At 42.5% G+C, this 72089-nt stretch overlaps 1 protein-coding gene across 2 annotated transcripts; it reads right to left on the bottom strand.

Annotated features, from left to right (window-relative positions):
• Positions 1-25988: 25988 nt before the first annotated feature.
• isl1a (ISL LIM homeobox 1a) lies at positions 25989-31386 on the bottom strand. Of its 2 annotated transcripts, none has more exons than XM_075468131.1 (6): positions 31178-31386; positions 30654-30843; positions 29673-29932; positions 28495-28778; positions 27996-28163; positions 25989-26785 (listed from the first exon to the last, which is right to left on the bottom strand). In XM_075468131.1, the coding sequence occupies exons 1-6, from the start codon at positions 31203-31205 to the stop codon at positions 26669-26671; spliced, it is 1047 nt and encodes a 348-aa protein (XP_075324246.1). In that variant the 5' UTR covers positions 31206-31386; the 3' UTR covers positions 25989-26668. The 2 variants fall into 2 exon arrangements, with proteins under 2 accessions (XP_075324246.1, XP_075324245.1); XM_075468130.1 differs by having other exon boundaries at positions 28495-28781; positions 31178-31385.
• Between the last annotated feature and the right edge of the window lie 40703 nt (positions 31387-72089).

The following is a 72089-nucleotide window of genomic DNA, read 5'->3' as shown; positions in this document are numbered from 1 at the left end:
TCCGATGCAGGACTCGAATCAGTGCAGGGAGGACTGTAGCCTATGTACATGGGGTGCCTGCTTAACCCACTATGCCACCGACCACCCCGGGCCAACTTTTCTATTGAACAAACCCAACAAGGGCACAAGCTCTTACAGGAATATGCTTCAGTTTTTAGTAAGGGGGAGGGGGACCTGGATGCACACTGGTGGAGCACGAGATTCCTTTAGTGGATGACGCTCCAGTGCGGCAGTGTTACCGTCGGCTCCTGCCATCGTAGTACAAACAAGTCAAAGCCCACATCCAGGAAAGAGACAAACGGGCGTTGAGACTGGATCATTTCTTGTCGATTGATGTTAAAATGTCCGACGAATCATTACCAGCTGGAGAGATCGCACCGGGTGACTCTTCGTTGCGACTTCTTTTGGAGCTTGAAGCCGTTTTGCTGGCAGACGGGGTTTGGTTGGTTTTCCCCATGACGATCCTGTCAAAACACTCGTTGATATTATCCGTTAGGCTTTCCAGACTTTCTTCACTGTACTCCAGGGTTTTGTTTTTGTTTTACCCGAAAATATATATATATATATATATATATTCAAACTAGCTAAAGTTATTGGCGGAGTTATAATATTACTGTATTGTTTGCTCGATTAGAGGCGCGCCATGTTTGAATCTGCCGACCGTCTCACAGAATCTCGCGACACTACAGCATCACACTCTAATCCCTTGACTGTTTAATTAAAACAAAGCATCGCGAAGGCCCACGGTGGGTGTTGATGCGGTGTGATGTCCAGAGTCGCTGTATGTCCCAAACTGAGACTACAGACCAGTAGCCACTTGAGACTAATATTAGTGTTTTGTTATTGGGTCCTGATTTTTTTGTCTTGTAATAATCTTTCCTTTAATAGTTAATCCTTAAGGTTCACATACTCCCAGTCACAGATATGTAATTATGCATACTTCAATGAAAAAAAGGTCAGGTTCTTTTTTTTTTTCATAATTAGCTTTCTGACATTATCAAGTGTGAAATACTAATAAAAAGAACAAAACAAAACAAAAAAATATTTATATTTTCACATTTAGATTCTAATAAAGTTTAGCTGGACACTTCTCTTCAATAACCTGGTGGGCTTTCAAGAGTCTGGCACCAGATTTCTGGGAGGCAATGCATGTGTGAAAAAGGCTTTAGTTACCTTTTTCATCTCCCATCCCAATTTAGTGTGGTCACATTGAGAGGCTGGCAGTTTTGTCCTACAGCCTACCCAAGGTACAGTGCTCCTTTTGTTCAATCTCTCTATCAGTTGTGAGTACTGTCCCAGAGTCTGACAGACTTGTGGGGTATGTTATCAGGACTCTTTGTCCTGGCTCTTGGCTTCCCTTTCCCAGATCCCTGAGCATACAATAGAGGAGAGGCACCACCATGGTCTGTCTCGCCATGTTCCTAAAACACTCTGCAGTGACTCAACAAACTCAGCTAATAGATGCCATATTAGCCATGTTGGTAATGTTCACAAGCTTGATTTCACAAGACTGTTTGGAATTTGTCTGGCCTCTTACACATATGTTTATTTATTTATTTTTTCATATATTTCCCAGTGATCAAGTTCTATGGCTTACTTTCTTTTTTCCTACTCAAAACATGGTGTTTCAGATTTATGAAGGTAACTTTCAGGCAGGCAATATTTTAATTTCATCACATCCACATCAATATTATACCACAATTATCATACCTATTGCGTTATGAGTCCTTAGGCAAGTATGAATATTAACTATTATATTAACACCATGAAAAAACAGACAGAGTGATAGTTTAAGTCACACAGCTGTAAGTGAGACTTAATAGCTGCACATAAGCATCTCTTGATTAAAATTGTATAAATACACTGGCAAGATTTAGGAAGCCTTTACACTTCTTTAAAAGTAACAGTAATTTCCAAACTTGACTTTTTCCTGTTCCATGTAATTGCTACCTATAATAACAACAATAATCAACATGATAGTCATGATAATAATCTTTATCTACAAACTGAGAGCTTATTTCCTTTCTGAGTTATCATTTAACTGTCTTTAGGATTACTGAATATTTTCTTCCTTCAAATATGTGCCACAGTCAGCATCTTTTAAAAAAAAAAATAATTTTGATTCTATTTCCATGAAAGCCTTTTCACTTTCTTCACTACCGAGGCAGTTGTTCTGAAATATCCACACAAAACATACATAACTACCCATTCCACATTCCGCTGCCTACACTAACATTCACTGAACTTTTTCAGAAAAAACAACATGTTCCATCTCTTCATTTCCTATAACAGTTTAATTTTGGCCAGGGTTGCTGGCTTTTCCTATAAGCTGTGGAGGTGAGACCATCACAGGGTAAACACCGAGACACAGAGGACTCACACCTAATTCAATATTAAAAACGCATGGCTTTGTAGTGTGGATGAAAAACTGGAGCACCTAGTGAAAACCCAAACAAGCAAAGGGAAAACATGGAAGCCTCACAAAGAAAGACCCCATCCAAGATTCAAATCAGGAAACTCATGTGTGGACAACAAGTATATTGGTTTATTTATGACTGCCACCATCTAACTGCCTATATTTTCCACTGCATAAACTTTCATGGACCTTTCCTTTCCTTTCCTCCCCCACTTCTCTTGTTCTCGTATCTTGTGTTTGTTTGGCCTGTGATGTGTATGTGGAACCCTGTCTGTGTTGCTAAAAAAACTTGCAGACACTCCTGTCAATCTGTTTGGTTGCAGATGTGTTAATCAGATAGAATATCAACTCAGTTAGAGACACCCTCTCTAACTTTAAGACCAGGCTTAAAACTTTCCTTTTTGTTTATAGTTAGGGATAGCTATGGTGATCCTGAAACCTCCCATAATTAAGCTGTTATAGGCCTAGACTGCTGGGGGGCCTCATCTGTCACACCTTTCCTCACTTTGCTCTATTTACCCCCCTTTTATGTCCTCATATGATATTATGTACATGTGACATTATTGTGGTCATTAACTCGTGTTTCCCTGTCCCAGCAGGTATCCTTAGAAATGGCGTTACAGTGTTTGTTGTTGTTACCCTGGTAACAAGGTAATTAGTTTAATTATCTAAAAAAAAATACAACAGATTAATTTTTTAGCGAAGAAGAGATAGAAATTAAGGTGGAATAAAAAGTCTGTTTATTGACACAGACTTATAACATGGGTAATTTAGTTAAGTTGTGATCTTGTGTAAGAAATATGTAAGAATATGTATGTATGTATGTGAGCTTTGTGTTTACCCATGGAGTGAACTGAACGTACAATCTAGTGGATCATTCCAAGAAGCTGTGTGTGAGAAATGCACAGTACGTCCTTAAACACTATTTTCTGTTAACTTGGTAATTGGTTCATCCAGTATCACCTGGACTTATTCGTTGGACAAAAGAGGAAGAGAATAGAGAAGGACCACGAGGAGAAGGAGAAGGAGTAAGGTTGTTTGAGTCAGCAACGAGAAGTTGAAGAAAACTGAAATAATCCTTTAAAGTAATCAGTGAAGTCAGTCATTCACACCATTCAGCGCATTAAGGTGAGCCGGAGTTGGTGGACTTTGGTGAAGGACATACTGTGCTTCAAGGAGACGGTTAGCAACTGTAGCTGCCTGGCCATCTTTTCCATGTGGGTGAGGACGAAGCCTAAAGACCTTCTGCACAGCTGTGTTCCGGTTAGCAATAGAAGAATAACCAGCCGGGAAAGTATTCAGTTGCAGCATATTGAATCGTTTCGGTTTGGAGCAACCGGGATCCGTTGCAACGCACCACGGATAACTATCAGGCCTGCAACGTTTTCAGCCACGTGGTAACCATGAATAACGTACGGTGTGTGTGTTGATATACTGTACATTGTTAAAGTTAATATAGTAAGTGTGTATAAGCTTTATTTTCTTTATTAGTTTTGGCAGAAAGAAATGTTTTATTGGTATTGACACTTAAATTTGTTAAGGTCAAAGGGGATTTTGTTATTACTGGGAAGGGTTAACTTTTCGTTTATTAAAACTGAGTATTCTTATTATTTTCAAAGCAGTTGTCTGGAGTCATTTATTTTGAATATAGTTTGGTTGTAAAGGTAAATATCATTATATCTACCTGTAATCAGAAGAACCCAAACCACCCCATCGGTCTTTACAAGTTGGGCAGACTAGTTATAGAGTGGTGGGGTGCTACATTGTCCCCTCTTTTCTGTCTTCTCAAACCCCAGCTGGTGGAGGCGGATGGCCACCCTTCCTGAGTCTGGTTCTGCCAGAGGTTTCTTACTGTTAAAAGGGAGTCGTTCCTCTCCACAGTTGCCTCAGGCATGCTTTTTTGAATTGATTCTGTATGTATGAATTGGACTCGTGAATTAACTGGATATGATTACAATGAATTGGACTCTAATTGGCTTGAATTGGACTGTATCATTGAAGTGCCTCGAGATGACATTTGTTGTCATTTGGCGCTATATAAATAAAACTGAATTGAATTGCAAGCGGATTAGCTGTTTGGTCCAAGTAGCTTTCAGGAACAGAAATCTAGATAGTCTTTAAAGAGATGACAGAAAATTTTTGTTCAATTTGTCGGGTTGTTGTTATAAATAGCTGGTTGAGCGCTTACTGCTGCTGTCAAGAACATTTAACTGAAATGTTGGCTCCTGATTCTGGAAATTGAGTGCTGTTGGTCATTAAAATGGCTCATGAGCAACTCAGAAGTTATTGAAAAGAGCAAGTTGATTGGTTTGGCTTGAGAAGAAGAGTTTTCTTTGGAAGAAGGCATGGTTAAGCCAGCTATAGCGCTCTGTTTGAATAAATTGCTTCAGTCTGAGTAGTGTGGAAAGAACAGAAAGAATGTAGGGAGTTAGCAGAGCAGAGGCAAGTTAAGAAGTTAGCTGAGAAAAGGGAAAAAGAATTGCACAATTACATAAAATGGGAGTGGGTTTATTTAGAAAGGTTTGCTCCATTAGAAGTGGAGAAGGTCGGAGATGCTGTAGTGTCGCAAGATTCTGTTAGATTAATCAGCAGATTCAAACATGGCGCGCCTCTAATTTAGCAAATAATTCAATAAGATAATAACTTTGCCAAAAGGTAGAGTTTAAATTAATTTATTTTTTGGGGGAAAAGAAACAAAAAACACTGGCGTACAGCGAAGAAAGTCTGGACAGCCTAAAGGAGTACATTGAGGAGTGTCATCATTGGGAAAACCAACCAAACCCCGTCTGCCAGAAAAACGGCTCCAATAGAAGTCACAACGAAGAGTCAGCCGGTGCGACATCTCCAACAGGGAATGATTCAATGAACATTTTGATGTCAATCGATAAGAAATTATCCAGTTTCAATGCCCGTTTGTCTCTGTTAGAGATTCTTCACAGAGAGTTTCAGGCATTACGGGAGTCGTTGGAGTTCAGCCAGTAACAGGTGCAGACGCTGGCTGCAGAAAACACAACGCTCAGAGAAATCCCTCACCGAGGGAACGAGCCGGGTTTCCGAAGAGAACAAAAGAATTAAAGAAACAATTATTGATCTCCAGTCCCGCAGTATGAGGGACAACCTGGTGTTTTCTGGAATCCCGGACCAAGCAGACGAGGATCTGAACAAACAATTAAAAGCTTCATCCAAACACATCTTAAACTACCAGGAGATACAGTGAAGAACATCGCCTTTCACCGAGTCCACCGCCTGGGAGGGAAGAGATCTGATGCCCGCAGACCAAGACCTATTGGGGCCAAATTCGAACACTATAAACAGAAAGTTCAGGTGAGGGGCCGCGGCAGAGAGCTGAGAGGAACGGACTTCAGTGTCAACGACCAGTTTGCCAAAGAAATGCTGGAAAGACACAGGGTCCTGTTCCCCATCAGAAGGAAGTTCATAGAGGGAGGCTCCCGGGCTGTCATCGCAGTGGATAAACTATTCATTAATGGGCAGCTGTACCGCGACCAGGACACCATCCTTGGCTCTACTAATTCCAGGGTTAGGGTTCGCTCACTTCTATAAATCATATCACTAAAAGTTGTACATACATGACTGAAATATTCTACGTAATTCACAGTCATCTGTCAAGGCAAAAAATCACTGCCAGTTTCCATGCACAGAATGTTATTGTATGCATGTGATATTGGTTTATTTGGGTTTGTTTGGGGCTTTTTTCTATCTCGCTCTTTTTCACTGTTTTTCTCTTAAACAGTGAAAAAGAGTGAGTGCAAGCATCCAGCACTCACTGCGTTAGTCTGAGCATGTCCACGCTAAGGTTTATTTCATGGAATGTGCATGGAGCTGGGTCCAGGGAGAAGAGATTAAAAATCTCCAATAGATTGAAGGATCTACAGGCAGACATTGTTTTATTACAGGAGATTCATTTATAATAAGAATAAATTATATATTATATAATTATAATATATTATTATAAATATATTAATAAGAATAATTATGATTACAATTAATTGAATTCCAATTGGCTTGAATTGGACTTTATCATCTAAGTGCCTTGAGATGACATTTGTTGTATTTGGCGCTATATAAATAAAAATTAATTGAATTGAAGTTATCAAAGACTGCAGCTGATGTTCTCTCCACAGCACAGTTTCCTCGTGTACTCAGCCTGTTATAACTCCAGACAAAGAGGTGTAGCCATTCTGATAAGTAGAAGAGTAAATTTAACAATAAACAACATAGTTGTAATCCAAAATATGAGTTTATGCATTGCTAATATATATGGCCCAAATGTTGATGACCCCTCGTTTTTTTACTTCACTCTCTGATCACTCAGATAACACACTCATCATAGGAGGGGACTTTAACATGGTATCTGACTCAGGAGTGGACAGGTGCAGTACTGCAGGAAGTCAGCGGAACTGGCAGTCCACAAATGTTGTTAAACAATATATGAATGATTTTGGTCTTTGTGATGCTTGGCGCTCCCACCACCCCACTCTCAGAGAATACACCTTCTCAGCAGTACACCACTCATATTCAAGAATAGATTATTTCTTACTTAGCAGTTCTCTGATGAGTGATATTTCAGACACCAAAATCCACCCCATCACTATCAGTGATCACGCTCCAGTTTCTATCACACTGAAGAATAACAGAGCTACACCACCAGTTAGAAACTGGAGATTTAATACATCATTACTAAAAGGCCCTGATTTTATTCATTATTTCAAAAGGGAATATATATATATATATATCTAGAAAATAATGACCTGCCAGGAATGTCAGCTTGTGTTCTCTGGGAAGCGGGAAAAGCAGTTATGAGAGGCAAAATAATCTCTTTTTCATCAAATAAGAAAAACAATATTTCAAAACAATATAGTTCAAGAATATCGGAATTAGAACTCAGGATTAAATCATTAGAAGTTGTCTACAGTGCCTGAAATTATTGATAAACAAACACAGTTCCTGATACAAAGACTTCGCTTGGAGAATTTTGAGCATGGCAATAAATCTGGAAGATTTCTAACGAATTAATTAAAGATAGACAAAGAGAAAACAACAATTACTTCTGTTAGGAAATATCACCCATAACCCTGACGTTAATCAACAATGCTTTTAGGGACTTCTATAATCCTTATATTCATCACAAAATGATCCACCAGACAGAAACATAGATCAGTTTCTTAGTAACATCAACCTTCCAAAATTATAACTTTAACAGGCCATGGCTCTGGATTCACCTCTCTCAACAGGAAAACTCCATGAAGCCCTTCAACATATGCCTAGTAATAAATCCCCAGGACCAGATGGTTCTACTGAGTTCTACAAAGAATTTTGGACTGTTTTGGCACCTAAATTTCACAAAATGGTATTATACGAATATGAATACCTTTATTCGTCCCACAGCAGCAAAAAATAAAGAAAAATAAAAAATAACGAAATAGTAAAGGAATTAAAATAACAGTATAAACACAAAACAATAAACAATATGGGACTTATATACATAAGTATATACAGTATATATACAGTGTTTTAAATTGCACAGTTGGATTTATATTTGGTTGATGCATTATACATTAAACTGTTAAACTGTTCAGTCTTGGTGAGTGTGTGGTATACTGGGAGCACTGCTGGTTGTGAAGTCTGACAGCTGCAGGAAGGAAGGACCTGCGATAGCGCTCCTTCACACACTTCGGGTGAAGCAGTCTGTCGCTGAAGGAGCTCTCCAGAGCTGTTACAGTCTCCTGCATGGGGGGGGAGTCATTCCCCATCATGGATGACAGCTTAGCCATCATCCTCCTCTCTCCTACTACCTCCACTGAGTCGAGGGGGCATCCCAGGACAAAGCTGGCCTTCTTGATTATCATCAAGTATCTTCCTGTCAGCCATCGAGATGCTGCTCCCCCAGTAGACCACTCCATAAAAGATGGCTGATGCCACCACAGTGTCATAGAAGGTCTTTAGGAGAGCCCCCTGCACTCCAAAAGACCTCATTCTCCTGAGCAGATGGAGTCTGCTATGGCCTTTCTTGTGGAGAGCAGTTGTGTTGTGAGTCCAGTCCAGTTTATTGTTCAGATGAACACCCAGGTACTTATAAGATGTCACCATCTCGATGTCCGTTCTCTGGATCTTCACTGGTGTCGGGGGGCAGAGTGATCGCCTGCAGAAATCCACCACCAGCTCTTTGATCTGGAGGCGGTTCCGCTGGCACCAGTCCACAAAGTCCTGCATAAGTTCTCTGTACTCCTTGTCGTCCTCATTAGTGATGAGGCCGACGATTGCAGAGTCATTGGAGAACTTCTGCAGGTGACAAGTGGTTGTGTTGTAGTCTGTATTATAAAGGGTGAATAGGAACGGAGCCAGGAGGGGCCCCTGTACACACAGTGACCGGGTCCTCACATACTGTGGACGTTCGGTGAGCTAATCCGAAATCCAGTATGTGATTAAGATTAAGATCCGATTTATTGGTCATGCATACACACAAAATGTATCCTCTGCTTTTAACCCATCCAGGTTGGCACCTGTTGACACACACATGCACAGGGTCACACACTCAGAGACAGATGCCAACCTGGAGCGGTGGGCAGTCATTCACAGTGCCCGGGGAGCATGGGGGTACGGTGCCTTGCTCAAGGGCACCTCGGCCCTGACAAGGAGGTGGACGGACACCCCTCCAGCTGTCAGTTCCACCAATCTTTTTGAGTGGTGAGAGCGGGAATCAAACCGCCAACCTTCAAGTTATTGGACGACCGACTGGTGGTGGTCCACCCCGGTGTTCTCCAGCTTTTCCCTCAGAAGTGCAGGTTGTATGGTGTTGAAAGCACTGGAGAAATCAAAGAACATGATCCCCACAGTACTTCCAGGTTTCTCCAGGTGAGAGAGAGCTCGATGTTGGAGGAAGATGACAGCGTCATCTACTCCAATTCCAGGCTGGTAGGCAAACTGCAGTGGATCTGACGATGGGCTTCCCAGGGGACGAAGATGGACAAGGACCAGCCGCTCCAGGGTCTTCATCAGGTGGGATGTTAGTGCCACCGGGCAGTGTTGTGCGTGAACGAGTTCAAAAGAACGCGTTCATTGAACACGCTCATTTTTTATGTGTCATGAACGGCAGACATCACTCTAAATGAATGTTGGAATTTGTTTTCCATTGAAAACTGAGTGACATCTGTTTTCTCTTTTGAAACGTAACGAGAGAAAGTTCCTCCCTCCTGTATTCTCGCTGGTGCCGCTTAAATCATGTATCACCAGACAGAAATGGTGTTGACATTGTGTGCGCAATGCATTGCGGGTAACGTAGTGCTGAGAATAATTGAATAACATACTGGTTTCCGCACGACTTTACCCGTGATGAATTGCAGCAGAGCGGGGTAGGCATAACAACGCCGCGTAGCAGGCAACGACGAGAGCGCGGAGGGCTGGAGGGGAGAGAGAGAGAGAGAGAGAGAGAGAGAGAGAGAGAGAGAGAGAGAGAGAGAGAGAGAGAGAGAGAGAGAGAGAGAGAGAGAGAGAGAGAGAGAGAGCTGCAATTAAAAAAAAAGTGATTCTGCTCATTTAAAACAATTTTACACTCTTGCAAACCAAGACCCCGACGGCATTTCTTTTTTTAATTAAATGCTGGTAGATTTCATTGCACTAAGTATAGAACTGGTCTACCTTGTCTGTACTGCTGCAAGTTTCATCACCTGGTAAGAAACCCACAATTGCAGTGTCATGAGCAAATGTCTACAATGAGCAGTTTCAAAGAACGTATAGTGATTTCTAGCTCGTAGTGTGAAAAAAAGTATTTATTTGAATATCTCACGAAAAAAGTAAAATGAACTGAACTTTGAACTAGTTCAGAATTAAAATTGTGAACTTTGAACGTGAACTGTTCACTTTGAGCATGTATGAACTGAACTTGAACTAGTTAAGAAAAGCTGTGAACTGGCACAACACTGCCAACGGGCTGTAGATGCTGAAGTCCTTGGGGTGTGGGGTCTTGGGCACAGGTATCACGCAGGATGTTTTCCACAGCTGTGGTACCCTCCCCAGCTTCAGGCTCAGGTTGAACATGTGTTCAACAATCCCACACAGCTGATCTGTGCAGGACTTGAGGAGCCTGGAACTGATGCCGTCTGGACCTGTGGCTTTCCTTGCATTGATCTTCTGGAGCTGGTCACCTGGGTTGTTGTGAAGGACAGGTTGGTGTGTTGCAGGGTGTGGGTGAGGGGGTTGTGTTAAGCCTCTAGCATGGTTGCCGCGTCTGCTAGCGCGAGCGGTGTTGATGACGTCATGATTTCGTGCCGGCTATATATAGTGGCGCAAGTCGATGCGCCAGTAGTTGCAATTTTCTCCGTCACAGAGGTGTCGCTACTACGTGAAGGTTACAGCTAACTACTGTACAACGAAGAAAGTCGAGAAGAAAACAATGTCACTGTCAAAAGCAGGAATCCTGTCATTAATGATACTGCTGCAGTAGTCGGATCATTTTAATTTTTTAATTCAGTTAAAAGAGGTGATGGTCTGAAGCCCCCGGCATCACCACTTGTAGTCTCTGCCCTCTTCTTTGCCTTCACGTATCTGTCCCGTAGCTTCTTTCACACATTCTTACAGAACTCTCCCTCTTTCCCCAAAGTTCTGCCAATCTGTGCACCAGTTTTGGGAGTTTACGTGCTCCCTGTGCTGTTTCACTGCAGTTTCTTACAGGTGTCTGTACAAACGCACCTCCTGACTGAGCCTGGTCTCACATTGGTCCATCCGGTTCTTCATTCTCGGCGCAGCCAAGTTACAAAAATCGATTGGTGCAAAACAACGCGCTGCGCCGTCTTTTCAAGGCAAGCGCCATGCCTGAAACGTCATTTTGACTTCACGGTCCGCCACAGCCGTGAGCGACGCGTCAACTGTAACTCCGGCTTTAGTGAGCTGAGCAGTGGGGGGTGGCTGTGGGCTGAGTGTTGTGGAGTGGAAGAAGGAGGTGAGGGAGGAGCAAGGGCCACAAGAAGCATGGAGGACTGGGCTGGGAGAGGGGGGGCAGATGGCTGATCAAATCTATTGAAGAACATGTTCAGGTAATTTGCCCACTTTTGGTCCCCTCCCACTTGGGAGTCAGGTTTCTTGAAGCCAGAGATGGTTTTCAGGCCTCTCCAGACTCCACTTGTGTTTTTTTCTGCTGCAGCTGTTCCTCTATCTTCCTCTTTTTTAGGAGTTTTTCCCTTCTCTGATCTTCCTTCTCAGCAGTCTCTGCACAGCCTTCAGCTCATCCTTATTTCCTGACCTAAAGGCCCTCTTCTTCTCCTTCAGTAGAGCCTTTTATGTCAGGGTTAATCCACAGTTTGTTGTTGGAAAAACACCGTACTGTCCTGGTGGGTACCGTGTTTTCTACACAGAAGTTAATGTTGTCAGTTATACAGTTTGTTAGGCTATCAATGTCCTCCCCATGAGAATCACAAGATTCCTCCCACACAGTTGTGTCAAAACAGTCCTTCAGAGCCTCTTCAGCCTTGTCGCACAATCTCTTCACTGTGCAGGAGAGGAATGATTAAAGTCAAGGAGAATGGCAGATTACCCCCAAACATGAACTCTGCTAACATTATCCTTCTACAGAAACCAGGAAAAGACCCTGTACTTCTATCCAGCTACTGTCCAATATCACTAATAAATATAGACCTCAAAATAATTTGTAAAGCCCTTGCCAAAAGAATAGAAAAAATGTATGTATTACTTTTCCTCCAGAACTCACAGAGCTAACAAAGCTAAATTATGTTCAACTCTTAAAGACAGTAGAGGACGATCTCACTTGTTGGAAGTCATTACCCATATCATTTATGGGGAGAGTTGCAACCATTAAAATGATGGTACTACCAAAAGTTAACTGCTTGTTTTCAATGATCCCCATAAAACCATTCATGTATTTCCAAATTTCTGTGGAAAAACAAGCCACCACGTATTAGTTTAAAAACTCTCCATAAGACCAAGGGACAGTGGTGGATTAGATTTTCAGCACTATTTCTTGGCCAATAGGTTACAATATATATCAAAATGGTTTAAACCTAGCCCACTAGATGAACCATGGATAAATATAGAACAAGCTTTATGTGATAATCTGGAAATCTCTGACCTGCCACTTATTAGTCCAAACATAGAGCATCACAAATGTTTCAAAAGCATTAACATCAGCACCTCTCTGAAAGCCTGGTGGGAATTTCTTAAAATTACAAAGTCTTCACTTCTCCCGTGTAAACTTATACCCATCTGGAACAATCCTGACATCCTGCAAAACAAAAAAATGCTAAACTTTACTTTATGGAAGAACAAAGGAATAAAACAACAATGAAAAAATAATCCAAAATGGAAATTTTATTTAATTTGATGCGCTCATATCACAACATGTGATATCACAACAGGAATACATTTCTAGAATACCAACAACTTGAGTCTATAATAACTAAGAAATATATCCTCCACTAACCCGACTTACAACTCCCCATTAGGGTAGCAGAATTTTTAAGCATCTGCAATCCAAAACTGATGTCAAAAATATATAAATTATTGTCTAAGATAAATGACACAATTTCTCTACCATCCTCAAAATACACAGACACAGATCTATCCATCAGTTCTAATCGTAAGAAATGCTTGAAAAATCCTAATTTGCAGCTTATCCAATACAAAATTCTTCACAGAACACGTTATACAGGACAAAGGATGTTCTAGATGGGTCTAACACACTCAAACATCTGCTCACATTGCACAGATAACACACCTGATGATTATGCACACGCTTTATGGTTCTGTGCGTTTGTCCAGAAGTTCTGGCTTGAGGTCTGTGAGGACCTATCAACGTGGCTTAAGTTTAGTATTCCTGCATGCCCCAAACTGTGTGTACTGGGTGACTTAAATGACATCAACATAGAAATTAACTCAGCACACATGGTCCTCATAGAGCTATGTATCGCAAAGAAAACTATCTTCATGAACTGGAAAGCGAAGAACAATCTGTGTATTAACCAGTTTTCTTTTTCTCGTAGATCATATTAGCATGGAAACAATGTCTGCCTCCTCATAACATCGGCTGAATTTCATTCTCTCTGGTCCCCGCTGATTTGCTCTATCACTTAGTGAGGGTGTGCTTGTGGCTTCGAGCCTTTGGTGGTCTCTCAGGTTGTGGGGGCCAGGTTAATCATTGTGTGGGGGGGCTATGTGTCTGGTCTGGTTGGCAGTTTTGTGGGCTTGTGGATGAAGCTGTCTTGCGGCATGGGGTGGGGTCACTGCGGGGTCCTGGGGTGATGGCCGCTTTCTCTTGGTCGGTTGGCCAGGCCACTTAGGCATAGATTGTGGTGCTGGACCTGGGCCCTGGTGTCTGGGCGCTTCCTTGCGAGTCAGGTTGCTTTTTGTGGGGTTGTGTGTTGCGGTGCCAGTTTGGGTGGGTTCTCAGACTCAGGCTGCTGCAAATGTTGTGACTGCATGTGTGTTTTTTTGTTTGTTATTTTTTTCTTTTTTTTTTCAGGGTTTTTTTTTTCGTTTTTTTTTTTCCTCTGGGCGTAAAGTGGCTCCCCGGATATCCTTGGCTCTGTGGACATCAAACCCTCCTGCCCTGTGGCTGACCCCAGAGAACAGGGGTGCCTCCTGCGGCCAGTCCCTGGCTGCCCTCTCCGGGCGGAGCTTCTCTCCTCCTGGTCTTCTATATCCCCATACAACTTTCCCCCTTGGTTCCTGAGAACAGCACGCACTCACACATGTAGGTTTTTGGGGGGCTTGTGTGTTCTGTGGGGTCCCTTTTGCTGCACACCTTAGACATTACTACCTATGACACACACACACACACACACACACACACACACACACACACACACACACACAAACACTAGGCCCTGGGAGGTGGGTGTGCTGAGTGGTATCTGGTGGGCGGGGCTCTTTGGGTAGGTGGGACTGCGCGGAGGGCTGCCCTCCCAGTTCAACAAGGTTGCTTGCCCCGCAGTTTTAATTGCCCACTATTTGACATTGAGGGCCTTTGACCATCAACAGGGGGAGGATTCTCCCATACTTGCACTCAACCTACTTAAATATTGAAGTCAGGGGGGGACGAGGGGAGGGACCGTCCTACAGCCCTCTTGCCTGGGGGAGATGGGGCCCTGCTTTTTCGGGGTCTGTGGTGGCTGGGATGCTGCTGAACCCACATGTGCCCACCGTGCTACACCTCGGGGGAGATCCGGGGAGGGGGCTGAGAGGGGGACCATGAGCGGATGGGTGTGGTGTGCGAGTGTGTGCATGTGTGTCTGTGTGTTTTGGTGCGTGTTTATTTTATTTTATTTTTTTATTTGATTTGATTTGTGTGGGAATGTGGGTGTACTTGGTTGGCTGTGGTTGGGTCTGGATCTAGGACTTACTGTTCTCTGGCCTGCTTGTGCTGTTCCTGTTCGCAGCTGCACTCCCGGGGCATTTCGGCACGCGCTCACTCACTATGTTTGGCTGTCTGGGGTGCCTGCCGGGGGGTTTAATGGCACTAGGGCTCTCGGGGCCTGGGTCCGGCACTAGACTCACTAGACCTGGCATGACCGGTGGGCTGTTGCCCTTGATTCCCCGGAGGCGTCTGTCCTATGGTTGTGGGGGCTCTGTTTCCGGGGGCCTCCTCTGTGTTCTTCTGGGTGGATGCGTGGTTGTCCCTGCGGTGGTCTTCACTGGTTCTGTGCTCCGTGGGAGCTGCTGGTGGCCTGGGTGTTGGGGTCCTCACTGCCTGCTTCTGATCTGCTTCTGATCTGCTTCTGGGTGGGCCATGGCCTTATACACTCATAACTGAGCATGTGCCATGTGTATTGCATGTGCATGCACATACACACATTAACTTGCCCAGTCGCATGCTTGCTATGCAGTTGCTGTGTTATCCTGTGGTTTCAGGCCATCTGTATCCGCGGCTGTGTTGTATGTGCTTGCTGCTGGTGTTGTAGCTTCTTGTGCTTTTTTGGGTTGTTGTTTTGTTTAGTTTTTTTCTCAATTTCTCTGCTTACAGGTGCTCCTGGTGGTTCTCCGCCTGGATTCCCACACAGAAGCCGTGGGATGTCTTCGGTTTGGTTTCTGCAGGTGTAGCAGCTGGTTGTCTTGTTTTTCATTGTTTTCTCCAAACGTTTCTTTCGACACATTCATAGTCTACCCCTATTTGGCCTTTACAACAGGGGTCCGTTTCACAAAGCAGGTTTAACAAACTCTGAGTCTATTCCTGAACTCTGAATTGATCTACTCTGAGATAGAAAACTCTGAGTTTTCGTTTCCAAAAACTCTGAGTAGGTTCACCTTGAGTTTTGCGTGTGCACCACGACTTTAAAAAGCCAGCATCAATGGAGCCCCGATTCAACAAGTCACCATGGCAACGGGGGAGGGCAATATTTTGACCTCGAATTGGAAATCTTAATGCGCTCATACGGCGAGTTTCAACACGTTTTTAGAAATAAGTGCGACACCGCTGCAGCTGCAAAAGCGTAAGTTTAACTGTAGTCCTTTGCGATCACACTAATATTACAAGGGAAAACTGCTTGAATGGTAGCTCATTCATTTATTTAATTTAGGTGCAATCCCACGGGGGAGAAGCACACTTGGCAGCAGTTAAAGATGAAATGTAAAAACATTGTAGCCTAGCAAGCCAGACCTGTACAGCAAAAAGCTGTACAGGGGTCTAGTACAGCTGGATAGCAGTGTGGGTGGGATAAACGGTTGTCTGTCAAGTTGCCTCTGCACTCAACGCCACGGAATAGGATGGCGCAACAACCAATCAGAGCGATGAAGAAGGATTACGTAGTTTTTTTTTAGTTTTTTTTTTACCCGGTGGGCAAAAATCCGAAAACGACCTTTTTTTAAAAAAAAAAAACTTAAGTGCAGTTATTAATATTAAGAAGCTATTTCACTGTGCAATTGTTTTATCCCCAACATAATGTTGTTTTCACAGACATAAATGTCTTCTCATCTATATCATCTTCTGTTAAATAATTAAGCCTATTTAAACAAACACAGACTTCTACTCAGACAATAAAAAGAAGAAAGATGCCCGTAAAACGGGTGGTGCCCAGCACCGCCACCTCTAACGGAGGCAGAGGAGCTGGCCCTAAACCAGCATATTGAACACAAGTGCCTTTATAAAATATAACAGGCCTATATATCTTTTTAAGCCTATTCATACAAATTGGTCTTTTATGTCTTTTTTTTCTTTTGTCCCAACAAAATTCTGATCATCAAAAAGATGATTGTCTGGAAATGCTAAAACATCTATGCGATAACCATCTCCTGTCGAATATTTAATTCTCTGCGCAATAATGCTGCACCTTCATCCACGGGATCGTTGTCAAAAGGACATGTCATGTTCGTGGAAAAAAATCGTCTCCAACTGTGCCTAATGGACTTCTAGAAGTAGAAGAACTCGCTCTGCTGACTGAATGAATGAGGAAATCAAATGGCGTGTGTGGCTGAAAGAGGGCGGAGACAGAGAGAAACTCGAGGTTCATTGAGTAAACCCTGGTCCCGACCAGGTTAGGTTCAGAGAGTCTGTTACTACGGTAACTGACCGAGAGCTTAAGTTACCTCTCTTTGTGAAACAGGCTAGAGTTACCCCTCTTTCTCTGGTTTAAGTTACCTCTCTATGTGAAACGGAAAACTCAGAGTTTACCTCATTTCAGGGTTAATAAACTCAGAGTTTTCACTTAACCTGCTTTGTGAAACGGACCTCTGGTGGAGATGTGAGAATGCCTGCATGGATGTGTGACTGAGAATAACTGTAACTGACCTAATTCTCAAAAATCATAATAACAGAAATTCAGATTGTTTGGTAAACTAATTTTCCTCCTTTGTTATATCTGTCCAACTTGGGTTCTCTTTGGGTACTCCAGCTTCCACCCACCACCCAAAAACATGCATGCTAGGTTAATTGTTGACTTTAAATTGTCCCTAGGAGTGAGTGTGAGTGTGCATGGTTGTGTCTCTTGTTTGTCTCTGTGGGGCCCTGTGATGGATTGCCTCTCGTCCAATGACAGCTGGGATAGGCTCCAGCCTCCCCGCAACCCTAAAATGGATTAAGCGGGTGTAGCCCTTCCTATTACCGTTCAGATAAATAAGTGGACAAAAGTGAGTTCGTGCTGAGCTATAGTAAGTATGTGTACCTGGTAATGCAGTTACCCTAAAGTGAGTGGAGTCTGACAAGTTATGCAAGGAATTTCCAAAAGAAAATATTTATTTAAGCACCATTTACATGTTCAATAGAAAAAAAATAAAACTATGTAATAGTTCAAACAAAAAGTGCACAAATGGGTAATCTCCCACTCTCAACTACTATGTTGCCTCCGTCTAAGCTCACAAAATGAGAAAACAATAAAGCAAAGGTACTCAATAGTACACTTCAAACTATATGTCACTATAGTCACTGCTTTTACCGACCACACCTCTAAACCGCAGCCACACTCTGCAGAATTATAAGCCCTTAGGTACCTAAATTTTAGTACCAGCCCCTTTAACTTCAAAAGAGCATGGAAGAGTAGGCTCCTCCTCCTCTAACCCAGCACAAAGTTGTCCCTGTAACTCAACATAAACATTGACAAAAAAAACCTCTCCCCCATAATCAAAGACAAAACAAAACAGTTGGCCAAACTTTCCCTTAGAATAGGCTACTATTGCAGACAGTAGCCCCACAGTATATAACCAAATGTTACCCACACTCCCGAAAGTAGAGCGTGAGGCTTACGTCACCCTTTTAGTCACAACACTCATACAAAAATGCACCAGTGCACCAAATAAAAGAAACAAAAAGCCGGCTATGAAAACAACAAACGTTGCAGGCCTTAATTCTCTCAAGTTTGTTCCGGTCAAAGTCTGTCTTTACTCACGACCCCAGCGAGCTGCAGTGGGTTGTCTGCGGTGTCACACGTCTCCCATGGAAACATGGAGACACGAAGCTCGAGCCTCCCTCGGTGCCCGGAGGGACCACTGACTTTATCCTGGTCGCCAGTGGTGCTATCCGGGGCGCGTTGATCCCTCGGTGCCCGGAGGAACCACTGACTTTATCCTGGTCGCCATTGGCGCTATCCGGGGCGCATATATTTCACAGTCATATTCAAATTCAATATTTCACGTTATATCCCATATAGTGTGTTTTTACCATGTTTTTACAAGTACAAATAAACAAAAAAAAGTAAAAATAAACTATTTATCATAAGTGTGACTATTTAGTTATTACTGAGAATAAATTGACATACTGACCTGAAATCACGTGGGATACCTCCAGGTTACACGGGTATAGAAAAGGGATTTATCAGTTCTTAACTTGTTAAGAACACTTCCTCAGAAACAGGCTAATTAGCTACCACGACTAAGCTCTGTTTTCTTCAGAAGAATACAGCCAAGTTAAAGTTTGTTTAATTGCACTTAACGGGTATTAGCCACTGCAGCCTACCAATAAGCATGCCAAAGCAGGCAACAAAATCTTCTGTTCACCCCACTCTTCTGTATTTTTGTGATTTTGATCATTATTTTTTCCGCAAATCTGAGATTCTTTTGAGAAACTTTTCTGCACTGGTTTGTGCTGCTTGAGTGAATTCTCCTTGCAATTTTTACTATTTTCAACATCAATTGAGATGAGTTACCATGCCAGTGTAAGAGTCATTACAAACAGGACGGGAAGAAGAGAAGAGGTCATCATCTTGGCGAGACAACTCACCTTCCGAGGAGGAGGAGGTTGAGATAGAGTTCTCAGAGGAGTTTTATCCCTCCCCAAGGCCCCTTCCACCCACCCGGCTTGGCTTGGACATTGGTATGGCTTTGGGCCGTCCCTTGGAGGGAATACTACCTTAGCAATTTTCCACTCTCCCTGCCTCTGCTCCACTTTACCTGCCAGCCATTCCTCCCTTATTGCCCAACTACACTCACCTGCAAGCTCAGCTGCAGCTCATTCCCAATCAGCTCTGCATATAAGCCTCTCCAGCACCCTCACCAGATTGTTCTACTGCATCCATGCGAGACTTTCCAGCGTTCGTTACCTAGCTGATCTTTTGTTGCTGACTCTGCCTGCCTCCAACCTGCCCTCCTCACCTGCATCCAGGTGATCTAACCTGCCCTCTGTCTCCGACCACGTGCTGTCTGTTCTCCTGGCTTCAACGATGATGATTCAGTGATGATCTAGGGTTTGTTATTCGTGAAGCCCTTCAATATCCTTGTGGAAATAATCCTCTCCACACAGAAGTTAATTGTCACACTTCTCAGCTTTCACAAATAGAGAGTTCTGCAGCAGGTGGAGCACAGTCTGAATATGATGAACATGTTCCTCCTTGGACTGGGAGAAGATCAAGATGTTGTCCAAGTAGACGAACACGTGCTTCTTCAGCATGTCTCTCAGAACGTCATTGATGAGAGCCTCGAAAATGGCCGAGGCATTGATGAGACCGAAGGGCATGACCATAGTGTCCAGTGGGCGTGTTGAAGGCTGTCTTCCACTTGTCCACCTCCCCGATCCGGATCAGATGATAGACGTTGCGGAGATCCAGCTTGGTGAAAATTGTAGCTCCCTGAAGTAGGCTGAAGCAATGAATGGGAGGGGTAATGATTCTTGACAGCGATGCCTTAGGGACCCGTCCCGTTTTCCGACGAAGAAAAACCCTGCCACAGCCGGTGACGAGGGGGGAAGGTTGATCCAGGCAACCAAGGCATCATTAATGTAGGCCTCCATGGCTTCTCTTTCAGGTGCAGACAGGGAGGAGAGGCAACCCTTGGGAGGTGTGGTGCCGGGCAGGAGGTCTGTGGCAAAGCCTTAGGGCCATTGAGACGGCAGGGAGGTAGGCTTCGCCAAAAGTCGTGATACTCGGCGGGTTCCTCGGACAGGTCGGGGGCCGAATTGGAGCTGGCAGGCGGCAGAGGTGCATAAGCTTGTCAAAGGCAGACCTGATGACAGGAGGTACTCAGGATGGATCCCGTCGCCATAACCCCCACATTGACTGTGCGACGGGGTCCATCCTGAGTCAGGGGTAGCCAAGGATCAGCGGGAGGTGAGGTGATTTCAGGACGTGGAACTGCATGGTCTCGTGATGGTTGCCGGAGAGGAGCATGTGGATGGTTGTGGTCGGATGAGTGATGGTCCCCAGGAGATAACCATCCAGGGCACTGGCTGGTAGATACCCACCTGGCGTGAGCTCTCGGACCCGTACAGTTCACTTCTTCAGCAGCCCAGAGTAAAGGGAAGGGCCTTACAGGAGACGAGGAAGCCGAAGCAAGGTGTCCAGAGCCAGAAGAGCCAGCCATTGGTTTAGAGGTGTCGACGAGGAGCGAGCAGCAGAGGAGCCAGGGCCAGGCAGAGGAGTCAAAGCCAGGAGAACAGACAGAGCAGAGACACTGAGGCAGAGCACATGGTCGGGGACAGAAGGTAGGTAAAATCACTGGGAAGCAGGCGAGGAGGAGAGGTGTCAACCTCACTGTACCTTTTCAGATAAATACACATCATTGTTTTTCTTCTATTCACAGAAATTATGAAACAATAAAATATAAGATAAGTATATATATTATATTGTATCATTCTGACTATCTTTACAGAACTGCTCTATTTTTAAAGCTTTCAGAGATTGCTGAACAAAGTGTAATGTAGTCAGCCATCCTGGCACAGATCTAGATCTCCATTTCATGTATATTCATGCACTAATCCTAGTTAAAGCAATGGCTGAACAGTTAGATATAGAAAATGGCATGATAAAATATATTACTTTAGGGCCAAAAGTTATCTGAGTGTATTTGATGAGTTATGGTTGGCAGTGACAGCAGCATCACATCTGGCCCAAAACAGGGACTTTGTGACTGTAAGGACAGAATTGTAAGGGTGAGCAGAACAATATCTGAGCCTGAAAACAAGATATTCCACTCTTGAATCGAAGACATATGCCCTTAATTAGAAATAGATATGTACCTCCATAGATAAGGCTATAGTTACATGGCAGGATTCTCCAAGTCAAGAGACCCGGCTGCTTTCAAGGTGTTTTCAGTCTCACTCTCTGCTTGCAGCTGGGCAGACCACATGTAGTATGTTGATGGGTTAGCTGAAACCAAACAGGAACATTCTGTACATTAGCTTAGATGTACAGGGTTTGTTGAAGGAAGCTGTATGAGAAAATGAAGTCCCAGTATTGGCCAGAATTTGACTCAGGACTTAGTCTCCAACACTTAACAAAATCAAAGAGCACTGGGATCAAAAAGGCACAGGATATGATCAGTTTGATGCAGTACAATTCATTTGAGTCAGCCCTTGAGTAGACAAGTTTTGTATCAAGCTGTGCAGGGTTATATACTCTAAATCGCTGCTAGAACCCTGCCTCTCCTTTTTGAAAACAATCTATTTTGCACAGAGATAATGGTGTCACACTCATTCTCTCTTCCTTGTTGGTTTACCTTTTCTGCCAAAACACCCGGCTAACTGAATTGCTTCTGACTGACCTAATGCTATCAGGTTGCTCCTGGCCAGTCTAAGCTGGTGCAACGGTGTATTAAGCTATTCCTGGCCATGAACTGGAATCTGGCTGCTCTGGTATACTTGGTGTGTCAGAGGCAAACCCAGACCTAGTTCTAGTTCACTATTATCTCTGAGCCAAATCCTACTGCACTTTTTAAAAATCCGTTTGGCAAAGCTGCAGTGGATCTCTTCGCCACTAGAGCCAACACCCACTGCCCACTTCTTTTCAATAACAGAGCAGAGGGCACTAGAGGGAATGGAAGCCCTGGCTCATCCATTGCCCAAGATGCTCCTGTAGGCTCATCCCACAGTGGAACCGATCCTTCCAGTTTCGAGAGAGGTAGAGCTGATAAGGTCTTTTGCTGATTTTGGTGATTCTCTAGTGGCTAATAAAGTTGGTTTGATGAAATAATCAGTGTCCTGGCAGCAAGGCATTGGCATCTCCCTGTTTGTCCCCTGTTTGTTTGAGAGATCTTCTCTCTCAAGCAGAGGAAGAGATACTTCATCTACACCCGTAACTGTGACAGCTGGATGCCTATTTGTTGAAAGGTCCAACTTAATTGCTAAGGGTCGGCCCCCCACTGTGGTGGCTACAATCTTAAGTGCAGTGGCATCTTCCACAAGAGGTCTGTATGTCTGTAAATGGAGGGGATTTGAGCAGTGGTGTCAGGACAGAAATGTTGTCCTATTTCAATTCTCTATTGTGAACATTTTGACATTTCTGCAGGGGTTCTTTGATAATGGTCTTTCCTTTTCCTCTATCGTTTAGAAATGACAGCCCATTGCTGGCTCATACTGCTCTTTCTGCCTGATCTGTGTTGCACTTAGATGTAGGATTTGACTCAGGTTCAGAGGCTGTCCTGCAGGACGTGTATACATGTCCTATACTATATGTCTTGTACCGAGTAAATTGATAGAAAGGGAACAAAAGTTATGTTTACAACTTCTGTTCCCTGAAGGTAACGAATGAAGTACAACACTTGGCTGCCCTGCTGTGTAGCTGTACTTGGTTAAGAGTGGTTATCGAAGTAAGAAATTTCTGAAATGACAAGTGTATTTATGTGCAGGTGGGAACTAACACTGGTCCTCACACGTCATTTGTCTTATGGTGTGAGGTAGAGGTAGATGTGTCTTCAGCCAGGGCACACAAGTGCATATTTTCTTCAGCTATATGGGTTGTACCATGTTTCTTTCCTTCAGGGAACGGAACTGATTCAGGTGATACCTCAGATGCCTGTCACCCATATCAACCGTCCACCCTAATAGTGGGCCACAGTGGTATTTTAATCTTGTGTTTCTAATTTTGTAAGCCTTTTAAAAATATTTTCATAATCAATATTGTTGATTGAAGAAACAAGTCTCCTGTATTCTTAAGTAACACAAAACTGAGAGCCTCTGGGGCAGTATATATTTCTTTAAAAGACAAATTACTTCTTAAACTTGATAAAACAATAACTGAAAGTCAAGTTACACTGATTTGTGTAAATGTGTAATGTTTTTGAATATCTTATCAGCATTTTTGTGCTTTGTGTTAAGTAGTGTCTTTTTATAAGCAGTTCCCTACCACAATAGTTTAGATAGCCATAAGGTTAAGCTTCCATCTTTCTTGAGAGAGCGAAAGGGCTGGAGCCTATCCCAGCTGCCATTGGGCGAGAGGGAGGGTACACCCTGGACAGGTTGTCAGTCCATCACAGGGCCACACAGAGACAAACAACCATCTACGCTTACATTCACTCCTAATCTAGTGCCACCAATTAGTCTAACATATATGTTTCTGGGCGGTAGGAGGAAGACTCAGTACCTGGAGAGAACCCCCGCATACACAGGGAGAACATCAAAACTGCACACATAAATGCCCCAGCTGGGATTCAAAGCAGGAACCCTCTTGCTGTGAGGCGACAGTACTAACCACCACACCACCGTGCAGCCCTGAATTAAGATTCGATGGTTGCAAAAAGTTTCAAACGTTACATGAACAGTTACAATTTCACAGGAAGGTTGGGATGAATTGATAATATTAACAAATACATTTTTTTACACATAAGCCTGTTTTCCTACCATGTTAGATAATTACCACAGCCATTACCACAACCAGTAAATCAAATCACCACAGTTACTGCTGTTTAACCATATTTTCAAAGTGTCAGAGTTATCAAAAGGATCCTTATTTCAAACAAGAGAATTACCTTTTAAACCTTGACCAAGCGTAACTTTAAACATATGGGAATCTATTGTGGTTAACAGCTGCTGCCAAAATAATCTTTACAAGGCCACTGTAAAATTGTAGTGTAAGCTGGAAGATGCATATAAATGTGTTATCCATGAGCAACAAATTTTCTTAATGTGAAACATGCAAGACAAATAGATCAGTGGTTCTATGTTGGTACATAGGTACTCAGCTGGCTTGTGTAAAATGCAATACATTTTACACCAAATTTACAGAACCAGATTTTGAATCACAAGCAACGCTCAATTCACTGAAGAAGAAGTTTTCCTCCTTCAAGTGTCATTAAGAATTCCTCAATAAATCCCGAAGACAATATAAGCTTTAAAGAGGATAGAACACTATTAACACAAGTCCTGAAGCATAGAGAGAATGCATGGGTCATTTTTTTGCAGTTAGACTAAAGTTGGATTCAACCATATAAATAGTTTGTCATAGTTTCCAATACTGTGCAATATTTGATTTAAAAACAGCTCATTTCACAGTATATCTTCCTTAAAAACTTTCACAGACTATGTTACCTCCTTCAAAGTTTGTTCATATACAACTATTTTTTTGGATGGTGACCAGCTACAATATACCTGTTAATTTGATGAAGTTTTGTTGCCCTCTGTTGTCATTATGCAAAATGATGGCTTTACATGTTGTTTTGTATGTGCTTGATTTTAGAAACACCACATTAGACAACTGATTAAACTAATTAGCTACTTAATGAATTCTGAAACTATTAATTGACTTTCATATAAATAATCATTCAGGGAAGATTATATGATTTGCTGCTAAACATGAAGCTCTGAGGAGTGGAGATGGCATGTTCTGTGGAATTAATTAGGAACCATTAAGCTGAGTAATAAGTAATAGTGAAGTACAAACAACTCCTGACACTCTGTTAAACGTCACCTTTTCCATAACAATCCATTTTTACTCTATTCTATATCTAAATTAAGAACACCTGTTGCACTGATCATTTCTCTGTACTATTACTTTTTTTGCGCTGCCTTGATGAAAGAACTTAAGTGTGGCATCCCTTGGGATCTATCTATCTATCTGTCTCAAACTTTTGAAAAGAAGTGTTCACTGCATGTTTTAACCAACCAATTCTCTAATTTGCAGGGCTCACAATAAGAGGCGTACAACTGCCAGAGTAGCCACAAACAGTAAAAAACTAACACCTGTTTTTGAAGCATTATTGAACACTTGCAGCCCTATATTAGTGTGTTTTTGTTAGAGATAAATGACTGATTGTGACTGTCTGATTATACAGATGATCAAACAGATAAATATATTTTCTAAAAATCCTAAAGCTGAAAAATGCAGAAAATATTTAGACTTTTTTCAGATGAAGAATGACAACAGCTTAAAAAGCTTTGATATGACAGATCAAAATTAGAGCAAATTCATTTGTATGATTTTCTTTTTTCTTTTTTTAGGCACAGACGTTGGTTAAGTCATAAATTCAGAATATAGTCGGGTAATGCTCGTGTAATTTCAAATACAGAGACGTGTGTTAACGTCTAATGAAATAGTTAATGGGTAGTGTCATCAGTACAAATTTCACAGTAAAAATAGAGTTTTGGTTCTAAATGTTTCTGGAAACTGATCTATAAGTCAAAAACAATGATGACAAACAAATTATTCAATTAAAACGTGATCTGTTACGAAGCGGAGGGGGCGAGTTCGGAGTCAGTAATGTGAGGATCAAGATTTTAGGCGCAGAATTTGTGCAAAGCAGAACGCATTCTTACCCATAATAATTACAGCTGGTGTTCGGTCTCATGAGTGAATATTCATTTAAAGAGAAAAAAAGCTCTTATTTTACATTACTTACTCGGGATTTTTTTTTTTAAATAAATAGAAACATAATATTGAATATTGAAATGTGAACGAAAATCCACGGACAAAACAAATAGTTTTTGTTTCTTTTTACTTCAGTTACGAAAGTTACACAAAAGGTGGCAAATTTATTAGCAATAAATAATAAATAAATCTGTTGCACAGGAACAAACAAAACATTCCCTCCACAACTAACTTATCATTCATTTACAGGTCTTTGGGGAAGAAAAAAATAGCCTATTCTTGGACGTACACTAATACACAAATGTTCCACGAAGCCTGTGGCAAAATAGAGGTATACCTTGTTGCAAATGCCTTATTACTTAAGTCTCGAAGGAAAGTCAATTAACTGCAGAGATTCTGCGCGGTTTTCCTCCAAATGGTCTATCAGGCTATATGATGAGTTGGGTGTATTAAATAAAAATAAAAAATAGGAAAAAAATCAGACTGTTTTCTATTCAATGTAGCTGGATTTAGATCGTGATTTAGATTTGTCTCTTATTCAGAGGTCCCATTTTTCGATAAAGCAGGTTCATGTCTTCTCTTTTTGGCAACTGTAACCAGGCATGTAAATGGGCTGCACTGGTCAAGATGACGCATCCGCCTGTCTGCGTTCTGGATAGACATTAGAATGGGTGGCTGTGGTAAATCCCATGATTGTCTTCACAGTGTCAAAATACAACCAGTGGGGTTGTGTGGTGTCATCGGGAGGAACTGGATGATCAAGGCTTCAGTCAGTCCGTGCGGCGGCTGCTCAAGCCTCGATGGGGCTGGATACCATGCTGTTCGGCGTGTCAGGAAGCTGGGACGACATGGACGCTACCTCGCTGCCGGTCGAGTTCGAACCCGGTCCTCCCTCAGAGAAACTGACCTGAAAGAAGAATCAGGCAGCAGTTAGTAACATCCGGATACCCCACAGTGGTGTTTGTGTCCGATTGAGGGCAAAAAAAAAAATCAGAGTCTGCAGGGGCCACATTTCGGACGCACGCAAACATCTAAAGAGGCGTGCGTCTTCGAGTTGTGGGGAATAAAATATCAAATCATATACACACACCATAACTACACACCGAGTCATAGCTATTTTTCATTTATCCGTAATCAATTAATTTATCTCAAACTTTCTGCGATGCGCTCTCTAAATGCTTACTGGGCTCGTGTGCGCAATTATCCCGCAAGCAAAAAACACGGATGAGTTCAATTTCACGTCCCCGTTTTTGTAATAAGCGCCACTAAACATCGAATGTGGGGAGATAAATTCCAAAATTAAGAAAATAGAGAAGAAGCAAGCGCACCAACGTCCTGTAGTTTTGCCGAACCTCAAAGCTCGAACTGGGCTTAAGAGAGTCTAAAGGATTGTCCCGAACTTTCTGACCGGGCAACCATAAGTAAATCAATAGGAATTAAATTAAGTCATCTGTCACTGGTTCCGTGTCTTCATTTCCCCATCAGGTGTCCCTCTAAATTAAAAAAAAAACGAGTAATCTATCAATAAACAGGCAATCCTCTGCTTAAAAGTAGAAATTCATCAGAAAACAGTAACAAGCAGTTGGGATGACTAACACCAGTCATCTTTGCAGGTGGATGTTGGCTATGAAGCCACTCAGATCACCTACTACACCAGTTGTAACAGCGCCATTGAAATAAACTGTCCGTAAGGGAAAAAAAAGTCAAGAAAAATATATGGACGTGTCATTTTAGATGGATGCTGAGTATTTAATGTGGACGGAAACATCATTCCTTTTCACAGCGACCGGCATGAAAAAAAGTTTTCAAGAGGACCAACTACATGAAATGCGTAAACATCGGCCTGAATGGGCTACGGGTTTTGTGTCACCTGTTCCTCTTTAGGAGCAATAGGAAAATAGCAGGAAGAAAAGTGTAAAAAAATTGCTTTTTAACATTGCCACAAACCTGAAACACACTGCTTAAAATGGGCCTGCTGCGTCAAAGAGATGAACCGCTTTGGGTCAAATGTTGTGATCACGGATTGAATATCCTGATAAATTGAATGAATTGAATACACAATGTCAATGTCTCAGTTGTGAGTGCTTCAATTAGTTAGTGATCAGAAAATGACGAACCAGTTGTTGGAATGCCGGTTGGTCGATGTCGCTTTGCAGGGCGAAGTCGCTGAGGACCTTCCAGGGCGGCTGGTAGCTCTGCACCTCCACCGGGTTGGCCTGGATGCCGCCATCGTGCCGCTCCGGACTGGCCGCCACCATCGGTGTGCCTGTCATCCCCTGGATGTTCTGCAGTGGAGGACGGTCGTGGTCAGCAGTCGTAAATATCTCTCATGTCATCGCGTGCACTTGTGTGTGTGTGCGCGTGTGCGTGCTCTATCAGCGGTCAGAAACAGACTCAACATAAACACGGTCACTTTCATATCACCGCTATACTTTGCACTGAGACAAATGTAGGATGTTGGACTCCTTAAATAAAACCACTCCACTTGCTTTGAGGGGTTGTCATGTAGGGAAATAACACGCAGGTTTTTTTTTTAGTTTTAGTCTTGTGCGTGTTTGTGCAGGATGCCTGAAAGGCAGAAAGAAGGCTTCCGGCCGGCGCCGGCGGTGCTCTTACCGTCTTGTCGTTGGGCTGCTGCTGCTGCAGCTGCTTTATTAGTATGCTTCTCTTCTTGTCCTTGCACCGCTTGTTCTGGAACCAGACCCGGATCACCCGTGGGCTGAGGCCGGTCATCTCCACCAGTTGCTCCTTCATTAGTGCGTCAGGCCTCGGGTTGGCATTGTAACACGTCCGCAGTGTGTGCAGCTGCTTCTCGTTTAGCACTGTTCGGACCCGGGTGGTTTTCTCCGGCTGTTTGTGCACGTGAGGCCGTAGCGCAGGTTGCCGGGCGGATATTGGTTCTGCTGTTTATCAAGCCAGCAAAAGCAAAGTTAATTCACATTAGTTTGGTGTAAACCCAGATCAATCTGCGTAAGTATGTGGATGAGCCATTTATTTTTCTCTCTTTCATCCCACTGGAGCCCTGGTGCGTAGAGCTGCGTGGTCCTGCGCCATCAACAGTTTATTCAATCAGACAGTGTGCAAACCCAGACAGATTATATGGAAGATTACAACACACTGCTGAGGCCTTCCATGGGCCATCTGAATGAATGAATGAATGAGGGGGGGCCTTATTAAGTTAAAATGTCGAAAAGCAGCTGGCAAATCGGGTCCCATGTTAATACATTAAAAAGCAGCAGGGCCATCTTTGTAATCTTCAAGCCATCACGAGCACCGCACAACAATTGGCCAAACATCCCGCACCCGCAGCCATGTAGGTCACAGAAGATAACTGAGTGTATTTCTGACAGCAGCGCCCACTTTATCTAATCTGTGGCCTGACAGAGTTCTGCAGAGCAGACATATAAAGACAGGCAGAAATTCAAAAGTCCACCAGAAAAGCTCAACAACTCAAATATGGAGAAGTTTCACGGTTCGTGACATTCAAGTCCATTCAAAACAGAAAATGTATATTCATATGTTTAGGTATAAATATACGTAAAGATCAAACTTGGACAAAACACAAAGGCTGTTTGGAGCTTCACGAAGTGCATTTAATCTGAACATGAAATATCATTACTGTATATCCTCTGAAGAGTCGCGTGTAGACCACAGTTCATTTCTGTCTGAGGAGCGCGTGGCCAAAAGCAAAAGGCTTCGGACGGAAACAAAAGCAGCCCGACAACAGGCTCGGTGCCATTTAAAGTGGGATTTAACAGAACGGGCTTGCCTCTATCTCATCGGGACGTTTTTACCTGCCATCTGCAGCGGTCTGGCGGGATGGAGCGGGCTGAGCGGGTCTCCGTTGCCAAGGCTGGCCCGCTCCACCACATCGTGGTCGGCTCTGCAGAAGAGCCCGTCTTCTCTGAGAGCGAACTCGTCACCGGGGATGAGCTGCCGGCTGCACGCTACACAGCGGAAACACTCGATGTGGTAGACCTTGGAGCGAGCCCTCATCACGAAGTCGTTCTTGCTGAAGCCGATATTGCATTTAGCGCATTTAATACCGTATAACCTGCGGGGCAGACACACAACACACACCAACCAACCGAGTTATGAACCGCACGGAAACCCAGAATAGTAATAACCTACCCTACCAAATGTTAGTATTATCATCATCATCATTATTATTATAATTATTTATTTATTATTACTATTGTTATTATTATTATTATTATTATTATTATTATTATTATTACTATTATTATTATTATTATTATTATTATACTGTTGTTGTTTTTGTCGTGTTCTCAAATGGTAACGTGACCAAATATAATTCTCATGAAGGTTGGAAGATACTTTAAGAGGACTTTTGTCATTGACTGAACTCAACTTATCTCATGTTGTAATAAAAAACAGAATGTTTCTGATAAATACACTTCATGGATATAGATGTGGGCTCTTCTACAGGTCCGCCTGCAACGAAGCACGCTGCCTCGCATTGAAACCACCTGTGTGTGCGTTATGTAGGCCTTTTGTGCGGTTTTACAGTTCTTTAAAAATGTTTCTTATGGAGCGTGAGATGAGGAAACACTTGCGCTGCACTGCTCAATAATCAGGTGATAATATGTAAAATAAGACCATAGCAACCCACTGAAAACGGGACTCCGCGGGATGGAAAATCAGCCCAAATAATCTCAATCGAGTCTTGTGAAATATTAATAAACATAATAATTCCAACTGCCGTGCAGCTCCAGCTCCTGCCGTGTGAAAGTCGTCCTGTCCCGCCGTCCTACCTGATGTAGTCCCGTTTACAATAAGTCTTTCCGTCTCTGACGAAGCAAGTGCATGACTCGTCCAGGTACTGGCTGCACTCGGCACATTTCAGACAAGCAGCGTGCCACTCCAGGTCCGGGGAGACCCGCAAGATGTACTGGTCGTGTATCTGGTTCCCGCAGCCCACGCAGAGAGACACCAGTCGCTTCTCTGAAAGAGCAGCATGAAGAGGCCACATCAGTAAAGTAGCAAATGGAATAATATTACGTATTTCACATTGCAGATTATTATCTAAACGAATGCTATTATTGCTGCTGGTGTTTTAACCGACCAATAAAACAGTTGGAAGACATAAACAGTTACTGTCACTTCTATGATTGTCCTTTTCTTTTCTTTTCTTTTTTTTTTCTTTGGCGAGAGCGATGGCTTTCACAGACAATGACAACATTTCTGTCTGTAGATATTACAATGCAACAAAGTCAACTCTCAAGTTGTGAGGAATTCAATAGCAGACCGGCATCCCAACATCGAACAAGCATCTTACTTTTCGGCGGGTCCCCCATGTCTCCCATATCGACAAAGTAAGGCGATGTAAGGTCCACTGTCACTGCGGGCTGCGGCGCCGGGAAGCCGGGGTCTGTGCTCCGCTGCCGGGCTGCGGGGCCAGGAGCTGTGCTGTCCGGCTTGGGGAGGGAGAGTGTGTAGAAGGCTTTTTTTACCCTACAGGACTGTGTGCAGCTCTGATCCTGACAAGCGACAGGGCTGACGTAGGACATCAGCACGTCATCTACATAAGTAGCGGATTGGCTCTGCAGACCCTGACCAGTAAACGCGCGCGCGCGCTCGCGCTGGTGCACTTAGGCCTCCTGCTGCACACACATTTTCCCAGGTATGCTTTGGCGTTTTATATGGGATTTGATTTTGCTGTTGTGATGTGTAGCATTGTTTGATCATTTTTATAAAATCGGCAGTTCATCTCGGTTTTTGCATTCCCATTTGCAGGCCTTGGTCAATGAGAAAAAATCCAGAACTATTTGAACAAGTTCGTACAGGCAATGGATTTATTTTGAATTAATTATAAGTTCACATTTACAGATATTTGACCTGATAGTAATGTACACATTTACAGCAGATAGCAGCATAACGATGTATCAGATTCAATCTTGTTATCATCAACGAGAACTGTTCAGTTTCCCAGGAGACAGTCTATGGAGAGCTTAGTTCTTCTGCATTTTAAGGGAATGAAATAACCCAAACTTAATCCATTGGAAGACTCAGCTGACAATTAGCCTACTCATTTAGCCAAATGAAAAATATCTGGTCGCACGGCCATCCGTGGCTTTCAGCAGAGCTTCAGAGCCTGGGCATCCGGGCCTGGGCATCCGGGCCTAGGCACCCGGGCCCGGACTGGCGCTGCAGCTCAGACACACTCACGCGCCCTCTTGTGTTTGTGATCTCCTCATAAAGTAAACACACAGCAGAGTCTCTTTCATGGAAACGGAACAGCTGTATGTTTGAAACGTGCCGAAATGTTGGCCTCCGCGACTGCAAAGTTATGATGAGAATACTGCTGTTGAGATTTATAAACTAATCTGAAATGATTGATTTTTCTTTAAATCATTTCCTATTATTATTATTATTATTATTATTATTATTATTATTATTATAACTAATGTATATACCATAAGTAGCTAATAATAATCAGTTTCTCTAATAATAATTAGTTATAATAATAGTAGTGGTATTTTGAGAGAATTAGGGCAAACATTTTTTTTAATATTTCGCTTACACTGGGATGAAAAAGGATCAAAGATAAGAAGTAATGTGCTGTTTTTGCTTATTGATTGAACATATTGATATGCACATTATTCGAACTAGAAATACACATTTTAAATGAGTATTTTGTCACAGAAGAAATATACATTGAAACCACCTGTGCGTTATGGATGTTCAGAATGAACTTGAGCACAATGGTGACCAAACCGGAGAGCAGCTTATTAAGTTTATTCTTGCGTTAATCATGTGACTGTGACGCTGTGGTCAGGGCTGATGGGAATGCAGCATCTGATGGTTTAGAGAAACTATCTGTCTGCTGTCTCGATTTAAGTAGTGTGGAAGTGGACCTAAATACAGACGGAGCTTTGCAGTGTTTAAAAATCAGACTCGAGATTTGATTGTAGCTAACATAAAAGCATGTCCAACAATTTTTATTTTTTTTTTTTACTGTATTTATGGTGCAGTTATCATTTAACACACACAGGCTCCTTTACATTGTGCTGTTTTCAGAGAAGCGTTGGCTGAATTACGTCCTCCTGTCCAGGTACAACATATGTAAATTAGCTGCGACAGATTTTATTTTGGAGTTATTCCTGTAAAAACTCATTTTTTCTAAAATTAAACTCATTCTGTATAATGAGTCATGTTGTTTTCAGGACTACCTGACGCCGTTCCTTTAATAACCATTAAAGAGAAGAAATCTTGTGATTGGGTGAAATATACAGAGGACTAAAACAGCTGAAAGCAGTGCCTCTGCCCCTCAGTGCACACCACTGACCACTCCACTGACCACACCACTGACCACACCACTGACCACACCACTGACCACTCCACTGACCAAGGACGGAAAAGCTCCATGCAGGTCCAGGACTGAAGGACAAATTTAAAGGAAGAAAATCCAAAATGATGAGCTCTGCAAAGCTCATTGTCGATGTAGCTAACTGGCACAACACATTTAGCTTTTTGCTTATGCTTTGATTTTTGAGTTTAACCAACATTAATACCAGGTGCACACTGGCAGTGTGGGGCTGCCCTCAAATGAGGAAGTACAGTTGCTGATTTTCTTATTTTCCTTTCATTAGATGTCTAAACTGTCCTGCCAGATTTGACCAACAAGTGACTCTGCTTCTCTAGAACATGGCAGCTCGACATGACTAAAATGCCAAAGCACATGTTGAATGATTTGGTTACACATTGGTATGCCTGCAAACATTCGGCTTTAATGCGGAAGAATTATTTCTCAGACTTAATGTGTATTTTTCTCCTCAAATAATGAACCCATTTTTTAAGGGCTTGGTAAAATGAGAAATGAACACATATTTGGTCATTCTACCCATTCTTGTACGTAAACAATCTGAAGCTTGTCATTGCTCGTTCCTTTTAGGCTTTGGAATGTTGCTTTTGCTGTTTTTCTTTCCTAAAATGCAGTTGGCCACACCAGAGTGGTGTAAAAAGATCTGCAGATTTGGCTGTTTTTGGGTGGGGATGTTTTAAATCCATTTGTTTTATACAAATAGCTGTCCTTATTATGTGTTTTATTGCATTTTCATGCTGAAGTTTTTACAGGTGCTACAGACTCTTTGTAGCGGTTCTACATGTCAGTTCATCATCAGGTGGTTTCAGAGAGGTACATGGTTCTGTAAAAGCACTCAGAAAACAACAATACAGCAATGTACTGATGCTAGAAAATGTACTTTGTACTTTTGAATACTTAAGTATTTTTAAAAGTAAGTACTTCAGCACTAAAATTTTGACCGAGCAACTTTTACTTGTAGTTGAGTAAGACTTGACCATGAGTATCTATACTTTGACTCAACATGGAGATGAGTACTTTGTCCACCACTGGACACGGAATATGACGGCAACATGGTCTGCAGTCAAAAGAAGCAGATGGATGAGATCTTTTTAGGTACCAGAACAGGGCAGGATGTCTTCCATTGCACTGGAACTTTCTTATGGCTCAGGTGAAGTTTGAAGCGGTGCTGAAGAAACTGTAGATGATCCATGCAGACCTTCAGGACCCTGGCGCTGACACCATCTGGCCCCGCAGCCTTGTTACAGTTGGTCTATCCAGCTGCCTCTTCACCTGAAGGATGGAAACAGAGAGACATGGCGGGGGGCAAGCTGTGACGGGTAAACTGTGGGGCCAGTGTAAGATCATTTTAGCAAGAGGCAGGGGAAGAGAATTATGCAGGTTGTTCTGAACTGAAGCTATTGAAAAACATGTTCAGCTCATTGTCTCTCTCCAGATTTCCATCATTCTGCTCCCTGCTCCCCTTAAAACCTGTGATTTATTTTCAATCCTGACCCCACAGTTTGCTTTCCAGCCTTTTCTTGTACATCTCCTTGCTCTCTCTTCTTCCCTCATCCTCTTTTTCAGCTGTTTCTGTACACTCCTGCATAACTTTTCTGAAGCCCCCCTTCAGAGTTTACTGAGCCTCCTGAGGCCACCAACTCAGTCTTTTTGGTCACAGGTTACTGCTGAGCAATGGGCGTATGTGTGGAGGTGTACTGCAAAGTACCAGATTATGGTTTGATTATCCTAATGGAGGATGTTCAGAAGAACTATTTGCATCCCTTACATTTACATAGAATAAATCCAGCGTTTTGTTTTCTCTCGTGGAGCAGCTGACAAACCGTGGGAAAATTGAAAGTGTAGCAGAGAGGGAATGTGGTAGAAATCCTAACCTGGCAGCGACTGAGCTGATGATGACACAGTAACACATCTGAACTCTCTCGGTAGATTATATGGATGAAAACGTACAGCTAACAGTTCAATCAATCAAATACAGATCCTGTCCTTCACAGTGGCATCTCCAGGATTACATCTGTTGTTAAGAAGTATTACAATACCTCCACCTTCGTTTGTTGTGATTTGTAACTACATATATAAAATTGAGTTGAATTGAATTGGATCATTAGATTTTTAGGAAAAATAAGAATACACATAATATGATCATAGGTGCTATAACTGGCTGCTACTATGTTGTGGTGCATTCTGGAAATTGATGAGTCACTAAAACTGAATGACAAATTCAGCAGGTGTAACGTGCATTTGGTCTACTTTACGTAAAAGATTGGTGATTATGATGGCATATAACAAGCGAATGAACCCTTTATTATTATTCTGTGGTTCTAACAGTTATTAGTTGTCATTGTTTCTTCTGGAAGAAGAAAATGATGTGTTTCTGCCAGCATCAAATATGTATCAAATAAATTATTGGTAGCCTTAAAAGGAGTAGGAATTTTTTGAATTTCATGGAACTGTGTAAAAATGATAACATTAACATTATGAATACTGTATAATAGCCTTTTTTTTTTTTATACAGGTTATGGACATTTACATATGCTTTAACGTATTCAAGAAATTTGAATGAATGCTAATTCATCTGATCATTTCAGGAGATAAGATGACTATGATGAAAATAGAAAAATATCACCAGAGTTGTAACTTAAATCTGCTGTGTGAGACTTAATTTATATGAACATCTGTTACAGTCAATCTCCTGTCAGAACACAATTCACACAATTCTGAGAAAACGAACAGGTAAGATATCTTTACCCGCCAGTCATTTTAACCTGGTGTTGGTTTAAAGCATTCAGGCGCTAGCTCAGATTGCAATAGTGTTTCATTTCAATAGGTAATTCAAGTAAAACATTATGGAAAATTTGATCGTAAATCTATTCATTTTAGTAAAAGATTGTTCATAAGATCAACAAAAAAACAGTATGCATAGTCATCATTTGACATATTTTATGTGTCCAAAAAAAGGAAATCAAAGAACAATGATGAGGACTATGATGGCTACACATCATTTGGGAAGCTGTCTCCATTACTAGTGTTTTGTTTTTGGAAAAGTTCATCTTAGACCTTGCTTAACCTCTTCAACTGGGTTTAGATCTGGATTTTTTGCAGACCACGGGAAAGGCTTTATTATGTTTTAAGCTGGATATTCCTACCAGATCTAAGGTACTTGTATTGAGTCATAGCTGAGTTGAACCATGTCACCTGGTCTGATGTGATGAATTATGAGGAGGAAAAAAAATCTGGTGTCTGTATGTTGTCACCCTGTGCACGTAAGTTTTCTGTAATAACTTGAAGGTCAGTGCAAAGATCAGCAGTAATAATGGTGGGTAGAATAAGTCCTATATATAAGTGCTATATATAATGACATTTGGGGACTGGAGGTAATGCTGTCGAGAGCCACTGACTAATATAGTCATGGAGTTTATATATATATATATATATATTAGTGTTGCACCGATACCGATACCAGTATCGGGCGGGGCCCTGATCAGCACTAAAATGGTGGTATCGGTATCGGCGAGTACCAACAAATAGGGCACCGATACCATTTCCGATACTTGTATGACACTTGAACGTAGCCCTCTCTCTCCCGACACTCGCTACACTGTGTTGTGATCACTGTGCAGCTATCGCTATTGGCCTGCTCCAGACCAATGAGAGCGGGCCAATAGCCGCTCTTAACCAATGCCGGGGCAGCTTTTTCTATGTGTGAGGAGCAAGACGTCTGGCGACACGGCACTCTGTTAGCTGGGGAGGATGTCGTTCGCAGTCATCTAGAGCTGCCGGCGACGAAGACAGTCGGCCAGGGGGAGTTTGCAGCGCGAGTGTGAGGAGGGGAGGCTGGGTGCTTCCTAAAGTCAAAACAGGGTCCACGATAGAGAGTGCTGGGCCGCCATCGCTCCCTGTGCGGTCGTGACAGCGCACTACCAGCCGACAGCCAGTTACCGTCTTCGCCGTCCAACAAAGCCGTTACCCCGGGGAGTTGGACGGCGGCACAAGCTCAGACCCCGGGGGAGGGTCTCGCCAAGTGGGCGAGTTAAGTATTCCTCTCCTTTTAACTTCGTGTTTCAGTGTTTATGTATAGGTCGGCCTATTGTTATGTGGTATTGATTGGTGGGGTTGTGTGGGGAGGAGTGACGGGTCTGTGGTTAAACGAGCGCTATATGCTGCAGGTTAGCCGCGTGTTTTGTGGTGTGTTGACTCTGTGTGCTGTGTTTAAAGCGTGCCTTAAAGCTAGTGAAGCTAGCCTGACTTGTAGTGGGTTTTCATTCCGTGTGCTGTGTTAAGGGTTAACCTGTCGTGTGTGTCGCGACCAAGGAAGCCTGCGTTCCCAATCCTTCTCTCTCTCCATTAGATCGGAGCCCCCCACCCCATGTGTTTTATGAACTTGTAAACCAATAAAGATTTTACATTTTACAATATGTATTACATTTTACATTTTACATATTACATTTTATATACACATATACATATATATACCGATACTACTCTGTTTGGAAAAAAAAAAAAAAAATTAATATGTATATATCAATTATTATTTATTTTTTTTCAAACAGAGTGGTATCGGTATGGTATCGGCCGATACTGCACAGGCAGGTATCGTATCGGTGCCAAAAAATGGTATCGGTGCAACACTAATATATATATATATATATATATATATATATATATATATATATATATATATATATATATATATATATATATATATATATATATACACACACACACATATATAGTTTAACATTGCAACTAATGTCTTTCCAAATGTTGTTTCTGTTCTTTTCGTTTAAGTTGCTGCTTTACAAGCTGTTTGCTTCGGGTTAAGCCTTACGGATGCCTGGTTAGGCAACAACATTTCAGAGGTAGAATTAGGCACTAAAACTGCTTGGGAAAAGATTGGGGTTGCATTTGTAATGCACTTTGTAACATAATCCACCATGTCAGATAAAGATTTGGAAATACAACATTTAATAATGTTTACCTTGTCGTTTAAAAACTAACTCTGAAGGCTACACTCTGAGACATCGAGGGGTCCAGGCAAAACAGCAGCACATGACACCTTCAGAGTGAGAAATGGCTGGAAAGAACAGTCAATGTGTTTGTATGTATTTGAGTAATTTCCTTTCAAAGCTGTGAAATAGGGCATTAACTTTGCCAAGGAACTGCCTTTCTGACTACCCACCAAGATACACAATACACGTGTTGGAGCTCACCCATCGCCAACAAAACCTTGACTTTTATTTTTCATTTTTGTTATTCATTCTACGCTCTAATGAACACTATTGGCAGCAAGTTTTAGTAGTGTAAGCCATATTGTGTGTATTTTGTTTCGATTTTTTTCCCCAGAAAAAAATAATGTTGAGATTGTTTTAATCTAGTTCAGAAACTGTGCGTGTTTGAGGGATTTCTCATTGTATTTCACTCACTTCCTAACATCTTTGTTGATGAGTTACCATTCCAGCAAGAGTTGTTGACAAATGGGAGCAGCTGATTGAGCTTTCCAAAACGTAGCTAATGCCCACCTCTCAACGAGAGTTACGGAGGAAACACCTTGGATGTTGTGCAGGAGCAAAATGAAGAAATGAGTGGGGAGGAATTTAGGCATCTGTTCCCTTATGGGTAATATTATAATTGATGTATAATCACGGGTAATGTGAAATTTCTTGCAAGTAGAATAGATGAGCTTGGCGCACTCACATAGACATAACCGGAATATCATGAAAACAGTATAACTTTAATGTGTTACACCTACAAGTGGCAAGGAGCATATGCTGGAATCCAGAGCCTCTGTACCTTGCATAGATGATACAGGCAGGCAGAGTCATCAGGAGTAGTGGCAGAGGCAGAGATGATGCAGTACTTAATAACAGGGCCTTCTCTCTACATCATCTACTGAAAGAGTTCACATTGATGGCCAAGATTTCAACCAAGTCTCTTTCTCAGCTATACTTTGAACTTTCAACAGTTTGTCACTGCTCCACCAGAGAAAATAAAATGTTAGATTCATTAATGCAATGTGAAAGATGCATACAGTTCCTCCGAACATCTTCCATTAGGAGAATCAGACAACAACCCGGTACTCCTCACTTCCACCTTAACACCAATTGTGCAGCTTGTTATCAAAAAGACTTTGTAAAGATGGTCTCGAGAAACTGACAAAAAAAATTCTGAAGGGGTGCTTTTAGATCACAGAACATGATGCAGAATACCTTCAGGAGGTAGACAGGGACTTATAGAGGAGTATACAGAAACCGCTGAAAAATAGGATAAGGTAGTGCAAGGAGGTGTACAGAAAGAAAGCTCCAGCACAACAACATGAGATACGTGGTCGTGGATGAAAAAGATCACAGGCTTTAAGATGAAAGAGGATCTGAAAACTGGACAGAGCCAATGAGCTGAACCTGTTTTCCAATAGGTTCAGCTCAGATCAACACTCAGCATGCTCCTCCCCTGCCCCTAGCAACGCTGAGCTCACACCCTCCCCGGTCCACAGCTTGGCTGTCGCACCTCTGCCTTGTGACCCTCCACATCAGGCATGGATCTTAACGGAGCCAGACTCCAGCTTGACTGTCTCTGGCAGTCCGGGGAAGAAACATTTGGTGAGAATGAACCTGAACAAGGCTGCAGGTCCAGATGGTGTCAGCCCCAGGGTCCAGAAGACCTGTGCAGAACAGATATGTGGGATGCTACAGCCCCTCTTCAACTTTAGCCTGAGTCAGGAGTAAGATCCAGTGCTGTGGAAGACATACTGCCTTGCTCCAGTGCCCGGAAAATCTCATCCATCTGCCCTTAATGACTTGGCTCTAATATTCCATATGAAGTCCGATAGACTGTTAGTGGCTTACTACAGCGGAAAGATGAACACCTTTCAGGACCCACTATAGTGTGCTTATCATCCTGGGGTTGGTAACCAAGATGCCATCATCTACCTGGTACAGTGAGCCCACTCTTTAGAGAAAGCAGGCAGCATCAGGATCATGTTCTTTCATTTCTCCAGTATTTCTAATGCAATTCAGTCTGCAATGTTATGTAAGAATCTGCATAAAATATAGGTGGATCCCCAACAACCATTTGGATTATTGACTACCATACACATAAAGACCACAGTTTGTGTGTGAGAGAAGCTGATCAGCAGCACAGGAGCACCACAGGGGACTGTAAAACGCCCCGTTTCTCTTCACACCTCAGACTTCCTGCACAACTCAGAGCCTTGCCTATCCTGTGTGAATGTAAATTGTGTGGTTACAAATCTATCATGTTGACAACATTTCTTCACCTACAGAAACATTCCAATACCATGAAGAATAGGATAAACTGGACTTGTGCTAATTCCCCTTAAAGTAGGTGCCCATAAGACCACATTTTACTGTGACACACATTCACAGAAACCTGTGCAGGATCAACAATAACAGCTCATTTATAGCTAATAACAAATTATTGACAGAATGCATTAACCTTTTCTGTGTAACTTAGTGCTCATGTGAGTCTCATATTACATCCTGTTAATATGAGATAATAATAATTAATACGATGATCTAAATGATCATGGTAGATTTTCGTAATTGGCATGTTTTTATCTTCTGATGTAATAGGCTACCTTTGACCTGAGTGACATCTCTCTTTAAACTTCTTGTTCCCAGTCTTTCTTGACCTCTTTGAAACCTCTGAATGATATCTGTCAAATCCTTCACTTTCACATGAGCTTTGAACATTTCAGCAGTAAGTCACAGGCATCGGCTGTGGCTTCAGAGTATCCTGTCCTATCGCAGGGCAGGAGAGCTGCCTCCCCTGGGTGTCCCCTTGTGCCCCACAGACCATATGGCTGGGCCTGGCCCCTCTAGATGGCTGAACTGGTCCACGGACCACCTGAGGCAGCAGGAGCTCCCATAATCATTGGAGACAAGGGCCACTTGACACCAGGCTGACAGATGGTGCTCCAGCACTGCTGCCCTGGACTGCTGTTGCTTTGTGTGTGTGTATGTGTGTGTGTGTTCAGATTGAGAGGCACAATAAGGGCAATGATGTGTCAGGGATGGTTAAACATGATGGTGGCAGTCCATCTTCTTTTGTCTCCAGGGCAGCCGTAGCCTCAGGCAATGACTGCAGGCAAATTTCATCACATATAAGCAGCAGAGGATAACAACAGGCCAGCTCAACAACAATGTTCTTCCGAAGTAGATTTTCTTTCCTGCAGACCCATCATTTTTTGAAGCAGCTTTTGAAGCCAGTCTTTACATCAAAATTGTTAAGCAAACTCATTTGGGATTATTACCACTTTCTCTTTATGAATAATGCTATGTCATCAAACAAAATTGAAAATAATATTTTGGATTATAGATTGTCATGGGATCACAGTAACAAGATTGTCAACATATTTAGCGACTGTCCATCAGTTCTCATAGAGTACACCTACATGGTGCCAGCAGGACGAATAACTCTTCAACATTCCCATCGGGAAGAAATAAAGCTGAATATTTCTCCAAAATCAGAGAGGAAAAGCAATGTCAGCATGTCTAAAGTTCTTGCTTGAAAATTTGAGTGTTATAACTGTGATATTGGACATATAGTAAAATCTGCATTGCAAAATAATGGAAAGTAAACGTCTCTATTTATAATGTTGTATTGTTGTTGTATAATGTTGTCTATTTTTTAAACAAAAACAATAGACAAGGAAAACCATAACAACCAGATGGACAAAACTACAACTACTAGACAAGTCAAATTTATTTGTATAGCACCTTTCATGTAGACAACAATTCAAAGTGCTTTTCATGAAATAAAAGCATTGCAGCAGGGAGTGGAAGAAGCATTAAAGATACATAAAAGAATATAAAAAGAAAGTGTGGTGTATGAGGGATGGTTGCCTTCAAACGGCCGATGTGTAGATGGTACAGGAAGAACTCTGCTGGCACAGACATGGTCCAACACAGAAGGGTTTTATTGGCCACCAGGTCCGTCTCAGAATTACAGAGTGATGCATCAAATCTGGAGAGATCCTCGAAGCCCCAAAGTCTGTGTCATCTCTCCCCGCTTCTCCCCTTATGTAGGGTTAACTTTCCCCATGTGGTGACCCTGGGTGGGCTCGCTAGTCAGGCTAATATATATATATGAACCTATATCAACAGGGAAATTAAGTTAAATGGCCAAAACTAAGAGTTGGTTGCCTTTAGATCCTGGTCAGTCAGTGAAAGATTTTCATTCAGTTTTGTTGAATAGTCTGCATACAGAAAATGTTTTACCCTGCCCACACACTACTGTATATGCCCTACTCAGATGTAGAGTCATAAGTCTGTAGGGCATTGATTATGCTTAGCAAATCTTAAGAGTTCATATTTTGCAACTAATATATCACAAATCAGGACACGGAGACTAATACAATTAACACAACTAAGAACAACACCTAAAATTAAGTCGTGAATACTGGAGACTTTTTCCACCACAACTTAGCATAATTTAGCATAACTTAGCAAGGTTAAAGGTAATAATTATCTGTTGTAATTCTGTTGACTAACTGCTTATTCTAATTGGGTGCTAACACACATACTTGTGCCACTCACAATAAATGACCAAGTATATCAGGGGAACAGTTGTTTTATTAGGTTATTTCGCTTTATTTGTTCGGAAATCTTCTAATGCCTAATGTCATATTCATGTCGAAAATTTCAAAGGGTTCGATCATCTTTCCATTGATCACTACTTTTAAGGTTATACAAAACACTTTGCAACGTGTTCCTCATTCTCATACACGTTCATAAAGCTCATTAGGTTACATATGGAGTTCAATGTCTTGCCCAAGAACAATTTGAAACTTGGAGGACCTTCACACAATTGGAATGTCTGCCACTTGAGATGCAATCTAGTTTGCTTGGAGCTCCAACATTTTTGCTTTTGCCCACATTTGAGTTAACTATCCAACAATTGAAAGGTGAATTAGATCCTATAAATTGATCTTTGGTGTAAAAAATGTAATCCAATCCACAGCAATAAACAGAAAACCTGTCCAGGGTGTTGACCTGCCTGTCTCTTTGTGTGCAATTATAGAAGATGAGGAGGAAACAAAATTTTATTCATACTTACGTAACCAAAGGTGCTGCACTAGCAAGTGGTCCACAAATAGGAAAACGTGAAACAAGCTAAACAAGCTGAGAATAACAGCCAAACTTGATATGAAACAACAGACCGCTAACAAGGATGGTAAACTGATGGAGAACAATGGAGCTTAAATACTGACTGGGGTAGTCAACTAATGAAAAGCAGACGCAGAGCAATTTGGTCACTGACACGCAGGTAAACTGAAGGCAGAAGAGAAACTAACTGCAGTGAACAATGGAAATGAATTTAAAAATAAAAGAGGATGTGAAGGATATTAACCTGAATCATGAAAGTACAAAGGACAAGGTCAGACTAAGACCCAACAAACATAAAACCCATGGACACTGTCTTTCCCCTAATGTCTACCAAAAATAGGCAACCCTTCACCACGAAGAGTAGAAGGATATTATGGAGATTTATTAATTGATGGATTATTGTATTGTTAGGTCATTTTCAATCCATTTCCAATCAGCAAGGATAAGCCATGAGGTTCAGTGGGAGTTTAAATAAAGTCTACAATTTTGTAGAACCCACGGCTCAAATTAATGGCACAGCTTGTGCAGAACTTGAGAACAAGGGGCTGAGAAGAGCCATTTAATTTGAATCAGGTGTGTTTAGAGCAGGGAAATATCTCAAATGTGTCGGGCAGTGGCCCACATGAATTTAAGATTAAGAACACTACTGAAGACAACAGTTTAATCTGATATTCCTAAAGTTAGCATTATGTGTCATGTATTAACTAACTAATTAACCGTCGGAGGTTTGCCCGGTGGAGTTGAATGTGGTAGCCGCAGCGGTCATGTCAGTGGGGGGATCCGGGGGTTTCTCAATGAGTTTCTCGTTCCTGTGCCGGCTTGCTAGGTGCTTGCTCAGATTTGAAGTGGAAATTTTCCCTGTAGATAAAAATGTTCTTCCCAAGCAGAGTGTGCAGCGGACGCTAATGTTTTTGTCAAACTCAAAGGAATGTCGGAACTCCCGAGCATTAAACGCTGCATGGCCCTGCTCTCCCCCGCTCCGTGTTATCTCTTGTTGATCTACACGCTGACGTCGCACCGCTCATACGTGATGGTCATCAGACGCTCTCACAAACAAAATCACGCTTTAGTAACACAGTAACACAGCCTGCTTGTGGGAAAGTAACAGTCATCTAATTACTGTTTTTTGCAATTGTAATCCCTTACTTTACTTGAAAAAAGTAATGGGATTACAGTAACGTGTTACTTGTAACGTGGTACTGCATCACTGGTTCTGACCCTTCTTACAGACATCTTAGGTGTTGCATTTACTGTCCAGGTAAACACTCCAGTATCTGTATTCCTCAACCACCTCCCTCCTCAGCTTATTCCTGATCTTTCTAGAATGAATAGATCCTGAAAGGAGAGGTCGTCTCACTGTGTTCTGATATCGGGGGGATGTTGGTGAGGCTGTGTTAAGATCAATGACTAAGGTGCATGGTGACTTTATGGAGGAGAGACAAGTAGGGTGTGAGGTTTGTGTTGCTGGAGGCAGTAGAGGAGCATGCTGAGTGTTGAGTTGAGCGGAACCCTCTGAAATACATGTTCAGCTCATTGGCTCTGTCCAGGCTTCCACCACTCTGATCCTCTGATGTTCTTTAACCTTAAAGCCTCATCCCAGTCTACACTTCTGTCATGTTGTTCTGGTGGAGCTTGCTTTCTAGCTTTTTTTCCTGTAGACCTCTTTGCTCTCTGTTATCGTATTGTAGTGTGGGAGTGTTGTTGTGCTGGGACTTCCGGGAGAGAGAAACACCTGATGATTGATGTTGTTCATCTGTGGTGGGAGTGATGAGACTCACCTGTGTCTGTAGCTGGAGGAAAGAAACTGAGGCGAAAAATAAAGTTGAGGGGGCTGGAAGTGGGTGTGGGAAAGTGAGGCGGGAGAGTTGTCACCCTTAGCTGTAGGTGAAGCACTGTGGCGGGTGGGTGCTGCTCGCAGCTTGTAGTGCTACCAGCAGCGAAGACAGCTGAGTAGGGGAGCTCTGTCGTCCTGGTCAGGAGCGGAGGCTCGATACCTCCTACAGGTAGTGAGGGTCCGGGGATTACTGAGTGCCTAGCCTGCGCTTCTCAGAGCCCCTTCGTCCATCTCCAGGCATGGCCTTCCAATCTGATCAGCCCTGCCTCCGGTGGTGCACCTCGGTGAGAATTGTGCCGTCTCCCGGTCCTGTGGAAAACTCCAATGCCTAGACCCCACGGGGGGTCTCGTAGCCAGACAGGCAGGGCAGGATGAGTCAAAAGATTTCAAACTTTTTTTGGTAATCTTTTCGTGTATGTCCAAGACGCTCATTTAAAGCGGTGGCCAATTGGCTAGATATAGCATATATGTATATGTGGCACCCCTTAAGTAGGATTACCACATTTATGTGATTGTGATTAAAACTCATTCATGATTTATTTCCTACTTATTTTGGGTTAATGTGCCGAATTTCTGGTTATAAGGGAGGAGGGACCGAATCTTTGGACGTAGGAATGAGTTTAACAATGGGGACGCGACACATATCGGAAACATGACAGATATAAAATAATTTTTAGGTGAGACAAATGCGCCCGTCTCCAATATTGGGGGGGGGGGGCATGAGCCATTTGCTCAGAGGCAATCTGGGAGAGAAACGGAACATATACATATTTCTCACTACTTCTATTTCACCTGCTTAAACAGATTAGTAAAGTATACATTAGGTTACTGTGATGTACATGCAGCCAACATGTCCATGTGGGGCCCATAAGGTTTACATTTGGGCTGCAGATAAGGGTCCCACGTGGGTTTGTCCGCAGTTTCCACGGTGGCCCCACCTGTGTTTGCCCATATGGGTTTCAAAGTGCAACTTGAAGGGTGAGGGGTTAGGGTTACCCTAAGCCTTAAATTATTCCAAAGGCAATACAGATAAACACATCACACAAAGTAAAAGAATGTTCACATTCAAATTGGCTAAATGCAAAGTCCAACTAAAGCCACACAGCAACTTGAAACCCATATGGGCAAACACAGGTGGGGCCACCGTGGAAACAAACCCACGTGGGACCCTTATCTGCAGCCCAAATTTAAACGTTATGGGCCCCACATGGACATGCTGGCTGATAGTTTAGGAGTGTTTATCCCAAGGATTTATTCAAGGAAAACTGCGCTTTAGTTTAAGTGTGGACTGACAGATGGACCCTTTAGGACTGAACTAGACAACTGATGCGAGTTTACCTGGAAAGGACCAGATAGATGTGCTGTGTAAACTGTTATAAGTTGTGAAACAAACGGCTCAGAGGCAATCTGGGAGAGAAAGGGAAAACACCTGTCCTCACGTCCTGTCTTTCACCACCTTAAACAGGTAACATTCCTGTTACAGTGGTCTTAGACACTGGGACCCATCTCATTTGCTAGCAATCTGACACTCCCCATCAGTATCAAGCAAAGATCTGGACTGAACTCCACCTGTTCCTCCGTTTTGCTCCTGATCAACATCCAAAGCATTTCCTCTTCAAATCGTCTGAGGTTCGGGGGCTTTTGTCAGGCTTTAGTTGGAATTAGTCATTGCACTGAAATATTTTGCTCTCCACTTATATTTATTTGTCTAAAAAATGAATTTTCTGATTTGCTTTTGTGGGAACATTCAAACAGCATGTGTAGATGATGCAGGAAGAACTCTGCTAACACAGACTTGGTTGAACACAGAAACTTTTATTGTCAACCAGGTCCGTATCAGAATTACAAAATGATGCATCAAATCTGGAGAGATTTTCAAAGCCTGAATCTCCGTAGAATCTCTGCCTCACTGTGGGTGTGTTTTTCATTAAGTAAGGTAGAATCTTCCTGTTTTTTGGTGACCTTGAGGATGCTGCATGTTCCCATCAACGGGCACAAAGCACGGACATGGTGTGTGCGTATCTATTGAGCCTCTTCTGGACACACTAACAGGGCAGTGTTTTATTCTCAAGATGTCCTATTATAGCCCGAGACTCCCCTACACAGCATATTTCTTATCGCTTCCCAAAACTCCTTTGCACAGTTGGTAAGTATCAGACACTTCACTCGTAATGCAAGTTCAACACCTGCTCTAACACAGATCAACAAAAACAGGAATTTCTAAACTTGTGTCACAGTGTGTTGGAGGAGGGCTCAAATGTTATCACAATGTTTTGATCTTGCTGTATCATTTTAATTTAGATTTTTTTTCATAATCATTCTTTTCAGCCATCATTTTTAGCGTCAGGGATAATTATTTTTCTGTCTGAGCATTTCTTTTCAATTAATGGAGATTACAGTTTCACCTGGTTTTACATATCAGAACATCATAAAACAATCTTTTTCATACCAGGTCTCAAAATTAGGCAAATACAACAACACATAACATATTATACTGTGTCACTATTTATTAAACAATAACTGAGACAAAATGCAGAAGCAGTGTGTTAAAAAAAATAAGTCTACTCCATGATCCAGCAGCTTGTAGAAGCACCTTTAGCAGCAATAACTTGAAATAATCATTCTCTGTATGATCAGTCTCTCACATGGTTGTGGAGGAATCCTGCCCCACTCTTCTTTCCTTTTTTTTTTTAACCCCTTGTCTTGTCCAGCATTATGGCAGCAGAATTGTAATTGTAATTGTTATGCCAAACACATTTTCTATGCCAAGGGAAGCTTTATGAATGTAAAGCTCCCCTTGATGCCCATCAACTCCTTATTTATTTATTTAGTTTTGTTACAATACTTAAAGTGTTAGTTCGCCATTTTGCACATTAAGCCCTGTTTGGGGGTATTCTGGGATGAGTTAGAGATGTTCTGATCACAATTTGGACATTTGGTGCTGAACGGAGCATTTAGGTATCCACTGCTGCAGCCCCCCCACCTTTGCATTGAGTCAATGACCACTCAAGCAAACAATCATAAAACGGCATTAAACTTTCGTTTGCAGAGACATGAAACTCACCGTGTGGTCTGTGGTGGACAGCGATACGGTGGCTCGAAAATCACCGCAAAATACGCTTCCAGAGAAGTTATATTACCATTATTGTCCGTCTTCATTGATTTGTATTGGTTTGACTAGTATTACTCCGCGCGCTGTATGTCGCTGGATGTCTTGCTGCTGCTATTCAATGATGTCCAGAAAAATAGGTCCACCAAATGCTAAAACAACTGTTAGAAGGCACATTTCGCTGCGATTTTCGGGTCAATTTATCGCTGTCCACCACTGACCACACGGTGAGTTCCATGTCTTTTCAAACGAAAGTTTAATGCCGTTTTATGATCGTTTGCTTGAGTGGTCATTGACTCAATGCAAAGGTGGGGGGGCTGCAGCAGTGGATACCTAAATGCTCCGTTCAGCACCAAATGTCCAAATTGTGATCAGAACATCTATAATTCACCCCAGACTACCTAAAAACAGGGCTTAATGTGCAAAATGGCGAACTAACCCTTTAACGTGATAGTGCCGAACCGGACCGGGGGACAGGGAAAGAGGAAGAGCAAAGAAAAAAAAGGAACAGAAATAGAAAGAAACAATCCCCCACAAGCATAGGGCAGAGGCCCCTCTGGTGACCAAAGGTGACAGCCCACCAGCCCCGCCAGGCCCCCGGCACCCAGACATGGGCCGTGCGCTGGAATCGGTCCCCGTGAGCCTGAGCGCCACCAAACCCCCCGGCAGAGGCCCCGCTCAATACCCCAGACAGCCAAGCGCAGTGGGCCACTGGGCAAGCGCCCCGGGAGTCAAGACGTGCCCACAGTTGGGTGAAGCCATGAGCAGCGGGGAGAGGCAATGCCCATCCCCCATCAGGAACAGCACAAGCAGGCCAGGGGACAGCAAGACCCAGATCCAGTTTCTCCATAAATCAGAAAAATAAAAAAAACTAATAATAATAAAGAATAGATAAATAAATAAACACGCATCCACACACACTCACACAGCACATGCATCCATCCCCCAGCTCCGCTGGGGTGTGGTGCAGTGGGCACATCCAGGGGCCAGCAGGCCCCAGCCACCGCAAACCCGAACCAGCAGGACAACTGCCCCAGGCAGGCAACCTTGTGGAACTGGGAATGTGGCCATCCGGGCAGCCTACATGCCCAAAGAGCCCCGCCCACCAGATACCACTCAGTGCTACCACCCTCCAAGACCTAATGTGTGTGTGTGTGTGTCTGATGAGTAGTGATGTCTAAGGTGTAATTAAAACAGGGGCGAGGGGCTGCAGAGTGCAGCAAAGGGGACCACCTACATCGTCCCATCCGCTACACCCCGCAGAACACACACGTCCTCAAAACCCTACGTGTGTGAATGTGTGCTGTGTACAGGAGCCAGAAGGTAAAGGGGTATGGGGATCTAGAAGACCGGGGGGGAGAGGCTCCCTGTCTGGTACCTGCCCACTCTTCTTTCCAATGTTGCTTCAGCTCATTGAGGTTTGCAGCATTGGTTTCTGCACAGCTCTCTTAAGGTCCCACCACAGCATCTCAGTCAGGCTGAGGTCTGGACTTTGACTGGACCATTGTAACACCTTGATTCTTTTCTTTTTAACACATTCTGCTGTAGATCTGCTGCTGTGTTTAGGATCATTGTCCTGTTGATGAGCCAGTTTCAGCCAAGCTTCAGCTTTTCTCACATTTGACTCTAGAATACTTTGGTATCTAAAGGAGTTCATGGTGAACTCAATGACTGCAAGGTGCCAAGGTCCTGTGGCCACAGAACAAACCCAAACCGTCAGCCCACCATCACCATACTTGACAGTTTGTATAAGGGCCAATATTGATATCAGTCTCCAGTTTGTAATGGGCTGGTCTTGATTGGACTTTCACATCCAAAACCAGCCCAGTTCCTATTAATACGGAGGGAAGTTGATCAATTAAACAGTTCAGTTCTAGCTGTCCTGCAGTTTTATTAGCTGGACTTATTAAAGGTGATATAAGGTCTACAATTTCACTCCATTCTAAACAGTATGCTGGTTTCTGCAGCTTTAATACTGTCTCCTTGTCAGTAGACTTAAGGATGAAAAGTTTATTTTTCTGGGGCTGTTATGGTGGTTAGCATAAGGCTTCATGGTTCAAATCTTGGCTGAGGCTTTTTCATGTTGAGTTGGCATGTTATTGCTTTGTGTGCATGGTTGCTTTTTCTCTGGCGACGTCTCCAAGATATACCCTGCCACTTGCCGATTCCTGACCCTGAATATGATGATGCAGGAATTAGAAAGTTTTTAATTTTTCAGATAAATTGTTTGTTTTCTTTTCAAATTGAAATATAAAAACATTGTGTAAGTGATGATTTGATATTTTTCTTGGCAATGTGCTGACAACGTGAGATTCTGTGGTGATGACCATAATAATCATGATCTCTTTCTTTTCTTTTAGAAGTCAGTCCTTTGCTCATTTTGCCTCTTGTAAAATATTTTTTGTCTCATTTTCAAAATGCTGTTGTGTCATTGTGATTGTGGAATTACTGCCCCACATTTGAGAATTTGGGAAGGGAACTGCTGTAGATGGTAGCAATGCAATCCTGATGATGTGTAGAGGATGTTGGAGATAAACCGCTTGCAGAATGAAGCCTGAATGTAAATTTCCAATCTTGGGAAGCACATAGCCTCAAGCAAAGGACCAGTCCTTTGCTGTGAACAAATGACTTGTCTAACTCCAAATCGCAATAGGCTTTGCAGTTCACACCCCATCTCATGTTATAATAGGAGGCACTCCGTTCTAACCAAAACAAAAACCTAGGTCTCACTCCTTAACTCGGTGGAGGAGTGAAAGACTCGCTATTCAAAAGAACATCTCGGATCCTGTGCGAGATCAGCTCTATTTGTATCCGGCAATCTCTTCACATATCTGCAGACATGAAGACACGGACCCCCAATCCTTAGGAAGGAAACTCAACCCGTTTCTTCTCCTTCCCGTCGATCCCGCTATGTTTCTCTGCTGCCTATGGACGGACCAGCCATGGCAATGGACCGCTGACTGAGCACCCGGCTTGTTTTACTTGAGATCGAGGTACCTGTATTCCTTTCCCAGCCCAAGGATTCCACACTCCCATCGCTACCAGGAGTGATCTCAAGTAAGAGGCTTGTGTCTAGGCTGAGACTTTAGATTCAAATGTGTATCGCAGTTAATTTCTTTTAAACTTCTTGCATTAGATGCACTTTGAGTTGGACCGCCAAGTCTTGTAATGATCGGTTGATAGTTATTTCTTTGTTTGTTGCTGCAGCATGTTAACCACTACATACTGAAGCTGTGTATTTGCACCCACACTGCTGGGTATGTGTCCATGTTTGATGTGTTTTACAACATGTAAAACTAAGCTGTCCAGTCTACCAGTTAAAGGACCAGAGCCACGTGTAGTGAGGTTATGCTCACACTCAGGCCTCTTTGTGGAAACCAGATTACAGCTGAGTTTTACAGATGCTCCTGGCTTATCTATTGCTGTCCATTTCTCCATTCTTTACAAACACACACACATATATCTCTTCAACTTGTCCGTGGAGGACATGTGGTGTGATTACAGTTTAGCTGGCCTCACATCATGGTCAATCCCTTTATTTGAATTTTGGCAATGCCCTGTGGTGTCCCATAGCTAATGATTTGCATTGGGAATATTAATTATTATCACTAATAACCAGACCAGTTCCCATCCCAACAAAAGTATGAGTGATTGTCTGACTATTAATGTCACGTAGTATTTCATTTGCACATTTAAAGACTGAAATGACCATCGTATCTATTGTTTGCATTCCTTAGAGAGCACAGCAGGGTACGTTTGTCAATTAGTTTTAAAATAAAGAGCCATATTTGTATAATTTTTAGTATTGTGTGATTTTATTTATTCATTCCTTTATTATTTGCACGTACCGTGAGAACAAAATAGTGAAATGTTTGTGTTTATATGTCTTTAATGAAGTTTTCACGGTGCTGTAAGGATCGAATGGAATAAAGCTGCTGATCAACGTCATTCTGCTACCTGGCAAATATAAGACTTTAACACACTTGGCAGAGGCTATGTACCTGTAGGACGCTCTTTCACTGTCAAAGTCAGCTCTTGATTCAACCAAATATAAGTCAACACTTGTGGACGGCAATGGCAACATATTCAACCTGAACGGAAACTCATGCCTCTAACACAGCTACTTATTCGATCATAGAGAGCTAAAGCCTAGCCTGTCTAAGCTTATGACCCACTGGAGTTGACACTACTTCAGCTGGGCATGTGGTTAGAGAGGCTCACAATCATCATAGTGAGGCTGACAACCTACTAAATCTTCTACTGCTTTCGTTACTAATATGCCCCTGCATAACATGTTTCAGTAAAACAAATAATACTACATTGCCGATATTCCTGCTGGGTCACTATCTGTGCTCCTAGCTGTTTTACTTAATTGGCCATAGATTGAATTGCCCATGATAACTGAGGGAAGACATGTTTTTTACCCCTTCCCTCTTCAATTTGCTCTTGTCATATATCCACAACATCTCTTCCTCATCATCTGGGATTGAAGCCTTGTGCTGGACCTTATTTTTGGATTTTGAATGTTCAGTTAGCTGCTCCCATAGGAGGCAGATATTTGAAAGTATCAGTGTCAAAAATAGGCCAAAATTAAATATTGGATAAGTAACACCAGCATAAGATTCCACTTTTGAGGAATGGGCAGACACAGAAATGTGGGATTCACAGTGGTATTTATTTCAGACCAAAGATAAAAGACAGTAGACCAGCCGCGGCCGCTGTATTTGGGCAGGATGGGCAGAGCCCCGCCTTCCACACCCCAACCTTTCTTTTATAGATAAAATATAGATAATTATAAATTATAGATAAAATATTTATTTCAACTTCAATCACAGTGGGAATCGTATTACACCATATTGTGGCTTGTGACGGACTTTGCAAGTGGAATCTGTTTTTATTTTCGCTGAAATTTAGCCTACCTCCTGTGTGGCTGCTTAACGTTAGATCTATGGCCATTGGCCAGGGCAGATGCCTGGTCTGCCCTCAGCTAAGCCCGGCCCCGCCGCCCCTTCTTAGAACTCTCGAGCACATTCTACCAATCAGAATCACTGTAGGCCCCTACGTAGCATAATATCATGAAACATTTAGCGCGCCTGTATAGATGCTATTGGGGCAGGTGTATGATCTGCCCTGGACATGGAAAAGACTCAAAGGGTTTAAGAAATATTACTCCGCCCATCTAGCCAGTGGGAACTTCAGTGCCGCCAAATTTACAAACTTGTTGGATAAAACGGATAACTATGTCGGATTTGATGAAGGATATTGGCTGTTTAATCCGGATTCACGTTTGTGGTAGGTAAAGATTTTACTTTATAGTTGCTATCTTACAAAGTTTAAGTGATTGTGAACAAAGTCTTTGCAAAATGGGAAACTGGGAGTGATTTAATGAAATATCTTAGCTTGATGAGCAAAGCAATGTTGAGACAGTAAACAATGTGTTGACAGCTTACATGTACAGTAGGTTACTTGTCTGCTAGCTTAGGTTGGAGCACTGTCGGTGTGTGTCATGAAGCATTTTTCGGAAAAGGCAAAAAAACATGAGTCCAGCAAAGCCCAAGGAATCTTCAAAAGGACTACAAGGTCCGGTGCGCAATCATTCGCCAAGTGGCCAGATCCGTGGAGTTCTCTTCACAGCGCCCTGCGTATCCACGGCCTGCCACTGCACCTCAAGGACAGAGAGGAGCACTGAGTTTGCAGCAACAATAAAATAACACATACATTGAACACCTAACGAAGAGAGGGAGGAAGTACTTTTCTTTGCCCAATTTTACACAGACATTGTGATAAGTTCTTGTCCTCTCCACCTCGCCGCCGTCCTGGAATAAAACCCCTGCTCGGAACCGCGTAGCCGACGGCAGGCTCCTGTTTTACCCATCTGGCACCAGCGAACGTGTTGTCGTTGTCCTTCCACTCTCGTTCCCCCCTTGCCGTTCCTACTGTCCTTCTGCTGTCGTTCCTTTTTTTCATGCGTCTGTGTCCAACCTACCACCTTATATCCATCCGTCCATCAGTGAGTGCACCTGGTGTCCATTTCTCATCACCAGCGCTCGTCTCCACAAGCCAGTGGGAAGAGGTGAGGGTGTGGTCAAATCAATGCTTTTCAGATTAGTCAATAAAAGTCCAGCATTAACATGTCAATTGCATGCAAAATGTCCACCACACATCATGCAAAACAAGCAACAAACAAACAATTTTCAGGTCACAAACAGTGCATGCTTTAAAATACCACTCCAAAATATATCCTATGTTAAAAACACAAATAAAAAAAGCATTGATCTACCAGTTGACACCAGCAGTATTTGTAAAAATTACTCAAGCAGCACAGCAAGCAAAGCAGTGGGGAAAAATCTATAAAAAAAAAAACTCTCAAGGAATACAGAAAAATACAATACGACAAGCTGCCACTAATGTGGTGCCATTCCAGAAATTTTGTTACTAAAAAAATTATTTTTCATTGTTATTCATTGGTCATCATCATTGTGATCATCAGTGGACTGTTCTAAACTGATGGATATTTTTTGAGCAAATAAATGGCTCACAAACAAAAGGGAACATTTTAATGCACTCTCACCACATGCTTTTTGCTTCTATCAGCTCCTCCTCCTTTCAGCATCTATAATAATCATCTTAAGTGGACAATTTCAACCACCTGACAGTATAACTTGGTAAATCACGCTATTTCTCCTTTTTAAAGTTTACCTTTCTGTCTTATTTTGTCTTATTTTGGTACTTTTGTACCTTGTATTTACTTGTGTGTCTTGTGTAGTTTCCTTACCCTCTTTGATTACCTTCTTTCCCCCTCAATGATTTCAAATGTATCTTATTGACTATCCATCCATTCATCGGTCAGGTTGAGGGGGGGCTGGAGCCTATCCCAGCAGTCATTGGGCGAGAGGCGGGGTATAAATTGTATTTATAATTATGTCACTATCAGTTCATCTGCAACCCAGGTCTGTCTCCATTTGTTTATCTCCCCATTATGTCTTATTCCCTGGATTCTTTGGTTTTGTTGACTTTGTTTATGACCCTTGCTTTCAGTTGGGTCCTGGAAACATCAGCAAAACTTTTCAGAAATTGATATACGTGTGATTTTGGATCATCTTTTTTGCACTCCTTAAAACACACTCTGTGGGATGAATTTAATTAATTTAACTTCCATGGATACATATGCAACTAAAACCATTGCAAAGATTACTGTCCCTGTTCCCCATTTCATTATTCCAGAAAAAATATATATTTTCAATCACTAAAACAGTCTTGCTTTTCTATCCCTTCTCAGCTATCGTGTGAATAAATATGAATGAAATGATGATATTTCTTCTTCTGGTTATAACAGAAGTTACCTGTTTTTCTACATCTGTCATAATTGCAAACAGGAAAGCAAGGAATCTGTGTTGGTAATATTAAACTGTCTCTATATTCCCCCCTAATAGCGGTATTACATCTATTCAGTGACAGCAAAAAGTGATACAGTGAAAACTGTAATTATAATATCTAATTGCCATCTTTAATAGAACAAAGTGAATTACCAGACCTTCATGAAATAAGTGAAAAGCAAATTACGGTCTGCAAGCACCATTCAGTCAGATAATTGCAGTGTTCCTCCGCCTGACAGCAAACAGAATTAGAGAGTTGGAAGATTCACTTCATGTCTTCTCCATCAACTTCTCATTGTCTTTTTCTTCCATTTTACAACCAATGACAGAAAAAATAATAGATTGCATTGCATCAGAAACAATCCATTATATGACCTGACAACATTGTCTGTAGGAAAGTCAAAAAATTTTAATCAGGCAATATATACTGCTCAGAAAAATAAAGGGAACAAGTAAACAACACAATGTAACTCCAAGTCAATCACACTTCTGTGAAATCAACCTGTCCAGTTAGGAAGCAACACTGATTGTGAATCAGTTCCACCTGCTGTTGTGCAAATGGAACAGACAACAGGTGGAAATGAGAGGCAGTTAGCAAGACCACGCCTATAAAGGAGTGGTTCTGCAGGTGGTGACCACAGAGCATTTCTCTGTTCTCATCCTTTCTGGCTGATGTTTTGGTCACTTTTGCATTTTGTCAGTGCTCTCACCCCTAGAGGTACATTGAGGCGGTGTCTACAACCCACAGAAGTTGCTCAGGTAGTGCAGCTCATCCAGGATGGCACATCAATGCGAGCTGTGGCCAGAAGGTTTGTGTGTCTCTCAGCATAGTGTCCAGAGTATGGAGGAGATACCAGGAGTTAGGCCAGTACACTAGGAGACGTGGAGGGGGCCATAGGAGGGCAATAACCCAGCAGCAGGACCGCTACCTCCTCCTTTGTGCAAGGAGGAACAGGAGGAGCACTGCAAGGAGGAACAGGAGGAGCGCTGCCAGAGCCCTGCAAGGAGGAACAAGAGGAGCGCTGCCAGAGCCCTGCAAGGAGGAACAGGAGGAGCACTGCCAGAGCCCTGCAAGGAGGAACAGGAGGAGCACTGCCAGAGCCCTGCAAGGAGGAACAGGAGGAGCGCTGCAAGGAGGAACAAGAGGAGCGCTGCCAGAGCCCTACAAGGAGGAACAGGAGTAGCGCTGCCAGAGCCCTGCAAGGAGGAACAGGAGTAGCGCTGCCAGAGCCCTGCAAGGAGGAACAGGAGGAGCGCTGCCAGAGCCCTGCAAGGAGGAACAGGAGGAGCGCTGCCAGAGCCCTGCAAAATGACCTCCAGCAGGCCACTAATATGCATGTTTCTGTCCAGCACCGTGCAGGGAATTTGGAATTTACCAGGGAACACCAAGATTGGCAGATTCACCATTTGCGCTCTTTGCTCTTCACAGATGAGAGCAGGTTCACACTGAGCACATGTGACAGAGTCTGGAGACGCCGTGGAGAACGTTCTGCTGCCTACAGCATCCTCCAGCATCACCGGTTTGGCAGTGGGTCAGTAATGGTGTGGGGAGGCATTTCTTTGGAGGGCCACACAGCCCTCCATGTGCTTGCCAGAGGTACCCTGACTGCCATTAGGTACCGGGATGAGATCCTCAGACCCATTGTGAGCCCATATGCTGGTGCAGTGGGCCCTCGGTCCTTCTGATGCATTACAATGCTAAGCCTCATGTGGCCGAAGTTTGTCAGCAGTTCCTGCATGATGAAGGCATTGATGCTATGGACCGGCCTGCCCGTTCCCCAGACCTGAATCCAATCGAAAACATGTGGGACATCATGTCTCGTTCCATCCACCAACGCCACGTTGCACCACAGACTGTCCAGGAGTTGACTGATGCTTTAATCTAGGTCTGGGAGGAAATCCCTCAGGAGAACATCATTTGGAGCATGCCCAGGCGTTGTAGGGAGGTCATACAGACACGTGGAGGCCACACACACTGTAATGTGATTTTCCACTTTTATTTTGAGTATTATTCTAAATCCAGACCTTCATGGGATAATAATTTTAATTTACAATGATCATTTTTATGCTATCCTGTTCTCAACGCATTCCACTATGGAATGAATAGCGATTTTCAACTGGAATATTTCATTCAATGAGATCTAAGAAGTGTTATTTTAGTGTTCCCTTTATTTTTTTGAGCAGTGTATATGAGTCTATAAAGTTCAATGTTTGGGTCACAGATACGCCCCTTGATGGTGATGTGAGCGGGGTTGCACCATCGGTCATTCACTAGAACGGCGAGCCCCCCACCTTTGGGCTTGGAGCAATCTCTGTCGGCCCATACGGTGTGAAAGCCTGCGATGAAGACGTTGTCATCAGGAATATCCTGGTGCAGCCATGTCTCCATAAAACACATTATGGTACATTCCTGATACTCCAGGCTAGCGCTGTCAGCTCGTGTTGCCCAGGGACCTCACGTTCCCCATAATGAGAGAGGGGAGACACTGCTTGAATCTCAGCTTTTCTAACCTCCGCTGTCTAAACCGACTTCATCAGGGCTGCCTGATGTCACTGATCTTGTTTTTCTTGTGGTTTTCATGGACAAGATCTCGAGGCATAGTCAGGGAGAGGAGGGTGTCTGATTTGGGAACCTCATGGTTGCAGCGTAGTGTGAACCAGCCAGGATTAAAGTCCATCCCTCTTGTTCTGAGGCAACATTTCTCTTAACTGGGAAAAGGTGGAGTGCTCCCTCTGTGTTGGAGATGGATCCTTGCCTCAAGGAGGAGTTTAAGTATTTTGAGATCTTATTCATGAGTGATGGTAAGTAGGAGCAAAAATAGGGGCTTTGTCAGCAGTAATAGGATCACTGCATTGTAGTAAAGAGGGAGCTGAGCCAAAAAGCAAAGCTTTCGATTTACTGTTCCAACACTCAACACTATGGTCATGACGTCTGAGTGTCCTTCCGGATGTGGCCATGCTCAGCCTTAGAGATCGGGTGAGGGGCTTGTAAATCCTGAGGGAGATAGGAATAGAGCCAATGCTCCTCTGCATCAGAGGCGGTTTCAGACAGCTAGTAGCTAGTTTTCATTTATGAAAACCATATTTTGTTACCATATGAAACACACACGTTGCATATGACTTAACTCTGTTTGTAACAGTTACACACTGCTGTTGAAAACCTTAAACACTTTTGGCTAATTCTGCTTCTGAGTGAATAGAGTAGTATAGGTGAAGTACACAGTGAATTTGCAAAACCTCGCCCAGATTTGCACAACTATAAACACAATGTCGGCTCACACTTTTTGCAAAACAATACACACAGTGAACACTAAACACACTTGTATGCATTAGATAGGACACAAGACCAATGCTGCAGACTGATGAAAATGTAATTTATTTCTCCATATACTGAATTTAGTCAACAGAGACATAAAAAACAAAACAAAAAACATGCCCCATTTTCCATGCTTCTGACAAACATAAAATTGTATCCTGTACAAAAAAAAGAACGGAAATCACTACTGGTCATCTCTTCGCCTCGCTGGATCCGGCCAGAGAATTTCATCAACATCACATGCAATATTATCATTTCCAAGATGGCGTGGAAAGAATCGTCTTGAATGCCGAATCCATCCCTGTATGGCTGTGGCATCAATCAGGTCACAGGCCTCCTCCGTGGCCTGAATGAGGGGTATGCGAGCCTGGGGGTGCAGATCATAAACCCTCCACCGCCATGCCGAGAAAAACTCCTCAATTGGGTTCAAAAAAGGAGAATACGGTGGGCAGGAATAGGACTGAACTGTTGATGTTGCTGAAACCAGTTCTGAACCAGAGCAGAGCGGTGGAATGAAACATTGTCCCAGGTGACAATGTATTGCATCTGTTCCAGTTGTGTGGCTATGAGGTTGTGTAATCTGTCCAGAAATGTGAGGATGTGGGGTGTTTTGTAGGGACCCATGTTGGCATGACGGTGGAGGACCCCATTCTGGGTAATTGCAGCGCACAGGGTGATGTTACCCCCTCGTTGCCCCGGCACACTGATAATTGCCCTCTGGCCAATTATATTTCTTCCTCTCCTTCTCACCTTTGAGAGGTTGAACCCTGCCTCGTCAATACAGATGAACTCATGTGGAATTGGCTCAGCATCCATTTGTAAAACTTTCTAAAATATAGTGAAAGACAAGATTGTGTAGTTCAGCATAGATTTAGTGTATGGTACATTTACATGTAAAAAGGTTATGTGTGCAGTATGTAACATCAGTGCTAAAGTGAACAATACATACCTCCACATACTCATGCCGAAGCTGTTTAACCCTCTCCGAGTTCCTTTCAAAAGGCACTCGATAGATCTGCTTCATTTGAACCTGATGTGTCTTAAGGATGCGTGCTATAGTGGACAGAGAGACCTGATTCACGTTCTGAAAGATGGTTTGGTCTCCAACAGTGTTAATTTCATCAACCAGGACAATGACGAAAATATTTCGTCAACGCCCCTTTTTCCCGTGACGATGACGAGACGATGACGCACAAAATTGCTTCCAGAAAATAAAAATATGACGAAAATAAAAAATGATTTTCGTTAACGAGACTAAGACGAGACGAAATTTACAAGCCATGGACGAATGGACATTAAAAAATGTAATTGTTTATAATTAATTCTTGAACTTCATAGAAGATTACGCGCTGTTGCCCTGTTTGTCCCTGCACGGCGCCTGTCCCACAGAACATTAGTTAGCTAACTAGCTCTGACAGCGTCACGCTGAGGGTGTTATTTGTCGCCCATATCAAAACAATTGGAGAGAGATGCTTTTACGCACAGAAGCTTTTGGAAACATTGGTCATGACTGATCATTATATTGAATTGGTTATTTTCCGACAAGCATGGTGAACAGCACTCAACGTTAACATGATCAGAAGTGTGTCAGAATCATAACAGTTAGCGTAGTGTGTTCGGACAGTGGGATAATGAAAAATACACGTCTGCCTGTGTTGTGTTGATCAGAATATTTTGGCGAGTAAAATATGGTAGTAGATTCGCCAGACCAGAGCTAGCTACTATGAGTGGCAAATACTGACCGAAAAGTAGTCGAACTTAGATGCACGTTGTGTTGAAATTGATTGGGTATAGTTGTAAAGCCAGTCATGATCAACCTACCGGTAACTAGCTAATGTGTGTGTGTGGAGAAGTTTTTTATTCTGCACAGTGTGATATATGTTAAAAAGAGAAGCAGTGTGTGGAGAAGTTCTATTATGTACAGTGTTGACTAAAATGACTAAAATTTGACTAAGACTAAAATTGATTTTCGACATTGTGACTAAGACTAAGACTAAATTGGGAAGGCAATGACTAAATATGACTAAGACTAAAATTGATTTTCAACATTGTGACTAAGACTAAGACTAAATTAAAAAATGCTGTCGAAATTAACACTGGTCTCCAAGAATGTTGGCCTGGATTTCACAAAGCCTGATGGCATTATTTGCCAAAACCATGCTCACAATCTCTCTCTCCTGCAGTGGTGTAAAAATGGGAGCCCTTCCTCCTTGTTGCACTTGCCCCTCAATCCTATGTAGAGCAAAATACATGTAACCTACTGAAAAATGTCACACCAAACATATCAAAAGTGCTGATATGGTGCATACAATAACAACTGTAAACCGGTTATTTCTTACCCGTTTTCTTGTCTGAAAGCCCTTATGACAGATGCCACGGTGTATCTACTGAGATTTGGCTGGACTCTCAGTCCAGGCTCCCTCATCGTCAAACCATGGTTTACAACATGGTCCACAAGAGTTGCGCGAATTTCATTGGTTAAATTTGGTCCTCTTCTTCTTTCTTCTTCTTCTTCTTCCCCCCTCCTCCTCCTTCTTCCCTCCTCCTCCCCCTCCTCCTCCTCCTCCTCCTTCCATTTTGGTTAAAGATAGGTGAACTCACCTGCTGCATATTTATGGTGCTTAAACCTGATTGGTGTGTCTACAATTAAGCAATCTTGTGTTTGCACACCTGATGGCTGTGTTTGACCAATTGGCACATAGGTGTGGTCATTTGACAGTCAGTGCTTTAGAATTGCAAGGAAGTGACATCTTGATATACTTCTGTGTCTAATGCATACAAGTGTGTTTTGCAAATCACTGTGTGTATTGTTTTGCAAAAAGTGTGAACTGACTTTGTGCTTATAGTGGTGCAAATCTGGGCCGAGTTTTGCTCGTTGAGTGTAAGCTTTTGATAATTGTGTAATACTTTTGATTTTAGTGTTTATTCAATCGTAAAAACTGTAATACTTACAGCATCCTTCAGACAGTGCACCCCACTCCATTTTCTATGGAGGTTCATCCTCAGAACCTGGGCTTACTTTTGTGGAATACTTACTTATTGAGAATAAACCTTTACAAACTACATGGTTTAAAGGCCTACAGAAAGCTGACACTACACCCAATACATAATGATAATACATACACAGAGGAACAATAATGATCATTGGACCCTACACCAAAACATTTCATAAACGCATGAAATTTGCGATTTTGAATTTGCCGCTTGGAAATCCTTCCTGGAATTCCAGACTGGGGGCGGGGCTTCCGTGCAACGTCACATGTGCCATGGGTTTTTCCTGGCTGCCGCTATTGTAGTATGCTTGTTGAGTGGTGAAGGCAATAAAACGTTGGGTTCATTGCAGTTTTTATTGCGAGCAGATGTACGAAGTGCTGTGGGTGCGTGTGTTGCCCTCAGCAGCTCACACCACCGGGGACAGAGGAACTTGTGTCTCTGTTTCGCCGTGTTCAGCTCCCTGCGGTGCGGACACTCAGGGGGAATCCACCTGGCGGAGAGTGGACACACCCCGGGATGGTTGCCCTGAAATCAGCCGGCAGAGCGATCATCAAGAGCCCCGACGTGTGTCCACGTCGGGGCTCTTGACGCTTGATGATCGCTCTGCCGGCTGATTTCCACTCTCCACCTGGCGGAGAGTGTGTCCGCTCTCCCCCTGAGTGTCCGCACCGCAGGGAGCTGAACACGGCGGGATGCGCTCCGGCTGATTTCACCAGAGAGGAGGCAGGCGAACAGGGAGACACAGAGTTCCGACCGCAGGTCTCTCTGCTTCCTCTGTCCCCGGTGGTGTGAGCTGCTGAGGGCAACACGCGCACCCACAGCACTTCGTACATCTACTCGCAATAAAAAAATCACCATGATCACCATCATCGTCCCCACTGCTCTCGGACTCGGACTCCGACCCACTGTCACTGGCAATGGCTGGCTCGAACCTGTATGGTTCTAGCCCCAATCCCTCCTCGGTTTCTTCCTCAGGCTCTTCATTGTCTTCTTCATTGTCATCAACAATATTAGGCTCGAAATTTGCCGTGAAGCAGCTGTCCAGGTCTGGCAAACTGCTGGCTTCGCTACTAGAACTACTAGTATCAGACATGGTGATTGTTCCAGCAGTTGGCACGCGTGACGTCACGCACCTGTCGTCGGTTTGCCAAAATTCGAGTCAAATGTGGTGATAGTTTATTGGGCCTAATCAGGACTATCCAGGGGCCTAAAATTATTTTAAAATCATAAAAAAAATTCCATGGTATATAAGGAATCGATCTGCTATTTCAGGTTTGTGCAAAAAAAATCACCTTTCTGTAGGCCTTTAAGTCTGTCTCTGCTGATTTCTGTCTCAAATCAAAACATTACTGGCTGCCACATTTTGCCACCTCAGCTAAACACACAAAACCACACGTCCTTTTCAAGAGAGTTTATTCATCTCATGCTGAGCTATTCACATACAACTGTCACTGCTTTGACTGTACATATATTTTAACAATAAAACAGGTTGAAAATAAAAACAAGAAATATGCAAAAAATATGAATATACATGATATCTAAAAAATATACCAAACAATGTCAATTCTAGCAAGTAACCACATAAGTAAATAAACAACAAGCAACAGAGAATGAAAGTGACAGTGAAAAACGAGAGTGGCATTGCGGGATAATAAATGGACTGTATTTGTATAGCGCTTTTCTAGTCTGGCTGACCACTCAAAGCGGTTTTAACACTACATGCCACATTCACTCACACACTCGTACAGCAAGTCTTAGTCTATGCAGCTACGCAGTGGAATCCTACTACAGTCACACACATTCATACACTGATGGATGCCTCATGGGCAACATGGCGTTCAGTGTCTTGCCTAAGGAGTCCTTGTTGTCAGCGTGCAGAACCGTATGCCTGACTTTAGCATCGGAAATAATTACTTGGATGGGAAGTGTCCTTGCTGATTTTGATGTCTCATATGTGATATAGACATGCTGCAGGGAGGGCTGATCTGATGCAGCACGTGGCTGCTTTAATCACTCTCTGCAGTCCTTTATGGTCCTGTGCAGTACTGTTATCAAACCATGATGTCATGCTCATAGTCAGTATGTTCGCATGTAGCTGAATAGAAGATTTTTAGGATCTTAGAAGAGACCCTCAGCTGCCTCAGGTGGTAAATCCACTGTGCTGCCGTTATGACCTGAGCATGTATGAGAGTTTACCAGTTAAGATCAGTTACTTCACTTTGAAAGTTGTAATAAACACCACAAAAATAATACAATATATTTCTTCTTTGCCAGCACAAATACACAGTCTTCTTTAACATCACTACAGTATATCATAATTTTTTATGAGACTGGGCTGCAAAATGACATGGTGATACACTTTATTATTTTCATAAAAGGCCCCTGTCTTTAATCTGACCTTAAACCTAACGATAATTTAATTTTGCCTTGTGATAGACTTAATGGCATCACCATTGAATAGCAAGTCTAACATGCTTTGGGTTTTCATTTTAAACAGTGTAACAGGTCCTAAGTGCTGCCTTGGAGAAAAAATCTGCTTCCTCTGTGTTTTATGCCCAGCTCTTCACTAATGCCAGAGCACAAAATATTGATTCATTACGATGCCAGAAAGAGTCAGTTGTGAAAATCACAACTGCTATGCTGCTTGTCACTGCTATGCAGTCAAACACTGACAGTATAAAACTGGGTTGAAATGAAAGGAAACAGACAACCAACACAGCACTAAGGTCAATAAAGAGCCAAGTTGATTATGATCAGAAGTGCTAATCTGCTTTGGGTTCTTGTTTTGCTGCATGACAAACTTAGTCAGAAACTTCAGTTTATGGACAAATGCCCACACATTTTCATTTAGAATTTCACGGTGTAGCTCAGAATTCAGTTATGACAAGCTGTCTGGGCTGAGATACACTTGGACAAGCCCAAATCAAGATCCAAAATCCATCTAAATGTCTTCCTTTCTTTTAAGCAAATTTCCATTTTGGTCTCATCCATGCATAAAAAATATAGACATTTCTAAAGCAGGATAGGCTAACAATGTCAGGCCAGTAGTTTAGTATGCAGTGTCAGTATTTTAGTATTTAGCAGTCCAAATATGCAGGGAGAATCTACTTGAATGCTGCAGAATGGTGAAGGTAGAACTTGTGTTCCAAGTTTGCTTTTAGTTTGTTGCTTTCCAGTGTTTCTGTGTTAATCATCACATTGATATCGTTCTTCAGGAATTGACATGGTCAAAGTGTTTCAACAGATGTCACAAGCATTAATAAAACAGCTTGTCATTCTACCACAAGAAGTCGCATGAGCTTAGCTTAGGTGGCTAATGCTGTAATTGACTCAAGGACACTGCCATAATAGCTGAGTGTTACTCATTCTCATGAACTTCCTCAAGCCTTTCAATCTTTATAGAGCGTATTCTAAATTAGACTTCATGCACATTTACCATAGTGAATGGTAACAAGACTGCACTCCTAAATGATTCTGAACCTTAGCAATTTAGAAAGGGCTTGACAATTTTTGCCCTTATTGACCTATTTTCAACCGCTCAAATTGACACACTAATGGGAGAAAGGCTGTAATGTAAGAGTTTAATTTGCCATTAGGTTCAATATCTTGCCCAGGCACACTTAGAAACATTGACAGGAGGAGCCAGGGGAACACTGAAGTAAGGGTAATATCTTTGCTCCACCACATGAGCTCCACCTGTTGACATGACTTTGTAGACTGTTAAGAGTTCCTCATAAGCAACAGGTAATTGGCATAGAGATCCAACATAAACTTAGTGTACAATTGCTGTCCCACTGAACTAACCACCTGAGGCATCTGATCTGGAAGGACGTAGAACTGTGGAGGTATTTCTGGCATATCTAGATGACATTACAGTAGACCCTGAACATGCCAGAGACAATTGCATATCAGCTCTTTCATGAAAACATCTAATCAGACCAAGCAGATGCATAGAATTGTTGGTTACTGCACTGGTTGTTATTTTAGAGAGAAATATTTTGCACAAAGACATTATGTCCAATGTTGCGATTACTAACAAAATATTATACTTTAAAAGTACACACATGAATGTATCACTACCTTTTGTAGGTAAATAGGTAGATATTTTTTCAGGTAAAATACATTTTTGCTGAAGAAATTAAAGCTATGATTCTGTCATGTCGGTTAGTTTTGTCATATTTGTTTTTGTTCCTGTCTGGTCTTCAGTTTAGCCATGTGTCCACTGTTTTCCTCAGTCTTTCTCTTGCCCTGCCATCAAGCTTCACTCATGTCACCTGGGTTTTTCCCCTCAGCTGCCTTCACTCACCAATCACCATCCTCAGTATTTAGTCTCCAGGTTTTTTCATGCTCATTGCCAGATCCTCACTGTCTTTCATGCTGTCAAAGTCAGGTTTTCCCATGTCAAGTCAGGTTTCTTTGTTCGTGTCAGGTTTCTTTGTTCGTGTCAGGTTTTGTCATTGTCATAGTTTCAAGTCAGGTTTTTGTTTCAAGTTTTGTTTTGGCAGTTTAGATTTTTGTATTCTGACTCAGCTTTTGGTTACAGCTTTGTTTGGAATAAATCAAGAGTTTTCTTTTGGAATATCTGCATCCGGGTCCAACGTGACAGAAGGATCTGGCCTAAATACGGACTTGGCGGATATTAACGATGATGTTGGCGGCTCCCCCCTCCCCCCCTCCCCCTCCCCCCCCTTTCTGTCTTCTCAAACCCCAGCTGGTCGAGGCGGATGGCCACCCTTCCTGAGTCTGGTTCTGCCAGAGGTTTCTTCCTGTTAAAAGGGAGTCGTTTCTCTCCACAGTCGCCTCAGGCACGCTCAGGCCGGGAGATTGGACCGAAAAACATAAAGTTTTCAGTGTAATCTGTTGGTTTTCTTAGCTAGGAAATTGTTTTTGAATTGGCTCTATATGAACAAATTGGATTATTTTATGAATTATGATTATTATTAATGAATTGAATTCCAATTGGCTTGAATTGGACTTACTATCTAAGTGCCTTGAGATGACATTTGTTGTATTTGGCGCTATATAAATAAAAATGAATTGAATTGAATTGAATTATTAATACCTTCTCGGATTTGGTTGGGACCCTTTGGGACTGCTTGGGTTGGGAAGACGGCCCATGGGGGAAACTTGGTGTGGCAAATAAACTGTTGGCCTTCTACTGGCAGAAGCCTGTACACACGTTGCTGGGGATGACAGAGATCTATGAGGAGGCTAGGAAGGTGCACCATGCTGCTATTGTGGAGGTGTGGAGACTGGTTCAAGTCTTATCTCGAGGATAGGAAATATTTTGTTGAAATTGGTAACTGTCTCAGACCAAATGGCTATGACCTGTGGGGTTCCCCAGGGGTCAATCCTGGGACTCTAAACTCGAGGAACGGCACTGTCTCTCCAGCTTTCTATCAGTGACGGACAATAGACTGAGTACAGGGAGTACTGGTCAATCACTTTGTGGCATGGTGTGGGAACAGTCACCTCTTCTTGTACACAAAACAAACAACAGTGACTATTGTGGATATCAGTACCAGGAATGAGGACCAGGAATAGGCCAAGCACTCTCTCCATCCTAGTTTAAGAGATAGAGGTAGTTGAGGACTACAGATACATGGAACTCTACTTGAGTTCTCTACAAACCTCCCTGGTATGTTAAATGACACGTTGTTGAAACAAGAGTGTGTTTAGGAAGAGGCTTCTTCAGCTTAGCTGTTATACAGGTCATTCTTGTCAGTAACAATAACCATACATAATGACCGCTACATTATCATTGTACTGAACAATTTATATTATAGACAGCATAGGTGCTATACACATATCCAAAAAGAAATTATTCTACACTATTTGATTCAGTAAATGCCAAAATATATCCAGCTCATGATATCACATGCAAACTAAGCACAAAAATGACACCAACCACATTAGTCTTGGTAATAAATGACATGCTATGCTTGCTTTTGTTTGCACCCACCACAGAGAAGGGAAGTGATAGGGGAACATCATAAGTTTATGTCAACTGAATTTTTCTGCTGATAAGTCATTCATTCCCCGAAAAGAAATATATCAACAACCACATTACACACAGGGCCACCCACTTAGATATGGGTGTAGGGATTTATATCATATTATATTATATTATATTATTGCTTTTATTGGAACATACAGTGAACAGAAGCAAAATTATTACGACTAAAGAGAGCTTGATATTGTCAAAGTCCAGGCAAACAGTCAATTTCAATTCAGTTTATTTATATCGTGCCAAATTGCAACAAATGTCATCTCAAGGCAATTAAATAGTATAGTCCAATTCAAGCGAATTGGAGTTCAATTCATTGTAGTCATAATTAATTTCAAAATAATCCAGTTCATTCATATAGAGCCAATTCAAAAACAATTTCCTAGCTAAGGAAACCAACAGATTGCATCGAAACTTGTCCTCAGTCCAATCTCCCATCCTGAGCGTGCGTGAGGCGACTGTGGAGAGAAACGACTCCCTTTGAACAGGAAGAAACCTCTGGCAGAACCAGAACCAGGAAGGGTGGCCATCCACCTCGACCAGTTGGGGTTTGAGAAGACAGAAAAGAGGGAAAAAACCCACTGTAACACCATTCAAAGGATATCTGTTGGAACAGGTAAACACGAGTTAATGACCACAATTATGTCACATGTACATAATGTCATTTGAGAAATTAAACGGGGGAAAAAGAGAGTAAAGTGAGGAAAGGTGTGACAGATGAGGCCCCCCAGCAGTCTAAGCCTATAGCAGCTTAACTATGGGATGTTTCAGGATCACCTGAGCCATCCCTAACTATAAGCTTTATCAAAAAGGAAAGTTTTAAGCCTAGTCTTATAAGTGGAAAGGGTGTCTATTTACCGGACATTTACTAGCAGCTTATTCCACAGAGAGGGGCCTGATAACTGAAGGCTCTGCCTTCCATTCTACTTTTAGAAACTCTGGGAAACACAAGAAACCTGCAGCTTGGGAACGAAGTGCTCTGTTAGGAAAATATCTTACAATGAGATCTTTAAGATATGATGGAGCTCAGTCATTAAGAGCTTTATATGTGAGGAGAAGAGTCATACATAGAACAGTACATCCCAGCAACAGAACAGCTATACCCTAATTGCCTAAAAACTGCACAAAATAAACAACAAAATTAAACTGTTAAGTTGCATAAATTATATCGACGAGTGTTTTGACAGGAAACGATGCCAGATGTCATGGGGAAAACCAACCAAACCCCGTCTGCCAGCAAAACGGCTTCAAGCCAAAAGAAGTCGCAACGAAGAGTCACCAGGTGCGACCTCTCCAGCTGAATCGACAAGAAATTATCCAGTCTCGACGCCCGTTTGTCTCTGTTAGAGATTCTTCACAGAGAATTTCAGGCATTACGGGAGTCATAGGAGTTCAGCCAGCAACAGGTGCAGACGCTGGCTGCAGAAAACGCAACCCTCAGAGGATCGGTGAAATCCCTCTCCGAGGGAATGAGCCGACTCTCTAAAGAAAACAAAAAAATGAACGAATCTATTATTGATCTCTAGTCCCGCAGTATGAGGGACAACCTGATGTTTTCTGGAATCCCGGAGCAAGCAGACAAGGATCCTGAACAAACAATTAAAAGCTTCATCCAAACACATCTTAAACTTCCAGGAGATACAGTGAAGAACATCGCCTTTCACCGAGTCCACCGCCTGGGAGGGAAGAGACCTGATGCCCGCAGACCAAGACCTTTTGGGGCCAAATTCGAACACTATAAACAGAAAGTTCAGGTGAGGGGCCGCGGCAGGGAGCTGAGAGGAACGGACTTCAGCATCAACGGTACCAGTTTGCCCAAGAAATCCTGGAAAGACACAGGGTCCTGTTCCCCATCAGAAGGAAGTTCATAGAGGGAGGCTCCCGAGCTGTCATCGCGGTGGATAAACTATTCATCAATGGGCAGCTGTACCGCGACCAGGACACCACTCCTGGGCTCTTCTAACATCATGTGATCTGAATTTGTTAACTTTTATAAATCATATCACTGTAGATGGTACATAATGTAACCCTGAAATATTCTATGTAATTTACAGTCATCTGTCAAGTAGGCTACATAGCTCACTGCCAGTCTCATTAGCAGAAGGTTATGCAGGTCACATTTGTTTATTTGGATTTGGTTTGGGCTTTTTTCTATCTCACACTTCTACTCTTTTGCACTGTATTTCTCTTCTGTCCCTCTTCCCCAACCTGCTGCGTTTCCACCTCAATACGTCATATTTATGTTAACATGCACGGCACAGATAGAGATTTGAGTAGCATGCGCAATCAAACACCATGCTTACACAGCACTGACAGCGCACAAGCACTCAGAACAGAAGCACAATCAGTCGCATGTAAGCATATATGTACACGCACGCAAGGGATGCTTTTAGCAAGCATCCAGCACTCACTGCGTTAGTCTGAGCATGTCCACTGTTATAAATTGGCTTTATTCTTAGACTTTATGTATTCATATTCTGTAGTTCTCTAGATAATCTATTTTCCTAGTTTGTACGTTACACTCTGCTCATACAACGCAAATGTATGTCCAACACTTTAAGATGACGTAGCAGGATAAAATAACTGGGTCAGATAAAGCGTCTCTTAGGACAGATAGGTCTGGTGCAGTAGATGCACGCCTGAAACAACACTCACACACACACACATCGCTTATCACATCCAAAGAACATGACGAAGACGGTGGATGGCCTGCTCACATCATGAGTAAATATTCAATGATGCGTTGTCAAGTGTAGGTACAACCTCTGAGATAAGGGTGAACATAAATATGAAATGTTTCCGGATCTCGGGACTTGGTCAGACGGATTTCATGCGAGAACTCTGTCTCTCCAAGTCCAGCGCTGATACTTGACCTGTGACCTCCAATAAATACTTTAACTTAAGACTGCTCCAACTGGTTCTTGGGCTTCCAATATAAAGAATCGGGCTAACATCCACGCTAAGGTTTATTTCATGGAATGTGCATGGAGCTGGGTCCAGGGAGAAGAGATTAATCTCCAATAGACTGAAGGATCTACAGGCAGACATTGTTTTATTACAGGAGATTCATTTATCAAAGATTGCAGCTGATGGTCTTACCACAGCACAGTTTCCTCATGTGTACTCAGCCTGTTATAACTCCAGACAAAGAGGTGTAGCCATTCTGATAAGTAGAAGATTAAATTTCACGGCAAACAACACAGTTATTCATCCAGAAGGCAGATTTATAATAGTTAACTTATTGATCCAAAATATGAGTTTATGCATTGCTAATATATATGGCCCAAATGTTGATGACCCCTCATTTTTTCACTCCTTTTTCACTTGACTCTCTGATCACTCAGATAACACACTCATCATAGGAGGGGACTTTAACATGGTATCTGATTCAGGAGTGGACAGGTGCAGTACTGCAGGAAGTCAGCGGAACTGGCAGTCCACAAATGTTGTTAAACAATATATGAATGATTTTGGTCTTTGTGATGCTTGGCGCTCCCACCACCCCACTCTCAGAGAGTACACCTTCTCAGCAGTACACCACTCATATTCAAGAATAGATTATTTCTTACTTAGCAGTTCTCTGATGAGTGATATTTCAGACACCAAAATCCACCCCATCACTATCAGTGATCACGCTCCAGTTTCTATCACACTGAAGAATAACAGAGCTACACCACCAGTTAGAAACTGGAGATTTAATACATCATTACTAAAAGACCCTGATTTTATTAATTATTTCAAAAGGGAATGGTCTATATATCTAGAAAATAATGACCTGCCAGGAATGTCAGCTTGTGTTCTCTGGGAAGCGGGAAAAGCAGTTATGAGGCAAAATAATCTCTTTTTCATCAAATAAGAAAAAGAGGGAAAGTTCAAGAATATCAGATTTAGAATTAAATCATTAGAAGTTGTCTACAGTGCCTCCAGAGAGGAACACATACTGAATGAATTAAGGAAAGCTAAACTTGAACTAAATGAAATTATTGATAAACAAACACCGTTCCTGATACAAAGACTTCGCTTCGAATTTTGAGCATGGCAATAAATCTGGAAGGTTCCTAACAAATTAATTAAAGATAGACAAAGAGAAAACAACAATTACTTCT

Source organism: Odontesthes bonariensis, chromosome 6, assembly GCF_027942865.1.
Source record: "Odontesthes bonariensis isolate fOdoBon6 chromosome 6, fOdoBon6.hap1, whole genome shotgun sequence".
Taxonomy (NCBI): Eukaryota; Metazoa; Chordata; class Actinopteri; order Atheriniformes; family Atherinopsidae; genus Odontesthes; species Odontesthes bonariensis.
The sequence above is the reverse complement of the archived record's forward strand: the minus strand, read 5'-3'. Positions and strand labels throughout refer to the sequence as shown.

Excerpts from the sequence above, each read along its gene's own strand:
- isl1a (XM_075468130.1), bottom strand. The coding sequence starts at position 31,205 with ATGGGAGACATGGGGGACCCGCCGAAAA. Across the intron at positions 30,844-31,177 it reads CATGGGGGACCCGCCGAAAA|AGAAGCGACTGGTGTCTCTC; the intron begins GTAAGATGCTTG and ends CTGCTCTTTCAG. Across the intron at positions 26,786-27,995 it reads AACCGGCATTCCAACAACTG|GTCAGTTTCTCTGAGGGAGG; the intron begins GTTCGTCATTTT and ends TTCTTCTTTCAG.